Raw genomic sequence first — 66982 nt, forward strand, 5'->3', positions numbered from 1 at the left:
GAGCACCTTACCATGTTCGAGATAGTACGTCAGTCTACGATTAATCATTCGCTCCAGTGTCTTACAGAGACAGCTGGTAAGAGCAATGGGCCTATAACTGGAAACACAAGAAGCATCCTTACCAGCCTTCAAAAGTGGAAGGACAAGTGCTAACTTCCAAGTTGAAGGGAAATAGCCCTCCTGCCATATGCGGTTATAAAGATATAAAATGACATCAAGTGTAGAAGGATGAAGATGCTGTAGCATTGAATAATGTAAACCATCTGGTCCAGGAGCTGAGGGCTTTGTGTTATGAAGAACTGCGAGGAGCTCGTGCAAGCTGAATGTAGCATTATATTCCTCCTGTTCACCTCCTGAGGTTTTCAAGGGATTGCTCTCAGCCTTCAGCTTGTGTCGAAGGAAAGTAGATGAATAATTATGTGAACTGGATATATGTTCAAAATGTTCTCCACAAATATCAGCTTGTTCCTCGAGTGTGTCTGGGCATGTTCCATTCCTAAAAAGCAGGGGGATTTTAAATGCATGATAGGAACCATTGATCTTGTGTGTTCGATCCCAGACCTCCTTAGGTGTGGTACTGCTATTTATAGTGGAAGCATAGCCTTGCCAACTTTCCCACTTGGCTTTTCTTCGGACGTAGCGTGCACGGGCCTTCATTTTCCGAAAGGATATGAGGTTATCTCTAGTTGGGTATCGTCTCAGAATACCCCATGCCCGATTTTGTTTCTTGCGTGTCTCTTCACATTCCGAATTCCACCAGGGCTTTGGCCTCCTAGGAAGAAATTGAGATGTCTGCGGGATGAACAGCTTGGCTGCTGTGATAATGCGCTCAGCTAAAAGATGATTGAGTCCGTCAATTGTAAGACTTTCGAGACGAAAATATGCTAAAAGCGATGCCTGCTTAAAAAGGCCCTAATTAGCCTTGTCAAGCTTCCAACGAGGCGGGCGTGTAGGAATTAAAAGAGGGGCTACGCTACGGGTTAAAAGAGTAGGAAAATGATCGCTTCCACGTGGATTGGAATCCACACTCCAGGAAAAATCTGGAAGTAAACTAGCAGAACCAATTGAAAGGTCGATGGAAGTTGATGACAAAGATGATGGACTAAAATAGGTTGGCTGGCCCATATTAAAAAGACAAAGACTTTGTGTGGTTAAAGCTGACTCAACAATTTTTCCTCTGCCATCCTGACATGTGCTCCCCCAAAAGGGTTGTGACAATTAAAATCGCCCATCAAAAGGAAAGGCTCAGGAAGCTGGTCTAACAGCGAGTTAAAATCTGAACATTTCAAAGTAAAGGAGGGTGGCAGATATAAAGAGCATACTGTAAAAGCCTTATGGTGCAAGAACCGAACAGCCACTGCTTCAAGTGGTGTGGACAGTGGAACCTCTGTGCAGGGAACTTCTCTCGGGAGAACCACCGCCACTCCCCCAGAGGACCTGACAAAGCTCGGACGATCCCTCCGGAAAACCTGGTAACGTCTGAGGAAATTAGTATGGCTGGGACTTAAATGAGCCTCTTGCAAGCACAGCGCTCGTGGCTTGTACTCCTCCAGAAGATGCTCTACATCATGCAGGTTTCTTAGAAGGCCACGGCAGTTCCACTGTATGAGTACTGAAGCCATTTTAGGCACAAAAACCGGAGCACATGGGAAAGTGAGTCAGTTGCCTCAGTTCGGAGGAGTTACGAGTTTTTTCGATTTTTGTTTCTTCGTAGTCTGCCACTCCATCTCATCCTGGTCAGAACCCGGAGTCGATGAGGGGGCAGACAAGGCAGCGTCAGTGTTCTCCTGAGCCCCACAGGCAGACTTGCCTGCTGGCCGGGGGGGGGGGGGGGTCTGTGCCGCGGGGCCCCAATCCGCGGCCACGATTAGAACTAGGTGGAAGGGTGGTTAGGATTAGGATTAAGATTTTAATGGCGCAGCGGCAACGGTGGCCATAATGCGCCAAACAAAATGTGTTTTAAAGATAGAATGACACAGATGCTAGGCTAGAGAACCTTTTTATAAGTGGTGTAGATATCCAGTTTTGTTAATAAAATCAAAAACTCGTCTGAGTGGTACTAAGCCATTGTCTCCAAGTAAAAACATAGGATGAAAGAGAAGATGGTTTCTAAAGAGTTCAGGAAAACATGATACGTGCAGTTGATGATAAAACCTACATTCCCATAGAATATGTAAAACTGTAAGTAATTCCCCACAATGGGCACAAACTGCAACATCTTCGCCACTTAGAAGGTATGTATGTGTCAGACATGAATAGCCAATTCTCAAGCGGCAAAGCAGAACCTCAAGGTGGCGGTTCTTGTGGAATGAACTTTCCCAGATGCCTATCATGGGTTTAATCACGTGGAGCTTATTATTGGTTTCAGTGTCCCATTCTAGCTGCCAAGTCTTTAAAAGAGATTTCTTTAGAGTGGTTTAAAGTCCTGGTAGGGCAGGCCAAAAGATACTATTGAGTGTGTGGCAGATGCAGCCGGGCGATCTGCATTCTCATTTCCTGCGATTCCTACGTGACTCGGTACCCAGCAAAATTTGATAGTGCATCCAAGGCGAAGAGCTCTATTTACTTTAATACGAACATGTTGTGTAAGTATATTCTTTGTAGAAACTCTGGAAGAAATAGCAGATAAGACACTTTGCGAATCGACAAAAATGACTGCGTTCAATACATTGTTGTCCAGAATGTGCTCAATGGCTAATAAAATACCATAGAGCTCTGCGGTGAAGATGCTTGCCATTGAGTCAAGCTGTACAGCTATTTCAAAGTTACTAGAATAAACTGCACAACCAACGTGACTTAAAGATTTCGACCCGTCGGTATAGTACTCGTTGCAACCTCTAGATATCCTTTCTTGCAAAGATAGAAACTCTTGCTGAAGAAACTGTGGAGCCACGGTCTTCTTACTGTATTTGGTGAAAGACCAGTCACAACATACGGGTAGCTCGTTCCAAGGGGCAATTCTCTCCATAGATTTTAGCAAGTTAACACCGCTCGTGGAAGGGACAGGTTGGTTGAGAGAGCTACAAATACTCTGAACTCGAAAACCTAAGGGGCGCACAATTGTTGGCTTGTTTTCAAACAAATTACAGAACTGAGGAATCTGTAAAATACTATAAGCAGGATTTTTCGGATCCGAAAGCACTTTGTAATAATAACACAGGCTCAAGTACTGTCGGCGTTTTCCAGAGACATTTGATGAGTGTCCATATACAAGCTTAATACGGGTGACGTGCGAAATGCCCTAGTGGCAAGCCGAAGTCCGAGGTGATGAACCAGATCCAACATCTTCAGAGTGGAAAGTCGTGCCGAACCATAAACAATCGTTCCATAATCTAGACGTGACCGAACTAAAGCATTGTACAGACGTAGGAGGCATCGTCTGTCAGACCCCCAAGATATATGTGACAGCACCTTAAGGATGTTAGAGGATCGTAAGCACTTTTGCCTAACTTCCTTTAAATGAGATTTGAATGTAAGCTTTTTATCGAAGACCATGCCTAAAAATTTATGTTCCTGCTACACCGATATTTCTATGTTATTCAATTGTAAGATTGGGTCCAAAGTCAAACCTCGTCGCAGGGAAAACGGCACACACACAGCTTTCTCTGGGGAAAACTTAAAATCATTTTCATTTGCCCACTTGGTCATTCTGTTTATTGTGAGCTGCAGTTGCCGTTCACAACTGGAGAGGTTGCAGGACGAAAAGGATATTTGCACCTGTTTACCTTAACTGCAAATAAGGTGGCACTTAAGACTCCGCCCTGGGGGACACCATTTTCTTGTAAAAAGACATTGGATAAAGTGGAGCCCAATTGAACTTGAAATATATGCTCACTTAAAAAATTCTGCAAGCAACGAAGCATGTGGCCACGCACTCCACATTTGTATAGATCTCGAAAGATACCATACCTCCACGTAGTGTCATATGCCTTCTCTAGATCAAAAAAACACTGACACGCAATGCTGCCGGTGTACAAAGGCCTCATGTATGACGGACTCAAGTCGGACCAGATGGTCCATGGTCGACCGTCCAGCACGAAAGCCACACTGCTTAGTGTCAAAAAAGTTTTTCTCTTCCAAAAGGAATATAAGGCGGCGATTTATAGGCCTTTCATAAGTTTTCCCCAAGCAGCTTGTAAGTGCTATGGGGCGGTAGCTGGTAGCCAGAGAGGGATCTTTTCCAGGTTTCAGCAAAGGTATAGCATCGGCACTTCTCCAAGCGTGGGGGAAAGCAGCAGCTTCCCATAGGTAGTTGAAAAAGGACAACAGGTGGGACAAAGATTCATGAGACAGGTGCCGTAGTAAATTCTGTCTGGCCCAGGTGCAGATTGCTTTTTTAGGCTGAGAGCAACCTCCAGTTCACACATTGTGAACGGTCTATTGATTGATTGATTGATTTGATGTTTATGGCGCAAAAGCTACTACGGCCATAGAGCGCCAAAAACGAGACTATTGCTGGAAAAGTTTTGGAGAGAAAAAAGAGGCTTTAGTAGCCAGTGATTTGATAAAAGATGGTAATGGGGTACCAAAAGGTAAAAGGGTGATAGGCATGATCTGTAGGTTAAGAAAGCTACAATCGGTGTAGAAGGCCGATACTATCTAAAAATTTGAAAACATTAGTATGTGTCACAAGAGAATTATCACTTCAGAGCAATGCTGGGTGAAGTGGGACTTGTTCTTGATACAGTTGTGAAAAATACAAAAGCCGTTGTTCATGATAAGCAGGACATTCAACTAGAATATGAAGAATGCTTAAGGCATTGTCACACTGCTCACAAGTGGGGGCATCTTCCCCACGAAGGAGGTAGCCATGAGTCAGATGAGAGTGACCAATCCTGAGCCGGCAAAGGACAACTTCAAAAAAGCGTTCCTGGTGGCGTGCACTCTGCCATTCGTTCAAAAGAGGTTTGATCATGTGCAACTTGTTGCCGATTTCTTGGTCCCATTCAGCCTGCCATTTGCACTTAACGTGACGCCTGAGAGGGCCTTTGTAGTCTGTATAAGGAATGCTGGAAAGGTCAACTGTTCGCTTTACACAAGTACTTGCTGCGCGATCTGCTGCCTCATTGCCCGGAATGCCCACGTGGCTGGGAATCCAGCAAAATACAATTTCGTATCCCTGTCTTGAGGCAGCAACAACCTTATTTTGCAGTTCAAGGAGCAGGAAGTGTTTGAGGGGTGTTAGAGAAGACAGTGCATGCAATGCACTGAGGGAGTCGGTGTATACGATGGAGCGAGAGAGCTTTTTATCAAGTATGAAGCCTATCGTAAGAAGCAGACCATAGAGCTCTGCTGTAAAAATAGAAGTAGAGGAGTTGATTTGCCTCACAAGTTGAACTGTCGGGCCAATCATGGAACACCCAGCAGCAGATTCCGTCTTTGTACCATCTGTGTAGAAGCTTACATATTCGGAGTACTGACTTTGCAGTGCTAAGAATTCCTGAAGAAACACACCATTTGGAGTATCAGCTTTCTTGTATCGTGTGAGTGAAAGGTCACACTTAATGACAGGGTGCTCCCGCAACAGTAGACTGCACTACCGGGGGCCTCTAATCGAGTCCCATGTTCTCACTGACACTTTTTAACCTCAAAGAAAAAGGAGGCACAATTGTGGCTGTTTTGAAACACCCCTTTCAGAGCGTATGTCTTCCACAGCCATTCGCGCAGGGTGATCAGAGATGGACCGACTCTCAGGGAATACATAAAGCCCAGTGAAAATCTTCTCTTCTCAAGGGACAGCTCGTTGGCCTCTGCGTACAAACTTGGCACAGGAGACGTGCGAAAGGCACCCGTCGCCGATCGCAACCCAAGGTGATGGATAGGGTCGAGCATTTTTAGAACGGAAGGCCTAGCTGAACCGTAAACAATACTGCCATAGTCCAGTCGTGATCGCACTATCGAGCGATATATCCTCAAAAGGCACGTTCGGTCGGAACCCCACGATCGGTGGGACAGGACTTTAAGAATATTAAGTGATTTGTGAGCTTTTAATCTTAGATTCTTAATATGGGCACCAAAGGTTAGTTTGCTGTCAAATATAAGACACAGAAACTAGTGCTCAGGCTTCACAGAAACTGTGGAATTGTTTAGTGCTAGAACAGGTTCTGGAAATAGTCCGCGCTTCCAAGAAAAGCACACACAAGCAGTTTTATCTGAGGAAAACTTAAACCCATTTTGATTGGCCCAGATTGATAGCTTATTGATGGTTAGCTGAAGTCGTCGCTCACACAGTGACAGATTGCAAGACGACACAGAGATCTGAAGGTCGTCTACATAGAGTGAATATTGCACCGACGGAGGTATAGCCAATGCAAGGGAGTTCATTTTGACAAGAAACAAAGTGACACTAAGAACGCCTCTCTGAGGAACGCCATTTTCCTGGACAAACACTTTAGATAAAGTTGTTCCTATCTGAACACGAAAGGTGCGCCTGCTGAGGTAGCTCTTAATGGTACGAAGCATTCGACCACGGATACCCATATCATACACTCTCAACAAAAGGGTTGTCGTGGGGTACTAGCTTTGGGGTAGTCAGAAGCCGTCACAGACGTCGCTACCCCACCTTCGTTATACTGACAACCCCACGGGTAATCACACGGCACGCAATCAACAGGTTGCCAAAGTGAGCACCCCCAAAAGCAACATGGCGGCTGGCAAGCGACAGTGGAGCAGTACGAGTAAGGCCTAGCGAGTTGGACTGCTTTTTGCTAAAATACGATTCTCAAGTGCGTGCGCCCGTTCGCGGCCTTCCGTGCGCACTGAAGCACTCCAAAACGCGCCTCGAACCACGGACACCACACGTATTACGAGTAGAGGCGACGATGTGAAAGGAAGGGGGGGGGGGGGGGGGGGGGGGGCATTTGAGGGGGTTGTCCGCGACTGCTTTCGCGCGGCCGGCTGCATTTACTTCGCGACCAGAAAACATTCAAGAAAGGAATCATATAGCGACAAATGGAATGATATCTTTATTGAACAGAGCGTCTCCTTGCTGTGCTTGCCGCAAGTGATCCGGCGGTTTCGGTTGACAGCGGTGAGGCGAAGCATCACCGATTTAAGCGGCGTCGGTTCCGATCGTTCAATGCTCCTGCTCACCTGTTAGCATTCGTTATCCACTTCCAAGTCCCTGGTAATCCTCACCGCGTTTGTGCACGCACTTCGCGCTATTCACCGCACGGAACACCCATTCAACTGGCTATGAGACTGATCCCACTGGGACGAGAGGCTGAGAACCGAACCCTTTGGGGCTGCTCCGACGAGCCATGGAACGCCTCCATGTTTTTCACTCAAATAAGTAGACACATAAACGCGCGACTCCTTGAATTGGGCGGCGCCACGCGCCACCTAACGGACAGGGCTCAAACTAGAAAAAAACGAAACTAACAGTCTTTATGTTCAGCACTTCGCCAGACATTCACGTATGTACATATTCTACTACACACATACCCGACATACAGACACCATACCATTCTACACAGGAACGCGTTCAGACAAAGTACAAGGCACTATATGACATATTGACACTCTACATTCCTTTTTTTTTTCTTTATTGCCGGGTTTTTTTTACATTGTCAAATAGGCAGGCATATCGCTCAAACCATAGGAAGCAGGGCAAGGCTAAACTAAACCAGTCCGAAGTGACTGGCGTCGGAGGCTAAAATTGTTTCATGGACAAAAGTGCCTCAATGCGCGGAAGCCACCCAGGCTCGCACTTCTGTGCTCTGTTGGCTTCAACTAACAAAGATACACTCTCACGAAAATATTCCCGCGCCTCCCGTACATTATTGTCAGCGTTGTGTAGAGCCATTCGGGACTTCCAAATACTGTGCAGACCCAACAGCATAACCAGGTCAAAGGGAAAACCTTCCTCGTTTTTAACCGATAGATAACGGATTCCATGCGCATCCAGGGGGAGGTCCTTCTTCAGGGTACGTTGGAGGACACTCTACATTCCTATACACGTCTCTAGGCGACACCGCCACCTTATATAGTGCTGTATTTTTTGTGACCGATTAGGATGGTGACCACTGTCATATTTTGCATAAATACGAAAAGACTGTGCAAGGTTTACGCGTATATATTATTTTCCTCTACTGCCCTTAGGAAAGCGCTCGTATCTCTAATGTAATCCATTGCAAAAGTGAACTGCAGGTTATGAATAAATTTGAATAGTTGCTACACGTCACGTTTTGATCAGTTTCGTTTTCTCGCTAGCCTACACCATAGAGTTATTATAATGTACGCTATAATAACCCTATGGCCTACACTTTAAGTATACAGAAGCCTGTTTAATTGATTGTATTAATTATCAAAAACAATTTCTGCAATCACAACTTTCTGAACACGCTGATGCATTTTCTTTTCTCTTTTTGCATATCCGAATGACTTCAGCGGCGGTTGAGTAAATGTTGAGTACACTGAGCGCGCGCAGGAGATTCTAGCGAAACTATGGTGCCTGGATCGCGTCATCGACTGGTGTGTTTAGCGTCCTATCTCGCCCATACATCAAAAGTGGTCCCAATGTGGCAACAAATGACGCGAGTGTCATGCTGTTGCCTGTCGCGATCCTGGCGGTTGGCCGTAGAAATGCTGGCGAAAAGCACGAGCGAACGCGAGTGTCGCTTTCGTCACGGCGTCCCTTCAGGCGTCCCAACTTCCGGCTGCTCCAGCTTCCGTGAACTGTCACAGTGGGAAGCGACCAGCAGCAGAACAGGCGTCTGCCACTCCTACCACAACTGTTGGGGCGCCGCCAGGGTCGCAACAGGCGACAGCATGACACTTTTATGACGTCATCAGGCGGAAATCGAGGGACCACTTTTTTGGCCGCGGTAAACACACCAGTCGGAGACGCGTTCCAGGCACCATAGCGAAACGAGCGTTTCGCCGCAGTAAGGTTGCAACGCCTATTGGCTGAGAGAAAAAGCAAAAACAAGCAAAACAACACAAACCGGAAGTGACGAAAGTTTTTGTTTTGTTCGTTTTTGCTTGTTTCAATTTTATTTTTTGTTTTTACTTTTTGTTTTTCCAAGTGTTTGTTGGGTGCTTTTTGGAGCGGTCGCGTCGGTTCCAGCGGTCTTTCTTGTATTATACGTTGTCGTGTTATGTGCCGCCGTATTGCCGAGTGGAGCTGGTCGTGATATTCAATGCTTGGGAACGAGCGTCGGCAGTGAAGTTCACAGCGCATTTATGCAAGCTAGCAGGCCCCGTCTCGCTACATGGAGGCCCGTGGGACGCTTGTTCGGAACGTAAAATGTGAGTGGAATTTACCTACTCTGGTGGCGTTCGATCGTCGATGCGACACCGCAGTGGTGGAATTTGATAGCGCTTGGCTACCTCACGTAGCGTCGGGGACAAAGAAGATAGTAGAGATAATCAACGGGAGTGGCATGTGGCTCCCGGGTGCCGCCTGCGCCGCATTTGCATTCAGTAATCGCACTTAAAGAAGGACCAAGCGCGTTGGGAATGTCAGCTTTTGACGAACTCTTGCAGTCACAAAAGCGTTCTGTCGAAAGACGGGATTTACAAACAGATCAGGCTTCGCGAATTTCCCTCCCGGCGCGTCGAATTTGTGGCGGGTAATAATGTTACTGTTCATCCTGGTAGGCCTGCGATGGTGTTTCCTCGTGGTACATTCACACCTGCAGCAGAACTGCTAAGCGATTCTGCTACAGGTTAATCGTGAAGAGTTGTGCTCTTCCATAATGTGCATGTTAAAGTACAACAAATAAGTGCCTCTCTGTTCTACTTCTTTTTTGGTATTCAACTGGTTGTATTTTCTACTACATTTTGTTCAGAAAGCCACTGCGAGACAGGCATTATTGATGTATACTATCCAAAATAATGCTTGAGCATGAGACGAGGTAACAGAAATACTTCTATATGTGCCTGCTTTTTGTGTTTTTGCAAGACAAGTTTTTGTGTGCTTCCTTTAATGTTTTTGCAATTCACTGGCTAGACCACTCTTCTCATGGTTATTGTTTTGTTGGGTGCAAAATTTTCCACCCCAGGTGTCTGATGCTTGCAGCTGATGGCTTCTACCTACGTGCATCAAACAGCGGGCCTGCACCTTCGCCGAGAAAGCATTAAAACAGTTCTGGGTAACTGCAGCTACTGGGTCACCGATGCCGTTCCACTTCCTGCACTGCACTCCGCGTGGGTCAAAGGGCCAGCGCATGCCTTTTATGGGTTGTCGCCAGCCATAGTGAGTATGGCTTGGAGTCACGTCATGCGAGTGAAATGCTTGTCACCTGAGTGGGGGGGGGGGGGGGGGTTGCCGCCGCCGCCTTTGGTGGTGGTCTGCGATCACAGACCACCAAGCACCATTGCACTGTTCCTGTACGAACTAGCCACTCTTGAGGAAGAACAGGGTGCTTTGGGAAGAGCTATGGTGTCCGCTTTTTCACTAGCTCCAGCTGTCGCCACAGACATTTTGTCGAAAGGAGCAACATCCATGAATGAGTACACGGCGCTGAATGGCCGCAAGGGGCCTCGCTTCTGATCGAGGGGGTCAAGATAGTCCCGTTTCAACAGAGGTACCTCTTGGGGTATTGTACAACACAGGAAATAAAGGGCCCTAAAGTTTTCTACCTCGACGAGGTGTGGGTTATGGCAGGACCAATTTTCTCAAAGGTGCGAGTTGACACAAATGCGGCTTTGTTCCGTGGACACCTTCATGTTTGGTGGCACGAGGCAGTCATTGCTTAACCCTGCTTAAAGATCAACGACTGGACTGGTCAAGGGTGGCATGCCTGAGTGGGACAGTAGAAGGCTGTTATATACCAACTTTAGACTTCATTCACCCCTTAACTGACAGGGCACTGGAGGCTACATGCTCGGTGAACCAGCCGATTGTCAGTCTTGCATCACTTATCATGCCCCTTTCTCATACCGATGGGCAGGTCGGACATGAGGCAATAAAAGCTTGGCCCACCAACCACATGGCTCCTACCGCCCTGTCAGCGTAGAGGTGAATGGAGCGTAGGGGCGGCAGAGTTGGTGGGGTCTGCCGAGTGCTTCTGGCGTAGCAGTTCGGCAGTGGTGGGTTACTAGAGCACAAAATGCAATACCGCACTTTACTCTGAATGCTGCGAGCCATCGGAGCCAATCCAGTGCCGAAGGTGTGTCACGTGGCCTGTCCGTTGGGCGCAACGGCACGTCGAGCACAGTGTCATCTGGCAGCGACAAAGAGTTGGATTGGCTCCGGTGGCTCGTTAGTCGGCTGCGGTACAACACAAGGTGAAACGGAGTAGAATGTGATGGCGTGTTGCATCACAGAAGGTGAGCAAAGTAAACAGATAAAGGTTTGATTTTTAGAGTGCCTATTTTAGCTTTTTGTTGCCTTCTTTCGGTGTCCTTAAAGGGGCCTTTCGGAGCTTTCTGCGATCGTCTGTTTATGTTGTTATATTGCGTAGTAGGTGCAAGTTAATATGTATCCAAAGTTTTAGATTACAAAACCGTTTATTAAGCAGATTGCAGAAGAAATATATCGGGACTATTTTCTCATGGAAGACAATCCCCCATTCCCTGCCCATCGCTAAAACTTGACCAATGGAAATGCTGCATCTCGGGGTGAATGCGAACGTTATTATTGCAACACTTTTTAAGCTTGTTTTAAATTAGAGTTTGAGAAAAACGTAACATGATTTTGGTGCAGGAAACATAGTCCGCAATTATCGCTCCAAAACCAGCGAACTATGTTTTCTCCCCGCAAGCTTCTTGCTAGGGGGTGATGCGTCGGCTGTCTGCTTCCCGGGGCGTCTGCAGGCGTGCGTTTGCGGGACACGTGTTCCTTCTTCCCATGGATCCTGACTCCGAAGCCAGCTTTGCGATCCTTCCACGTCAACGAGTCAAACTTTTCCTTGTCATCTGTGCAATGCGACTGCGTATTGCAGCAGCAGCGCGACGGTGCGGTGCGACGAACGACGACTGCCGAGCACTAAGTCCGGGCTCCTTGACGACGACGGTCCGCACGTGTTCGAGAGATTCCTTTGCGGATCGGCGGTCGGCCGCGTTGGTGACGCGCAGAGACGCCAGAATCCTTCACTTGCTATTGGCTGACGCATAAAGAGATGCCCCTCCCATTTTCCGGGGTCATCTCACAAGGGGGGGCCTGCCGGGGACTTTGATAGCAACTTTAATAGGGAAATCCGCCACGCATGACCGTAATTTTATGATTTTTAGGATCCTGAGAGCCTGTAGATTGAGTTACCGCCATAAGCAAATCTGAAAGACGCTAAAGGCTACCGCACGATTCAGTGAGGCTTGTTGACCTATGCTTTGAGCACCCACTCTTCTTTGTTAGGCCCTAAACCAGGCAGAACGTAAAATTATTATTGTGAAAACAGCAGGGTTGTGACTTGCACGAAAACTTGTCTATCATACTCTGAACATGCTGGCCGCCCAAGCGACCGACTTGCTGACTGACCGGCTCGGCTTTGTCATTGGCGAAGGCGGAACAAGCAAATGCTAGAGCATGCAGCCAAGTTCAGTGGATTGCGTATTTCTAAAAACAAATTTTCTAAAAGGTTGTTTGTCACCATTTTCTCTTAAAGGTCAACTCCGGCCAAAACTCAAAATGAAATAAATTACTGTTACCGCTGTAGTGACACAAAATACGACCCCAGCCAAAATATTACGTCCGTGGGACGCCGCATTCTCAACTAATGCTGATGATAAATATGCGACCCACCGCGAGCCGCTGCTCCTTAGCGGGCGGCCGATCGCTAAAGCAACATTGGGCCGTGACGTCAGTATCATTCTTTTTTTTTCTCCGGTCCAGGCGTTGCGCGGAGTGCGCTTCTCTGAGCTGCTACCACCGCTACTTTGGCTTGTGATTGGCGTGTTTAGCCGTTGCTTTTATCTGTAGCCCATGTAGCTTCGGTATAGCCTTTTGTTTATTTGCTTGCGAGGACTCCAAGACTCGTTTTAGCGAGCAACTCGGTGCGCCCAAGACTGCCCAGCAGTTCCTCGAAAGATGCCGAATGAAATTTGTAGCGCTGTGGGATGCTCAAACAACCCGCTGCGCAGCACGGAGGTGCTTTTTCACAAGTTTCCAACGGACCGGAAATTGGAGAAGGTGTGGGTGAACGCTGTTCAGCAAATGGACTTTGGACTCCGGCTTTTACGCGCCCGAGGAAACAAAAAAGAAAATACAGACGCGCACAGCCCAGCACATATGTGTTCGGGCTTTGAGGCTTCGTGTCTCAAACTGACCCGCCGCGCGAAAGCGAGAGGACCTCCAGTACTGTACGTCACCGGCAGCGCAGCGTAGACCAACGCCGCTCCATCCACGGAGCCCCGATGACAATTCAGGCCTAGCGACGAGTATGGAAGACTGCACACACGGAAAAAGCCGCAGAGTACGGCACCGAACGAGTTCACTCGTTTTGCAGTCGCTAGCTTTTGGGTATACAAGCAACGGGTACGGCATAGCGCACGCACGGCGACGGCCGCCGAGTACGGCACCGTACGAGTTCACGGGTTTTCCAGTCGCTAGCTTTTGGGTATACGCACTAACTCTTGCTACATATGCTGGATAACTACCACATACACCGAATTAAAACAAAATCGGCTTACTTCCTATCTTTAGACGACTAGCGCAACAGAAGTAGGTGCCGCTCGGCCTGTGTACTCGTTGAACGAGAACGATCCTGACGTCACGTTCACATAGCGGCTGATTTCCAGTGTTGCCGGGGCCTCTAGCGGCTAGTTTCGGTTTTGTTGGCCGCGCCCCAAACAAAACTTTAAGGCGTCGATATCTTTAAAACTACGCACAATAACGAGAAAAAGTGACACCTTGCAATTCAGGGACGCTGACTGCACTAAAAACAGTCATAATCCCAAACTCGAAAGTATGGAGTGGAGTTGCCCTTTAACTGAGCGTCTTCTTGAAAGGATTCAAGAAAAGGGGGGTTTCAAAACCGGTGCTTGGGAAAACGGATGTCTCCGCTCAGGCGGTACACGCCAATGTTCTCATATCTATCGGTTGACAAGCTCCACGGAAGAGCAGCGTTAAAAAAAATGAGACGTTTACAATTCTCTGTAATGCGAAAAGAGAACACAGCACTTGACGAGGAGGGGAGGGTTTACATCTCCTTTCCCTCCAATTTAGCAGAAAATGTTAGCTATATTTCCTGCCCAATTTAGTGGGTTAAGTTTCCCTGCTAAATTTGGCGGGGAAATTGACGTCAGGTGACCCAACACAAATTTAGTGGGGAAAATGACGTCGGATGACTAACACCCATGAACAAATTCAGTTTCTCCGCTAGACTTAGCGGGAAAATTGACGTCACGTAACCTCAACACCAATTCAATTTCCCGCTAAATTTAGCGAGGTAGTTACATAGACGGCAACACCGCTAAATGCGGAAACAGGTGCCCAAGAGCCTATAAGAACCACAATAAAATCACTTTTCACTACAGGTAATGTGCATCGAACATTCCACCGGATCTGTCCATAGGGCGGGCTGATAGTGTGGCAGGCGCCACTGAGCAGACGCACCGCAAAAAGGCGTCTGGCGTTTTCAGAAGCTTGTCAACTGACCTAGATGTGAGAATGTTTGTACATGTATTGCTACCATTGCTCAGCGGGACCGGATATTGTTGGAGATCTGTGTTTGCTGAAAAATGTTTTTACAATGTTCACACTTTGGTCAATGCAAGCACATCTTTTTTTTCACCAATATTGACTAATAGCATTGCAGCAATCAATCCAGTTGATACCAAAATGTTATAAGCAATAAAGAAATTAAAACCAGGCTTTTCTGTGAGTGCAGATTTTATATCTTGTTTCATTGTTAAGGGCGGCCGATTTGTTTGCCCCTTTATTCAAGCATGCATTTCATCTCCGAGAAATCATGATCTTCCATTGTGCTGGAAGAGGTCTCGTAGTACAAGTAAAGGACGCTGGTGACATGTATAGGGTAGACATTCATTGCCTCGTTTCCTTACTGTATGCTCGTTTGAAAGTGTCTAGATAGTTATACACAGACATGGGACTTTCTACTCCAGTTAAAAAGCGGCACTATTCAATGCAATTTTTTTTCGAAGGTTGCTCAGGAAAAACTATTTTATGTAAATTTGAATACACAGCACCATTTGTTTTTGACTGAAGCAAGTTCATATAATTTATTTTGATTTATAACATGCTTTTGATAAGATCAACCACAAATTGGTTTCGTAAAAAACGTTATTGCATGGTGTAGCATTGCCACTTTTAAAAGTCGCTCACGAGGTGAGGACACTGGGAGAAACCTCAGTTCCCTGCCTCCAGCATGAGCTTCCTACCTTCGGCAATGCATAGAGGCCGGACATTTGTAAGACACTCCCAGCCATTCGCATTCCGTTAACGACGATATCTAACATATCGCTCGAATTGTGTCTGGGTGTTCAGTAGACCATCACATGTTTTTGTACCAACTTGGAGTGTGCCTCGAGGACCAAATGTAAGACGAGAATGGCAGGGAGGAGCTTCCTACATTTGGCAATGCTTTGGCATCTTGCAAGCCTCAACAATCTACGCAGAGCGAAAGCATGAGAAAAGGCGATAAGTGCTTGCTGGAGGTTGGGCATTAAGAGATGCCCTGCATTTCTCATCTTGTCAGCGACTATTAGCACAGAGATGTTCTGGTGATATTCTTTTTTGTTTGCGACATCACGGGCAGTCTGATACTTCAGCCCCATATTCCAGGTAAGAAAAAGAAAAGCCTTTCATGCAAGGCTTGTCAAAATATTAGGTGCCAGAAAATATCTGCCATCTACTTTCAGTCTTTATTAAGAATCCTATGTTCTGCGGCCGCATTGAAAAGTACTGCAAAGGAGCCCACATACTCACCTGATCTCGCCACACCAGTCTCCCCCTGCACAATAAGTTCTGTCTGCAATGGTCACCTAATGTCAATAGATGCACATTCCAATGCAGCAACTGAAGCTAGCTACAGCCACACTGTCTTCCAAATGCAGTCTGCTACTAATGCAACAGTAGCTTGGGCTACAAGCTAGGCTACCAAACAGGCTGGAGGTCACCCCTCGCTTTGGCCAGGGGGTGACCATGTGGTCAGCTGCTGCAGTTTCCTAAAAGTTTTCATACCTACAGTAAATCAAGCAATAATCAAAAGTTGAAAACTATCTGCTATAAGACAGTGGCATATAACGAAGCCTTAGCAAATAGTTTGAGCATTGAGGAAATATATTTTTCAGAACATTGGTGGTGCAAATTCTCTATTTTGATGAAGTAGAGTGCAGCACAATAGGGCAAGCACTTTGGTACAGTGATTGCATCAGAGTGATGGTGAACCCCTGTCGCATCCGAGCCAGCAGAGCAGACCCCTGCCAATGGTTGCATGCCATCCCTTCAATTTATTTCTAAAATTCTAGATCTTTTCACCCACCGTTGCATAGGCGCTGCCATCTTGGAATCACATGACACAGCCGCCATAAAGTGGCTTCAAATTGTTTCTCCCCTCCGCTCCTAGGCAAAGGCATATTGTTTTTTGTTGTTTTCTTTGCCGCATTTTATTGCAATTTTCTGTTCTGCTTTGTGAAGTGTCGTCTGACACTTATTTTTATTACCTAACTGTATGCCATCCTTATGTGCACAACTTAGGCACCTTATTTTATAACAGGTTACGACTATTTGCTCTATCGGCATACCAGTGGTCCGAAGCGAGAGCAGGGAAAAAAAGCAGACGATATGCTATGTTTTTTTTCTTCTTGCTTTGCGGCCATGCGATAGAGTTGTTCAAAGGCTTGCCGACTTTAGGCATACTTTAATTCAATGCCAGTTGTTGGTGTTTGTTGTTTGCACAAAAAGAAAGCTTTTTGTTGTTTGCACAAAAAGAAAGCTTAAAAGAAGAAAAGAATTTTATGGCAATTTATAAAGTTTACTACTTTGTATTTCTGAAAGGACAATATATAATTCTCATTTTGATCAAACCAGTCTCATGTAGCTCTAAGTGGTGGATCCATGCTCTACGATCGCATCAGGCAGCAAACTATACTGTGCCTCAGTGAAACTTGGCAAAAGGCGAAAACTTTTTCTCGGTTAAGTCCTGCAAGCAAAGTACCGGCCACCACACCACCACCAGCTGGTAGGGCACACTAGTTTTTAGCTCCACACTGTGATAAAGGAGAGTGAAATTAGATGTGTTCTATCTAAACCACTGTGCAGGCCTACCGTAAACCTTGGTCAAGTTTGAGCTGCTCTACCAAGAACTATGTGCTATCTGTTCTACTTTCACACATTCTGGCAGACAGATTGGGACAAATGTGATTCAATCCCAGCCTTCTAATTGAGTGCAGCCTACGTAAGAAACTCTACGTAAGAAACTCGTTTTCAAAAAATGCTGCTACAACATGGCAGTCGAGCAGCCCGCTAAAGCTGCAACCTTGTTCAAACAAGTGTAACAGTGGTCTTTGTATGCTGACTAAGCGCACTTTGTTGTCAGGACGAACAGAACGGGTTGCCAGGAGGCCCGGGACTGGCCTCGAAAAGTAGGCCCACACAGTGCCTCTAATGTGCACCACCATGGGACCAAACACAAGCGAGGCTCGGCAGCTCTGCTGGCATTCGGTCTGTGGCAATGGACTTGCGCTTGTCCAGGGCCGGTGCTCAGTCTATACAGTACATATCCAGAAAGAGATCGTAATTGAACTTGGCAGCTTACAGAATCGGTTTGTTTCTATTCCTTTATTTTACCCTCGGAGCCAGGGGCATTACACAGTGCAATTGTAGATGCAACCATAGGAAACAAACATGTTAAACAATGGTGTGAACAAGTTATACAATAGTGGTTAAAATGCAAGACCAAAATATATGAAACTTAAAGGGGTAGGGAAACGAAATTTCAGCGCTCATTTTTTAACTTTAATGTGTTGCATGTCGCACCCTAACCTCAAAAACACCAGTCTTCCGTTGAAAAGCACAAGAAAAATAATTTTAAAGCTAAATAAACGACTTTCAATGTGCACCTGGTGGATGTATGCGGAGCCTATTTGGGAGGTAGTTTAGCAACGTTGTGGAAACTGCTACGTAGTCGTGACGCAGCAGTTTCCTTCGGAGCAGCGCCGCCCTTTGGCATTTCAACGTTTTCCTCCTGAACTCACAAATCGCGTATTGTACCAAATAGTCCAAGAAGACGGAAAGGGAGGACTCCTCTCTTTCTCGGACCCTCGTTCGTGCAACCGGAAACAACCATTCTCCCCCTAGAAGATTAGCCCGTCCCTCAAAACTCAAACAAAAGTCGCTTTCCCCACCTCGTTCAGCCCTAAGCTGACAGTGCTGTGGAAGCTACGTGCTCCATGGACCAGCCACACGCCCGTCACACCACGGGTACTGCGAACGGCTCGGTTGTAACGCGCTGACGCTATTAACACCACCACAACGCTGACAACGCCACCAAGGGCAAAGCTCATAACCACGTCTGCTTTGCTACTCCACGAACGCGGGAAGTCTTTTCTTTCTGTTTTTGTTTGCACCGAATATCCCATGACGCATCGCGCTCTCCGTTCGCTTCTTTTCGAGCGCTTGCTCGAGTGCACCGTTTGGAACGAAAAATATAGCCAATCGCTCAAAATACAAATGTGCGATTATCATTTACGGTTATTATCCGTCATGCTTGACTCATATCCGAACGAAATCTGAATATTTCAATTTATGTTTCCGTACCCCTTTAAAGGACACATTGTAGGAAATCGCATACCGCCGCCGATACGCCAGATCCCACGTGGTCCGTCAAACAACCAGAGTCCAGCCTGGTTGTTTCACGGGAGCGGGAATTTCGCTCCCTTTTATTTGTTCGGAAAACACAACGCTCAAAAACACTCAATCTAAACTGCAAAGACATGCGACATTACACCGATATTAGCACGTAAAGCCAAAGCTAAACACAAAGAGGGCCCCCAGGCCTCGTCTCCCACGATTACCCGAAATCCGGTCGCACACACTTGCCTGTTCTCGGCACCGCCCAGTCCCCAGAGGCCCTTCTACCCCCGGTCCCCCGTCAATATATCGATGGGCGAGGAGGTTTCTTCTCGCCCATCCTGGGGTGCCTGTGATGCGCTCTAAAGGCATTATAAAAATCAAACTTTTATCTGTTTACTTTGCTCACCTTCTGTGATGCAACACGCCATCACATTCTACTCCGTTTCACCTTGTGTTGTACCGCAGCCGACGATACGAGCCACCGGAGCCAATCCAACTCTTTGTCGCTGCCAGATGACACTGCTCGACGTGCCGTTGCGCCCAACGGACAGGCCACGTGACGCACGTTCGGCACTGGATTGACTCCGATGGCTCGCAGCATTCAGAGTAAAGTGCGGTATTGCATTTTGTGCTCTAGTAACTCACCACTGTCGAACTGCTACGCCAGAAGCACTCAGCAGATTCCACCAACTCTGCCGCCCCTACACTCCATTTACTCCTACGCTGACAGGGCGGAAGGAGCCATGTGGTTGGTGGGCCAAGCTTTTATTGCCTCATGTCCGACCTGCACATCAGTATGAGAAAGGGGCATGATAAGTGATGCAAGACTGACAATCGGCTGGTTCACCGAGCATGTAGCCTCCAGTGCCCTGTCAGTTAAGGGGTGAATGAAGTCTAAAGTTGGTATATAACAGCCTTCTACTGTCCCACTCAGGCATGCCACCCTTGACCAGTCCATGTCGTTGATCTTTAAGCAGGGTTAAGCAATGACTGCCTCGTGCCACCAAACATGAAGGTGTCCACAGAACAAAGCCGCATTTGTGTCAACTCGCACCTTTGAGAAAATTGGTCCTGCCATAACCCACGCCTCGTCGAGGTAGAAAACTTTAGGGCCCTTTATTTCCTGTGTTGTACAATACCCCAGTAGGTACCTCTGTTGAGACGGGACTATCTTGACCCCCTCGATCAGAAGCGAGGCCCCTTGCGGCCATTCAGCGCCGTCTACTCATTCATGGATGTTGCTCCTTTCGACAAAATGCCTGTGGCGACAGCTGGAGCTAGTGAAAAAGCGGACACCATAGCTCTTCCCAAAGCACCCTGTTCTTCCTCAAGAGCGGCTAGTTCATCCAGGAACAGTGCAATGGTGCTTGGTGGTCTCTCATCGCAGACCACCATCATAGCCCCACCAACGGCGGCGGCGGCGGCAACTCCCCCGCCCCCCCCACTCAGGTGACAAGCATTTCACTCGCAGGACGTGACTCCAAGCCATACTCACTATGGCTGGCGACAACCCATAAAAGGCATGCGCTGGCCCTTTGACCCACGCGGAGTGCAGTGCAGGAAGTGGAACGGCATCGGTGACCCAGTCGCTGCAGTTACCCAGAACTGTTTTACTGCTTTCTCGGCGAAGGTGCAGGCCCGCTGTTTGATGCATGTAGGTAGAAGCCATCAGCCGCAAGCATCAGACACCTGGGGTGGAAAATTTTGCACCCAACAAAACAATAACCATGAGAAGAGTGGTCTAGCCAGTGAATTGCAAAAACATTAAAGGAAGCACACAAAAACTTGTCTTGCAAAAACACAAAAAGCAGGCACATATAGAAGTATTTCTGTTACCTCGTCTCATGCTCAAGAATTATTTTGGATAGAATACATCAATAATGCCTGTCTCGCAGTGGCTTTCTGAACAAAATGTAGTAGAAAATACAACCAGTTGAATACCAAAAAAGTACAACAGAGAGGCACTTCTTTGTTGTCACTTTAACATGCACATTATGGAAGAGCCCAACTCTTCGCGATTAACCTGTAGCAGAATCGCTTAGCAGTTCTGCTGCAGGTGTGAATGTACCACGAGGCAGAATACAGCATTTGTGCAGAAAACACCATCGCAGGCCTACCAGGATGAACAGTAACATTATTACCCGCCACAAATTCGACGCGCCGGGAGGGAAATTCGCGAAGCCTGATCTGTTTGTAAATCCCGTCTTTCGACAGAACGCTTTTGTGACTGAACGAGCTCGTCAAAAGCTGACATTCCCAACGCGCTTGGTCCTTCTTTAAGTGCGATTCTGAATGCAAATGCGGCGCAGGCGGCACCCGGGAGCCACATGCCACTCCCGTTGATTATCTCTACTATCTTCTTTGTCCCCGACGCTACGTGAGGTAGCCAAGCGCTATCAAATTCCACCACTGCGGTGTCGCATCGACGATCGAACGCCACCAGAGTAGGTAAATTCCACTCACCTTTTACGTTCCGAACAAGCGTCCCACGGGCCTCCATGTAGCGAGACGGGGCCTGCTAGCTTGCATAAATGCGCTGTGAACTTCACTGCCGACGCTCGTTCCCAAGCATTGAATATCACGACCAACTCCACTCGGCAATACGACGGCACATAACACGACAACGTATAATACAAGAAAGACCGCTGGAACCGACGCGACCGCTCCAAAAAGCACCCAACAAACACTTGGAGAAACAAAAAGTAAAAACAAAAAATAAAATTGAAACAAGCAAAAACGAACAAAACAAAAAAAACTTTCGTCACTTCCGGTTTGTGTTGTTTTGCTTGTTTTTGCTTTTTTCTCTCAGCCAATAGGCGTTGCAACCTTACTGCGGCGAAACGCTCGTCTAGCGAAGCCCGTCCGCCGGTCCTCCCCGAAGCGTTGTTTCAGTTTTCTTCTTTTCGCTACAATTGTTTCTGCTCAAGCGTGTGTCTTTCAAATATGCGTTCTATGCGCTCGCGCTCGCGCCAAGAGGACAGTGCAGAATTGCCGCTTTCGGGCCCGTGCCTTCACCTGCAACGAACGCGAAATACGTATGCTAAATTATGTAAAGCCTGGTTCAGACAGTGGCGTTTGACTGCGTCTGACTGCGTTGCGGCAGCGAGAAACCAGGGCATCCCTGCTGCTTACATCGCGTGCGAAGACGATTCCTTGAATTGGATTCCACGCTTCATACGAAGCACAGTCGTGCCGGTGAGTCGCTTTCGGTTCTCGACGCAAAGCTGTCAAACTCATTCAAACGCAAGTGTCTGAACCGGCCTTACCGCTCATTCACACTGGAAGCGGATCCGCGTTTGCAAAGCGGTTGCGAACGCGGTTGTATAAATATCCAGTACGATTGCACGCGCACTCCGAACGCCGAGAACATAGTTCTCTGCGCTGCACGTGCTGTCGTCTCCAGCAGTACTTTTTCTAAAAAAAAAAAAATCTAAAACAAATAGCACGTATAGACCGACACGCGGAGCGGCTCTGTTTACCAACACGGCCGGAAGGCCGCGCATGCGCGGTAGCTATGTGGGCAAAAGCAGCCCGGCTGTCCGTGTTTTCGCCATTGCGCTCTATGGCGTGCGCTCGTTGTTGACGTTGTAGGGACGCTTGTATCTTTATTTGTGCGTCGTATTTCCTCATAACGTATGTCGTATGCTATGCCCGACTATTTGAGCTCGTTGCCCGAGCCTGAACGGTAGCGGTATCGAAACAAACTGTGCGTGGACGGCGTTGCCTACGAGGATCCGTACGCCGTAAACAAGGCCTGCTGGACTTCCGACGTAAAGTTGCTGCCACGGAAGTCAACGGCTCAGGTCGTCGTTTATTTAGTTTTTTCGCCAAGCCAGTTCACGGCCGACACGGTGCAGGCGTACAAGTCTCTCCAGGTCTACGATTACTTCGAGTCGGTTTCCGCACTGCCGGCGGGATCAGCAGACTGTGGGTCTGCGGAAGTGTGTGTATTCATTAATTGATTAAATACACAGAGAGTCTTCAAGTCAAGGTATGATATTTTTCATACCCTCATGACCACAAGGCATTACAACCAATAAAGGTTTGTCCGTTCTGCAGTCTTGACGGTAACAGGTCACAAGTAACGGCGTTACCAGGAACGCGTTACTTTTTTCAGTAACGTAGTAACCTACTCGTTACGTTTTCGGCACAGTAACGGGTAACGTACTAATGTTACTATTTCAAGTAACGTAGTTACCTTAGTCGTCACTACTTCCCAAGTCTTAAAGAAATTATACTTCAATTGTTTCCGTGTTTTAGGCGTCAAGCCATGTTTTTCTTTGCGTTTTTTCTCGTAAGTATTTAGGTGAAACCGTGAAAATAGCTAAAGTAATTATGTTCAGTTTCTGCATGAACATAATGTTTCTTGATATATGACCTGTATCGTCAAAACCGTAAAATGTGTTACATCATAATTTAGAAAAGTAACGCAGAAGTAACTTGCCTTACTTTTTATCGGTAGCGGCAACGCGTCCTTTTATTTTTAGATAACGTAGCTCAGTAACGCGTACCTTTTATTTGCAAGTAGCGAGTAACGTATTTCGTTACTTTTTTTTTGGTAACGCCTACAACACTGCCGTTCTGACGTCGATCCCCTTCTGCTCGGTAGCACGGGCGTAGCGAGCCTCCGACGAGCGCTTGGGGGGTGCCCGGGTGCGTTGTGCGCGAACACCGTGGAAACAAAATCCGGGTGGTCTCGATCAGACAACGGTTTCCCTGCACATATGCAAGCCTCGGGACGGAGATTGAAATGGAAGCCGCACTTGCCTCCAAGAAAGTGTTTGCCGCACAAACGGTCGTTCGCGCGAGGCGGACAATTCTTTTCGATCCACGGATATTATCCACCTTCTATGCGTTTCAGAGTCCGCCGGGAACTTGTGGAAACTCATTCGGCTGCTTTTCTTGTACATTTCGGTGCAATTAACGGCAACACAGCTTCGCGGCATGCTGAAATACTATGACGCCCATGCGAAATGTGCGCGCTTTTGCCCACACCCCCCGGCTCCGGCGCGATCGCAGCGCCGCCGCAGCTCCGTGACGTCAAGCCCGCGTGTCGGTGTATATGTTTGCCAATGCATTATTTTTGGAAATTTACTTGGAATCTTTTATATAGATAAAAGGAACGCGTGCTGGAAGGCCTGAAATCCTAGTCCCTTTCGAAGTACTCCGCCTTGGATGACACATACTTGTTTGAGCATTTTTTTTTATCGAGTATGCTCGATGAAATGTGCCAAATGAGCCAGTGAAGGCGAATCATGTATCCCGAGACAGAGAAATAGTGAAATACACGAACATGATCGCAGATATCTGTGTAGGTTCGTCCCGTCCGGCCTGAGTCATGGTGTGCAATGCTTCATACTTCACTGCACTTGCAAGCAAAAAAATTGGGTACGACAGGAGCGCAAGTGTGGCGGAACCGAGGCCACTTGCAACTGAACTGCACGCAGAACTTACCGATCACACCTTTATTGAGAGCACGCTCTTTACTGAACCGCACAATAAAAGACGACAAGAGTATCTCGTCCGACGAACATTCAAGTCAACTCACGCCTGTGCGTAGCTTTCTGTGCTTTTCTAGAGATTTGGTTAAATTCCTCGAGCACGACGCCAGCTGCCAGCTGTTGTTTACTGTCAGTGTTGCCAGATGGTCCCACCAAAAAAACGCCAAACAGCTGGGAGGTATAGCCCAAATATAGCCAAAGAAATAAAATAAAAATAGCCCAAAATAGCCAAGACTAAAAACGTTTTTTAAGCCTTTTAGTGACAATTCTTCATACGCGTAAAAACAACACGTTACATTCTCTCTTTCAACCCTCAGATGCGCCACTTTTTGTGTACATTAAGTCCCCTGATAAAAAAAAGAAAAAAAAAAGCTTGAGAAGGATGAAAATTTGTGAAACAATGACCCATCCTTCGTAGGTTTTCAGAAGTAGAAAACATATGGACAGCTGTATTGTGAAGCCCGGGAGATATTATCATACAGTAAAAGAACAGAATGCAGAAGCAGAACAGTCAGAACTGGGCGTTTCAAACCAGAACCGCCTATATCTAAGGTTCTTACCAATAACCCACCCGTCTATTTTTCTTTGTGTAGAATATGAGCGTCCCCCGTTCCGGTTCACGCTATTTTTGATCGTGTTTCTTTTCTTAGATTGGGCGATGCCTAAGAATTTTCACAATGGGCACCAAAGCTGCGTTTGGAGAGGTCAGTCTACGTCCGAGTAGAAGACGCGCTACCGGGCCTGTGGTAATAGCGCAATCTGTTTGTTTGATTCGTCCTACTGCGCTGTGAGGAGACCGCTTGAACTCTGCTAGCACTGCTTCTCTGCGCATTGTGAAAACCCCGAAGTTTGTAGAAGTTTGAAGCCATTCTCCTTCCTCTCTCTCCTCTCGACTAGCCAAAAGAAAACAATTTTTTTTTTCCAAACTGATTAAAAGTTTGAAAATTAACTAGTCGTACCTCAAAGTTCGAATTCGAACCTGAGGTTCGACAAGAGTTCGCCGCACCCTTAAAAATAGCCCAAAAATAGCCACATAGCCAACCACGAAATTTTGACGCCAACTAGAAAAAAGTGTAGCCCAATCTGGCTATATATAGCCCAATCTGGCAACACTGTTTACTGTTGTACATCGTAAAACCCGCGATGGAACCAAGAAGGACAACCGCGATACTTTTTATCTGCCTCGGGTTTTAGTAGGTGCGTACCAATGTTGCCTGTACTTTTTTGTTTTCTGCCAGTTTAGGCGAAATGAGCCACACGCTTGTTTCGAGCGGTTTAAATTTGAATAAATAATAACCAACGCACAAAGAAAACAAGTTTTAAGTACTTTTTGAGATTTTTGAAGTGACTTTTACTATTAAACGACTGCATGCTCTTGAATGTTCAATTCAAGAGTTTATAAAACGTGACTACCCCATGCTTGTCACCTTCCAACAGGGTGCTAACTCTCAATGGCTCGAGCCCAGTGGGTAGTTAGGTAAGCCTGTGGGGTAGTTACAGCCGTCAAAACGCACGATGACTAGGGGGGTGCTCACTTTTTCTTAGAGTGTACAAGTCCCTCAGTGTACCAAAACGCCAGGCTGTATCGTAGGCTTTTTCGAGGTAAAAAAAATACAGATAGGCAATGTTTATGAACGAAGGCCTCACGCACGACTGTTTCCGGCCGTACTAAATGGTCAAGAGTGGACCGAGACGAACGATACCCGCATTGGTTCACATCTAGATGTCTATTTAATTCAAGGAAATACATCAATCTTCTATTAATTATTTGTTCAAGAGTCTTTCCAAAGCAGCTCGTCAAAGCGATAGGCCTATAACTAGCCGCACAAGATGGATCCTTACCGGGCTTGAGTATGGGTACGATTGTTGCTATTCTCCAGTCCAATGAAAAGTAGCCCTCGAACCAAATACGATTAAAAAGGTATAAAACAATATCAAGTGTGGAAGGATGAAGATGTTGAAGCATATAGTAATGAATACCGTCTGGACCAGGAGCCGATGACTTAAGAGTTTTGGAGCACTATGTTCAGTTCGTGTAAGGTAAAGGGGGCATTATAAGCTTCGCGTTCACCACCGGATGTTTTCAGCACCATACTTTCAGCTTTCTTTTTATGTTGCAGAAAAGTAGGCTGGTAATGCAGCGAGCTGGAAATATATTCAAAATGCTCGCCAAGGATGTTGCCCTGCTCTTCAAGATTGCTTGGGCATTTTCCATTTCTGGAAAGAAGTGGAATAGTGAAAGCATGATATGAGCCATTTACTTTATGAATTCTGTCCCATACTTCCTTGGGAAAAGTACTGCTATTGACAGAAGACGCATATTTTTGCCAGCTCTCACGTTTTGCTTTCCGACGAATGTACCTAGCACGAGCTTTCATTTTTCGGAAAGATATCAGGTTATCCCGAGTTGGATAACGTCTTAGAACACTCCAAGCTTCGCTTTGCTGTTTGCGACTTTACATTCTTCATTCCACCATGGCTTCGGTCGTTTAGGAAGCTGTCCAGACGAATGAGGGATAGAAAGTGACGCTGCAGTGAGAATATGGGATGTTAAAAGATGGTTGAGCTCATTAATCGAAAGCTGATCGAGGCGAGAACAGGCCAGGAGTGACGACTGCCTAAAAAGGCTACAGTCTGCCTTTTCAAACTTCCAGCGTGGATGGCGCAGAGGTGAATACTGAGGAGTGTCGTTACATTCTAAAATAATGGGGAAGTGGTCACTTCCATGGGGATTCTGATCAACAGTCCATGAAAAATCAGGTAGCAGATTTGCACTGCCAATAGAAAGATCGATGCATGTAGATGACAAGGATGAAGGACTAAAATATGTGGGACGGCCAGTATTAAAAATGCATAGTGGATGGGAAAATAATATGGATTCGATTATCTTTCCGCGTGTATCGGTATGATCACTTCCCCAAAGGGTACTATGTGCGTTAAAATCGCCAAGTAAAAGAAAGGGCTCTGGAAGCTGGCTTAAAAGGGAGTCGAGATCTTGTCGCTTCACAGAAAGAGAAGGTGGAAAGTACACTGAACACAGAGTTATGGCTTTATGCAACAAGAGACGAACAGCGATAGCTTCGAGTGGTGTCTGTAGCGGAACCTCTGCACATGGAATATGTTTTGGAAGCACCACCGCAACGCCACCACAGGAAATGGACGTGCTAGGGCGGTCTTTACGAAACACACTGTAGCGTCTCAGAAAGTTAGTGTGAGATGTATTCAAGTGTGTTTCCTGCAAGCATAAGGCAGATGCCTTATACTCTTCTAAAAGCAACTCAACATCTGTAAGGTTAGTGAATAAGCCACGGCAGTTCCACTGAAGAATTACAGAGCCCATTTTAAAGAATAAAAGATTCCATAAATAAATTAAAGCAATTCTGTACTTGCTACACCCTAAGGAGGAACCACCGGCTTTTTTCCTTTCTGTTTTGATTTAGCAGTTTGCCATTCCATGTCCTCCTGATCCGAGGAAGGACCGGAGGAGTCAGCAATGTCAACAGCTCCCACTGCATCCTGAACCTTGGACGCAGGTTTGCCAGTTCCGACATGGTCGGAGACCTGAGCCACGAGTTTCCGGCCACGGCCAGACCCCGCCGAAGAAGGCTTCGACGTACCAGGCCGGGACCCTCCCACATTCGTGCTTCCGTCTTTTGACGTTGATGGAGCAGCAGGTGGACCCTGTTGCTCCGTAACAAGGCGGGCCGCCTCCGAGGAATTGGAACGGCGGCCTCGCTCCCCATTTTGAGAAGAGCCACTGGCACGAGGCTGCCGGTCAGCCGGAGGTCGTGCCTGAATCGACTGGGGAGTTGGTGTGCTCCCAGCGTTACCTGGGACACCCTGCTTCCCCGCAGGTTGTTTCGGAACCTGAAAGGGGCCTGCCAAGTCCTCAAGAGAGAACTGAGTGGCCCTGGATTCCGTACGTGGTGCAGGGCCCCTGCGCACCGCGTCGGAGTAGGTGCCTTTGGAAATGAAGGAAAACCTTTGTTTTGCCACAGGATATGACAAATTTTCTTTGGCTCGTAAGCTAAGAATTTCCTTTTCTTGACGTACGGCACAGAGGGCAAGAGCGTGAGTAAGCAGGGCGAGGACCCCTGCAGTTAGCGCAGGGAACTGGTCCTTCACAGATGTCGGCCACATGGTCGTAGCTCCCACACTTTGCACACGTCTCCCTCCCCCGACAGCTGCGCGACCCGTGACCAAAACGCTGGCAACGGAAGCATCGCTGTGGGTTCGGGACGTACGGTCTGACACGGCAATTCAGGTAGCCAGCTTTGACGAGTGCAGGAAGCGTGTGACATTCAAAAGTCAGAATAAGGTGTTTAGTTTTCACCTCTGCACCGTCACGCCTCGTCATAATGCATTTGACCGCCACTAGTCTAGATGTCTGCAGGCCTTCCAAGATCTCGTCTTCACTGCTGGTAAGAAGATCGTCTTCTGAAATCACCCCTCGAATAGTGTTGAGGGTCCTGTGGGTGCTCACTGTTACCCGCACGTCACCTAGGGATGTCAGTTTTAGAAGAGTAGTGCTCTGGGAGTTTTTTGCAACTTCAACGAGCAGATCACCAGAATGCAGTTTCTTCGCTTTGTAATCACTACCTATCTGACTGTCAAGAACTTTCGCTACAAGGAACGGTGACATCTTTGAGAGAGGATTGTCAGGGACCTCGGAGTGGATCACCATAAATCTTGAAAAAGTTTCGTCTTCTTTATCTTTTACTATGACCGTTCGTTCGGGACGATGCCTCTTAGCGGCACGTCCAGAACTGGGGGTTTTGGTTTGGGGGATTGCCTTAAAAGGCGAAGTTTGTTCGGAACCTCTGGTGTGCCGCCCACCACGGAGCCCAACATGGGAATAGATAACGCACCATAACAAAAAGGGCTTTGCTGGAGACGTTATGCTATTAGCACTGCCCAGGAACTATAACCAGGTGTGGGTCTGGACAAGGGGTCTGTCGCCACCCAAGGTTAGCCCTTGTTGCCAAAGGAGTTGAAGAATTAGGAAACAAGAGAAATGAGAAGAGTGAAAAGAAGACAAGGGTGAAAGAAGGGAGGGGATAGTAGAAGATGTGGCCACTAGACTGAATCATCCTGGCCGGGCCTTACCAGGACTCCCGTCTATGAGAAGCGGGGCCTGAAGTGGTGTATTGCCTCGCCCGGGGGGCCCCGAGGGGTCCAACCCTGCCCCGGACTCGGCTCAACCACCAGGATGTCCTTTTCCCCAGACACGGGAAAGCCACGCACAGCCAGACGTGGGCTGGCGAACCCGCATGGCTCGGGGTCCGTGGAGACGCCTCTCCAAACACCTGCTTTCACAGGTGCCCCCTGCAGGGAGCGGGCAGTGCTGTCAAGACTACTAGCGCAAGCGAGTCACCTTGCATGCCGTTCACCTCATTCAAGCGTGTTCTCGTGCAGATGAGACGCTAGAAAGAGCCATGCTCTTGTGCCTGTGACTCTGACCGCCCGAGGCGAGCACAGCCAGTCAAACGACCGCAGGTGGCATAAAAGCAATCCCGGCTACCGAGTCATGCGAAACTTCCAGTGTCAATTCTGCCAGTGCATGGGTGGAGCGAACGGCCGTTTCTAGCAGGGATTCCGGGGCATCGAGTTTGGGCATGGCTCTCACGTTTGCGACCGTCTTTGGTTCGACGTTAACCCGTCTGCCCCGAGTTTGGTTCGAGACTACGCGAAGGGGAGCGCGGCCTTGCAAACCTTTGTAAAACTTAGCTAAACTTGGAAAACACTACGTCAATCCCAGCTCCACTGTTTCCCTAGCCTTGCACCACTAGTGCAAATGAAGAAACTGTGCAAAGGACTTGAACTCAGCAGTGTTGTAAAAAAAACATTGAAAAGAGCAAGCTCGAGTGCTTAGATGCTTTCTTCAGCGCCAAAACCCACAAACTAGAAATGCCCATTAAGCACAATAATTTCCGAAAGTGGCACGTGGCAAGAGTCAATCGCATTATAGCTTCAAGAAAAACTTAATATGCTGCACGTTGATAACCCTTCCCAAGTCAGATGCTCTGAAGAAGTTCTAGACTTTGTAAGAACCCAAAAAGAAAACACACTCGGGGCGTTTTCGGTCGATGTAAAGGCCTGTATTACTCCTTCCCACATTCTGGCTTGCTGTCGTGCGTAGAGGAGTTTATGGAGTGGTAGCCATTCAAAATGAGGTGGGGATTTCAAGCAGCGGCTTTTTAAAATTACTCAGTTTTTATCTTTGAACAACTTTCATTCAGTGGGGAGGCAAGCCTTACTTGCAAAAGCAGGGCATATGCATTGGCTCGTGTATCGCGCCTGTTCTAAACGATTTATTTTGAGCACAACTTGACAGTACTCTTAACAGCCGGCTTCAGAGATCAGAGGTAAAAATGCTTTTAGGTATATAGATGATTTCTTAGCTTTTATCGCTTCCGACACAAATGCTTTCAAAGCAGAAACTGCCAAAACCCTGACCACTTTTAAAGAATGTCTTGGAACACTCGAGGTCATGCATGAGATACCTGTGGGCAACACTATTCGCTGCTTTGCCATCAGGTTTTTATTTCTCGATGACCACATCTGTTGGTGTTACGATCCACGCGCGAATAAGCCGTCGCTTCCGCTTCATTCAGCCCACTCCAAGCTAGTCATATTGTTAACCTGTGTTTCACCAATGCACTAAAAAGGTCCTGTGAGCATTCAATCCCCACTGGTTTTGAACAGCAAGTTTTGCGGTTGCTCACAGCTGGGTACCCTAAACACTTTCTTGATGCAGTCGCGGAAGGCCTTCTAAGAAAGCACTTTCTCAAGGAAAGCAATGGGAGACAACTGGCAAGACAAAAAGAAAAAGTTGTTGTGATACCGTACATTCACCGAGTGTCGCACAATTTGAAGAGAGCAGCAATGCGATCAAACGTAGACAGTGTTTTCTGTACCCAATAAGCTCAGGGGCCTGTGCAAACTATCAAAGCCTGGCGTGCATGCCAAACACATATTGTGAAAAGAAGCACAGAATGAAATTTGTCGACTGTACAGATGGTGTGGTTTATCGCATTCCGCGGGGACGCATTTTTGTTGACTCTGACGTAAAGTTCTGGTAAATTCGAGAACCGTGTTGCTTGTTCGAGGTCAGAATGTTCTACATGCAAAACCTTCTACGCCAATCTTCCAGAATCCCACGCGTGTACAGAAGGAGCTCCGCGTGGCGAGCCGCAGTCAGTTTTCACCTCAGCATTCGATCTTGCTGCTTCGCCGCACGCGACGCTCTGTTGTTACCTTTCTTTTCCCTTTTATTTTAAGCACAAGTTCGTCCCATTAAACGTTCAGTTTACTCAGTCATTTCCCGCCTCATCACTTGCCATTCGTGACAATATCTGCAATTTTACTCCACGGCACATGAACTTTGACAAAAGAGATGTGTACACGATCTTCCGGAAGGACGACATGGACCGTGAAAACACGGGAGAGTACTCCATGCAAATTCTAACGCTTAGCGGTAAACATTCATTGTTGGGCCTCGTTTAGGTTCTGTTTGCAGCTTGGGTGCTTCAATCAATTTTATTTTGCCCGGCCAGTAATGAACATACTATTGTATACTTGAAAAAAAAAAATGTATACTCATTCTTTTAAAATAATGATGTAGGAAAGGCAAAAGCGTAAAAAAATGTTTAAAATAGACCATTAAAATAGGCAAACTCAAAACAATAGTTAAAAGGAAGTGTCTGGAGTTCAGTCCAAACGGAACGATAGTCTCCGCTAAAGTTCCGTCTATGTTGGGTCTCTATAAAACGAGTGGTCAAAACTAGTTTTTGAAGCGGCGGCGTAGCGTAGTGGAAAGATGCCTGCTTTACACGCAGCGGGCCCGGGTCGAATTTGCAGTGTCTGCTTTATTTTTATTTTTAGAGCGCAGCTCTTAGGGGCCCGTTTCCGGCTTGAGCGGCGTCGCCGTCGCCGTCGGCGTAACCGCGCGGTGCATCATGGGAAATATCCCATAATGCACCGCGCGAGCCCCCCACCGGGGTCACGTGACTTCGTGGGGAGGCACGTGACCCCCCCCCCCCCCCCGAGGTCACGTGACCCCCCGAAGTCACGTGACTCCCCTGAGGTCACGTGACCCCCTCCTCGAGGTCACGTTACTCCCCTGAGGTCACGTGACCCCCTCCTCGAGGTCACGTGACCCCCGCCGATGTCACGTGACCCCCCGATGACGTCATCGACACTGATGACGTCACCGGCATCCACATCGTCATCGTCATCATCAGTGATGACGATGACGATGCGGATGCCGGTGACGTCATAAGTGATGATGACGATGACGATGTGGATGCTGGTGACGTCATCAGTGATGATGACGATGACGATGTGGATGCCGGTGACGTCATCAGTGATGATGACATCAATGATGATGACGTCATCAGTGACGATGACGATCTGGATGCCGGTGACGTCATCAGTGATGATGACGATGTGGATGCCGGTGACGTCATCAGTGATGACGTCATCAGTGATGATGACGATGACGATGCGGATGCCGGTGACGTCATCAGTGATGATGACGATGTGGATGCCGGTGACGTCATCAGTGATGATGACGATGACGATGTGGATGCCGGTGACGTCATCGGTGATGATGACGATGACGATGTGGATGCCGGTGACGTTACCGACATCCGCATCGTCATCATCACTGATGACGAAATCAGTGACGTCATTGATGTCGTCACCGGCATCCGCATCGTCATCATCACTGATGACGTCGTCAGCGACGTCACTGATGACGTCACCGACATTCGCATCGTCATCGTCATCATCACTGGTGAAGTCATCAGTGACGTCACTAATGACGTCATCAGTGACGTCAGTGATGACATCATCGGCATTGGGGGTCAGGTGACCCCCCAAGGTCACGTAACCCCCCCTGGTTAGTCTAACCCCCCCCCAGCGCCCTTCCCTCCTCCTCCTCAAGAGCTGCGCTCCAATTCGGCGTTACAAGGAGTTGTAAGCGGCTTTCACTTTTTTTTTCTTGAGCATTTTTTTTTTCATTGTTGTACATTTGCCGATATTGTGAGAAATTTCTTTTTTACAATTATCACTGAAAAAATGAATGCATGTCGTCAATGAAACTTTGCTGAACTAAATGGCATGGGACTCCCTTTCCGGGGGTGCAAGAGGGGAACAGCGGGCTTGGGTCACTGGCTGGACGCCGCAAAGCAGCGAATACGAAGGGCCAAGCGGGTTAGTAAGTTTGTAACTAGCAGCCACAGACTGTCGCCGAGAAGCGGCGTGAGTGTGGGTCAACGCGATCCCAAGTAGTACACGTACCGTCCGAAAAGGGTGACCCAAATGGCACGAGCTCTCCGCGTTCCAGACGAAACTCTAGAGGCGACTATCGTTCCGTCTGGACGAAACGCTAGCCACACCATAGTTAAAATAGGAGAGACAGAGACAAGCTGTATATTTACTATTCTTTTATTTTCATTAGGACACAGACAACTAACTTTATTAGTGACACACTAACTCGAAAACAATAAAACAAAGGAAAAGTCCAGAAACATGAAAGGTCTAAATACTTGTCAAAAACAATATCAATGCAGTGTATGCTCATATCTGCCACAATTTATTAACACAAGTAGACCAAAAATTGCTGAAGCCAGTTGCAGACGAGTCTTATACAAGTGATGATTCAATGTTATACAAACCAGAAGGATGAAGACAGAAGCAAATGCAGCTAGTTTTTTAGGGACATGCACACAGTTCAGTAGCAAATAAAGAATCAATGATGATGATTAGAAGTTTATTGGCGCAGCAGCAACGAGGGCCATAATGCGCCAAACTTAACTTATTTAGAGCATATTATAACAAAAGTTTACTTTGAGGCTACATATTTACAGATGGTATAAATATCCAGTTTGTTTTAAAAAGTCTAATGGCGCGTTCACACTGGAAGTGGATCCGCGTTCGCAAACCGGATCCGCGCGTTCTCAACCGCAAAGCGGCTGAGATCGAGCGGTTGGGGCGCGTTTTTGCCAACCGCTTCGGGACCGATTTCTCCCAACCGCTGTCCCGAACCGCAAAAGGCAACCAATCACAACGCGACACTGAGGCTGACGTCACGTCAGCATCTCGGGATCTCATTCCAACATGGCTCCCGTCGCGAGTACCGTCGCCAAATCGGCTAAGCCTAACGCAAAAAAAAAGTCGACGAATGTGAGGACTGATGTTCTTTTGGATGTAATCAAACAATACCCCGTCTTGTACGACAAGAGACATCCACAATTTAAGGATATCAAGTATAAAGATGAAGTGTGGACGATGCTCGGCGAGAACCTGGGAGGGGTACCTGGTACGTACCATTTTCATTTCACGAAAGTTACGCGCGTCAAAGTGAAGGACAACTTTTTCCGAATATATGATTCAACTGAACAACCCGATCGTACTCGCTTGTATACGCCGAGCGTGATCTGGGCTTCTGGGCCTGCTTGCTAGAATCAGCATGGCTGTTTGAAGAAAGCTTGCCAAGCGTTTGCGACTCGGCTTCACGTGCCACTCGGCTCGTGCACTAGCTTTGGCGGTGCTTTCTTGAGACGCTGATTATAGCAACTGGGACGGCGTGCTTGAATCGGCGTCTCGGCCGAGTGAAGAAAGCCTGCTGAAGCCTGGGGCGCGCGAGCGCTTGAGACACGACTGGCCACTCCGCTCGTGAGCTAGCTCTGACGGTGCTTTCTTGTGACGCGGATTATAGACCCATCAGAGAAAAAAGTGCCACCTGTCGTACGCAACAGCAACTAGTGGCAGCCGCCATGCTGCAGGATAGTGCACGCCGCTGCATACGCTGCGTTGGCCGTAGACGCTAGTCAATTCCTGCCCACGATACCAACGTACTGCTGCGTACCCCTCTGTAAGCAGAGTGGGTATCTGGAAGAGTCCGGCAATAAGGTAAGTATTCGGAAATGTACTCGTTATCGGTTGACAACGGCGCAGCCGCGTTGAACGTTTCCCTGCTGAAGTGCAAAAACGGAACACGAACCGTTTTCACGCTACGCTTCTTTGGGTGTTTGAGTCAGGTGTTTTTAATCTCACTTTGTTGCGTTTGGAGGTAGAGTTTTCAAGTTTCAGCTAGCTTGAAGAAATCAAGGCGTCAAATACAAATATAATGTTGCTCGTGGTATCGCTTGTGGACGTGACAACTTCGCGAGCGCCTAGCTTCAGGTATGCACGAGCTCGCGGTGCTTCAAACTTGCGCGTGTAAATTATATGTTAAGTAGGCATGAAGCCATACGACCTGACGCTTTAAGCTGCCTGTAGCGCAGACATCTGTGCAGCGCGTGCTTTATGCAAAGCAACATGCACGCGCTTGCAACTTCTGCTTCACTGCCAAATTTGCTGCTCTACATTTCCCAACTCTAAAATCCCCCTCAAGAAAAAGGGACTCGACGTATCAAGTAGGAACTTGTGTCGAATACGTCCTTTACTGGTTAACTTGCGCATTGAAATGTTAGGTCTTAATTCCAAGCAAAAAAATGCGATTTGACGAGTCAAGCGATGGCACAAGCGACGAAAGTCGGCTACGAGCAACGAAAATGTTTCACTGTCGCTTGTCGCGTCGCTTGGTTTGGGATTTCTAGAAAACGACGCTCCTCGCCTTGGTCGCTCGCTCGTCGCGTTTATGCGGTGTGCTTCATCGCGCGACTGTCCGAGCGACAGCGAAGCGGGACCCCTGCGCCTGTTTTGTCGCACATCCGGAGAGTACTGGCGACTTCTAACTGCAGCCCGTAAATTATAACCGGTTCCTATTATTTTTTGATGACATGTTTGATGTCGTAACTACAAAGATCTTAGTAATTACCTTTTTCTTGCGTAGTTGGCCTTTATAGATGCTGCGACCACGAACACCTCAACGAGAAAGTTGTAACTTCTGTCGAATTGTCGTTTCGAGTCCGATCGGCTCTTGAAGAAGCGATATACCTCATAATCTTTGACGGCTGGGAGCTGGGAAAGGTCGTTCACCCAACCCATGATCGGGAAAACGCTACCTGCAGCCATACAGAGGCTAAGGGATCGACGAAACAAGAACGCTACAGTCAAAACAACCATGCCGGCCGCAACAGGGTCCTTCCCAATGGCGCCGGCCGCCCAATGTTGTTGGACTCGTTCAGCGGATTTTCGCTGTTGCCAGATTTTTTGAAAGGGGTCTATAAGCAAGTTGGTCCTGGTCGTGCCCCGAAAACCGCTCACGTTCCATTAGAAGTCTCAAATAAGTAAACACATGTTCTTGAATTGTGAATTCTGAACATCCCTCCTTCTAGTGCGACGCAAATATGTCAGTATTCAGCTGTTCGAGGGCATTCGCCCAGATATATTTTCTTACGAGAACGTGTTGGACCGGACATTTGCTTACTTCAGGCAATACTCGCGCTGCCAACCCAGGTTAACGCTTTCAGCCTGCAAAAATAAATAGAACATGGCCTCACCCATTATTCAATCGTTTTTTTTTACAGCCAGTCACGGTTTGCTGTTAGAACTTAATGAATGACCGTTTCATTTCTGCAGGTGTGGACCTCGTCAACAAGTTCAAAAACGCTAAAGACACGTACCAAAAACACAAGAACAAGATAACATGCTCCATGAAAAGTGGAGCGGGAGCAGCCCAGGTCGGAAAAATAACATGGCCTCACTTTATAGATGATGGAGATCATGGAACCAGTCTCCCCCAATCCAATGTATGTAGCCATGCCTCTTATGAAATCAATGTTAATTTTATAACTGAGAAGTTCTATATTATTACTCCCCATGCAATTTCAGACTTCACACAAACCTGGAGTTTGATAAAGAGGAAAGGTTAGTCACACAAACCTTTTAAATAGATAAAATTAAAAGGAAATTCAAGAAACACTTAACGAAGCGAGACATCTTGCATTGACCCTTTGTTTAAAAATTTTTTCTTGAATATTCATACAACAAAAAGTAACCGAAAAGATGAACAAAGTAGTTATGTTTCACATGTGTTTGTTGTCATTCAACGATTTATTATTGTGGTGCTCAAAACAGCAGTGGCGCCACCACCACCAGCAGTGGTGAATCCAGCAGTGGTGCCACCAGCAGTAGTGCCAGCACCAGCGGTGCCACCAGCAGCGGTGGACATCTGGGGTGTGGAAGGTGGGTCCCAAGTGTTTCAGTGCCCTGCTGAAAGCTACCGTTGATATAGTTTGATGGCCGAATGCCTTTTTAGGGCGCAGCTCTTAGGGGCCCGTTCCCGGCTTGAGCGGCGTTGGCGTCGGCGTAACCAAGGTCATCCCAAGGTCACGTGACCCCCCGAGGTCACGTGACCACCCCCCGGGGTCACGTGACCACCCCCCGGGGTCACGTGACCCCCCCGCCGAGGTCACGTGCACTGATGACGTCACCGGCATCCGCATCGTCATCGTCATCATCACTGATGACGTCATCAGTGACGTCACTGATGACATCATCGGCATCGTCACGTGACCCCCCAAGGTCACGTGACCCCCCCCCCAGGTCACTTCACCCCCCCCCCCCCCCAGTACCCTTCCCTCCTCCTCCTCAAGAGCTGCGCTCTAATTCGGTCTTACAGGGAGTTGTAAACGGCTTTCACTTTTTCTTCAAGGAATACTCGGCACGATGACAGCGAGATGGAGTCGTGAGTTGACATTAGGATCATTTTATTAAAGCCGCACAACCTTGCATCAAAGCTTCATTGCATTTACTCTTTGGCAGGCCTGCTGACAGCATTCTGCCAAACCTTGCGGAGCAAGACGGCCCAGTGTAAGCCTCACTTTTCTAATCTAAGTTTGTTCTGCCTGCCAAAGGTTTGGCCTAATCTTGAATTTCATAATTTGCATAGGAAGTTAAAACTAAAGTCAGAAGCCATTACACAACATTAACACAGGGGATATATACATATGGGAAATAAAACGAGCTGCTGTTCTGTCCTCTTCACTCAAACAAATGCAGGCAAAAAGAGGAGCCAAGAGACCAGCAGCAACTGATCAACAAAGCAAGGTGAACAATCTCTAGTTATTATAAAACTGTTTTACACTATTTCGTTCCATCAGGCCACATTCAAGCGGATCCAACATGCAGGACCCTGTTGGCACCTGCGTAAATCTTTTGGAGGAGATATGGGAGAGGCGTGCGAGGAAGGCAGGTGGCCCCGAAGATCCAGTTCATCACTTCTGTGCGTCCCTTGCCGGGAGAATAAGAACCCTCCATGAGACAAAACAAATTGAAATAATGCATGACATTGAGGACCTGATGTACAAAGCTCAGCGGGAGCACTTCTACGGCCCAGACTACTGAGTGCCAAACTAATAAAGTGTGAAAGAGAGACTTCTTGTTCTAAGTCAGTTGTCACAAGGCCCCATGACCATCTTGTCTTGCCAGGGGACAGCACCTCCAGTCACAAAATGGTGGGCAAGCTTGTCCCGCATCTCGTATGCCTCCCTGCAAATAAAACAACCTCAAATATCAAATCAAGGAAATGATTGAAGATGTTTCAAATAGACTGAAACAAGTCGTAACGCTGACGCCATTCTGGCAAAATGGCGGCCTTCCCACGCGAGCCAATCAGCCGGCGGCGCAAGGCGTGAGCGCATGTGCAAGAACTCCCGGCTGCTTCCCAGCTGAGTGGGACGACGCGTAGCCTCAACAATGATTTTCGCCTACAATTGTTGCGTCAAAATGGTGGTCGTCTCCTCTTTGCTTCCTTCTTTCTCTCTCACTCCTTCAGCACTCTCCTCGCTTCCCTTCACTTTTCTCCTCTCCAGCACCTTCGTCGCCACACCCAATGGCCAGGCTCTCCTCATATACGGCTCTGGCTGTGGAGGAGTGTGTACTGCGGCGAAGCAAGACGCAAAATCGCGATGCCGACTTTATCAATGCTATTAATGTAAAGGTGCAGGCACGGTGGACAAAATAAACTATAATAATCCATTCCCCAGGGATTATTATCGTACATGAGTACTGCACGCTTTTCGCTTCTCTGCGGTACACCAGTGCCTGGTGAAAAGCGCACTCAAAGAGACTAATCGACCCTCCACCAGTACGGACGATGAACATGGTAATTCGTGCGAAACTTCCGAGTACTGTCAGTCTTTCGTAAGAAATGCAATGGAATAGTATGTCATTTGAGTCGACAAAGAAAACATTTTGAAAACTCGCACAGCATATTGTATCGGTTCACTTGAGCGGTGAGGCCGGAGTTATTTGACTTTCAGTAATATTAAGGTGAAATAAAGTTTAGACGCAACGTTGGCGCAGATTCCCCCAGTTTCGGCAAAATGTAGCAGGGTAAGCGGCGCAGTTTGGCACAAATGGTGCAGCAATCACATCGCTGATATTGATGTGGCCCATTTCCAATGACTCGCATTGTTTTCTTAGCCACTGAAAACTGCTTCATTGCCTCTACTAGCCTGACACAAATAAACACAACTGTAGTAACATACCGAGTAAAATTAAACATACTTGGCTGAATTGTAGCCTCTTCTGGGGATGCCTCGCAGTCCAGCGTTCTTGCTGGCTGCGTCCCTTCTCCACGTGCCCTCAGTTGTTCGACCTTCCCAGTCCTCCTGGTCGGCTGTGCCAGAAGGGCAGTAGGCGGCAGCCGATGCTTCAGACTCCTTTAGCAAAAAATTGTGGAGGACAACGCAGGCTGCAACAATCTTGTCAGTATTCACCTCGCTTGCCCTGAAGGGTCTTCTCAATATTCGCCACCTCTGAGCGAGAATTTCAAACGTGTTCTCTATGACTCTCCTGCCACGGCTCAAGCGGTAATTAAAAATCTTCCGTCGCCGCGCCTCAACTCCCTTTTCTTTCCTTGGTCACTTGCGTCACCTTCATCATCTGGAAGCTGGTCATCCACTCCATCGTCTTGTGGTTCTTCATTGGACGGCTCTGAGGCAGAAGGTTGAGCGTCTTCAGCTCTTGCAGTGAGGCCTGTAATGTTAGAGCCAATATCTTAGCAAAGGAGCTGTGAAGTCTTCAAGAAAGGGCACCTCGAATGTGGTAATGTGAAGTTGCGTGAGCATGATACAAAGGAGGATAAAAGTGTAAATGAAAACTTTCTATAAGTTTTTAATCTTTCCTAATAACCAAACTAAGAAGCTGCTAAAGATCATTCCAGACAAAGAGTGCATGTTGTAACATTGTCATAATGAATAAAGGTCATGCAATTAAAATGTCATTTAAATTCCCAATAACGAGATAATATTTGGTGGGTAGCTTTGAGAGTATTTTAGAAATAGAACTAAGTGTTTCAATCATGGAAATGATTGAAACACAAATGATCCTTTAAAGCTTCAAGTATCGCGGCTGCTGAATAGTAATGAGGCGCTAAGGTTTGTGCATCACTAATTCTGGTAGTTGCACATATAGTGCCTACTAATCTTACAAATACTGCTGCTTGTGTGGCCAAATTGCTACATTTGTGGAAATATAATAAAAGAAATTGTGCATAACACGGACGAGAACAAAAACACAGAGTTATAGGCTTTATAGGCTGGACTGTTTTCTGCAATCAAGCCAAAACAACATTTTTATATCGCTTGCACGTGATGTCCTCGCACTGCAGCAATAGTCATTCCTACTTGTTCTGGCTGCGAGAAAAAAATTGGTGGTGCGAAAGCATAAGCTGCACAGGGTACATGCACAATGGCAAGGTTTTTCACGATGCCCACTGATGTTGATTGATTGATTGATTGATTACGGGCTTTATGGCGCAAAGCTACTATGGCCATACTGCGCCAAGCTTGTTTAGTTGGGACATACTCGGGTCTTTTTTATATGAATTACCGAAAAGAGGTTCATATGACAAGGTTAAAATTAATAGAGTTAAAATTACAACTCTAGTAGGAAGCCGGTTTTTCTTAAGTAATTTATGATACGATCAAATGGTACTATAGGAGTCTCGCCAATTAGCAGCGCTGGGTGAAAAGGAATCTGGTGGGAAAAAAACTCGAGGAAATGTGTACGTCGTTCTTGCTCAAGCCCTGGGCACAGCCACAAAATGTGTAAAATTGTCAAACGCTCCCCACATTCATCACACAGGGGTGGGGCTTCCCCCCTGAGCAGATGTTTGTGGGTGAGGAAGGAATGTCCAATTCTAAGACGACACAAAAGAACTTCAAGGCGGCGGGTTTTGTGGGATGCACTCTCCCATATACCAAGAGCTGGTTTAATCCTGCGAAGTTTGTTTTCGCATTCCAGACTCCACTCCGATTGCCATAGCCGGAAAACTGATGATTTCACCAAGGGCTTCATGTCTTGAAATGGAATCTGTGAGGTGGTTGGCAGTAGGTGCTTAGAGCTCGTGGCCAATTCGTCTGCTCTTTCATTACCTAGGATCCCCACATGGCTAGGCACCCAGCAGAATTTTATGTCTCGGCCAAGCCGCAGACCACATTGTACCTTAGATCGGACAAGTTGTGCCAGTCTATTTTTACTTCCCTTTATTGAGCAAAGTGTGGTGAGCACACTTTGAGGGTCCACGAATAAAATAGATTTCATTGTCTTGCTGATGAGGATATATTCCAAGGCCATCAACACTGCATAGAGCTCTGCCGTGTAAATACTTGCACATTCCTTGAGACGCTGAGCCTTACTGAATCCTTCAGAGTAAACTGCTGATCCTACAAAATGCGATGTTTTAGCACCATCGGTATAAAATTGGGAGTAGTTATCATACTTCTTCTGCACCTCAAGAAATTCTTGTTGAATCACCACAGGGGGGACGTTATGTTTATTAAATCTAGTAAAATACCAATCGCAAAAGACGGGCAACGTACTCCACGGAGCTTCATTTTCACCCTTCTGCAAAAGGTCGGTCTCGTCAAGGGTGAGGTCAAGAGATGTACAAATGCCCTCAAGGCAAAGACTTAAAGGCGGTACAACCCTGGGCTTATGTTCGAAAAGACGAGCAAACCGAGAATGTTGCAAGGCACCATAAGTTGGGTGATTTGGATAGGACAAAATTCTGGAAGCATAAGTCACAGCAAGATAACGTCGTCTGTGCCTAAGTGACATCTGATTAGATTCAGCGTACAAGCTAGGAATGGGCGATGTGCGGAAGGCACCTGTAGCGAGCCTTAAACCGAGATGATGCACAGGATCCAACATTTTAAGTGCAGAAGGCCTCGCTGAGTCGTAAACTATAGCACCATAGTCCAGACGTGACCGGATAAGGGAGTTGTACAGGCGTAGCAGACATATTCTGTCGGATCCCCATGACTTGTGCGCTAAGACTTTAAGAATATTAGCTGATTTAAGGCACTTCTTCTTCAGGTTCTTCAGGTGGGAAACGAAGTTTAACTTTTTATCAAAGGTTATGCCCAAAAATTTATGCTCCGTTTTTACACTAATAGGAACCCTGTTTAGTGTCAGTTCTGGATCTAGAAACAGCCCCCGACGCAGAGAAAATGGCACGCAGATAGTCTTCTCAGCTGAAAACTTAAACCCATTTTCGTCAGCCCACTTACTAATTCTGTTGATGGTAAGCTGCAGTTGCCGCTCACAGCTAGACAAATTACAAGAAGAGGCAGAGATGTGAATATCATCCACGTAGAGGGAGTATGAAACGGAAGGTGGAATTACCTTTGACAACGAGTTTATCTTTACGGCAAACAAGGAGACACTCAGTACACCTCCTTGCGGAACACCATTTTCCTGGACATACTGGTCGGATAGTGTGGTGCCGAGTCGAACTTGAAAGGAGCGACCTGTCAGAAAACTGCTTATACACCGCAACATGCGACCACGCACCCCAGAGGCATATAAATCATGAAGGATACCATACCGCCATGTCGTATCATATGCTTTCTCCAGGTCGAAGAAAACAGAGACACAATGTTGCCTATTTATGAAAGCTTCACGTATTGTTGTTTCCAGGCGGACTATGTGGTCCAAAGTAGAGCGCCCTTCTCAAAAACCACATTGGTTATTAGCAAAGAAGTGGTTATGCTCCAAAATATAAATTAACCGCCCATTAATGAGGCGTTCAAAGGTTTTGCCAAGGCAACTCGTTAACGCGATTGGACGATAACTACGGGGGTCCGAAGGGTCCTTCCCAGCTTTCAGCAAAGGAATTACATGCGCCTGTTTCCACATTTGAGGAAAGTAGCCTGCTTCCCACAGATAGTTAAAAAAATCTAGTAGTGTGTTGAGCGATTCTCGAGACAGTTGACGGAGCATTTCATAGTGGATTCCATCAGGGCCCGGAGCCGACCTCTTCTTGGAGCCCAGAGCCACCTCTAGTTCTTGCATTGTAAAAGGAGTGTTGTATGGCTCAGAGCTACAACCGGACATGGGTATACGGTGACATTCTGCATTTGCTTTAAAACGTTTAAATTCCGTCCGATAATTTCGGGAGCTGGAAACATTCTCGAAGTGCTGTCCAAGCACATTAGCCACATCTTTCAGCGAGTTAGCAGGGGAGCTAAATAGAGGAACAACAAAGCAACGGTAATCCCCTTTGATTTTTTTGTACCTATCCCAAACTTCCTTCTCTGAGACAAAACTATTTAGGGAGGAAATATACCTGGTCCAGGACTTCCACTTAGCTTTTCTCATAGTCCATCGGGCCTTTGCTTTTAGTCTTTTAAATTCTATCTTATTTGAAGGAGTAGGGTACCTCCGAAAGGTGTCCCATGCCCTATGCTGCTTTTTCCTTGCGGTGGCACAGTCTTCATTCCACCAAGGCCTACACCTCTTGGGTAAATTTTCGGAGGTGCGAGGAATGGCGTCTTGGGCGGCACTTATGATTTGCTCCGTAACATACACTGTCGCTTCTTCAGGTGACAAATTTGCTAGAACTGACGGGTCAAGCACTGCATCAAGTTTAAAGAGTGCCCAGTCGGCTTTGTCCAGTTTCCACCTAGGGGTTCGTTTTAAAATAGACGGCAGAGGAACGAGGCTTTCAATTACAACCGGGAAATGATCACTCCCAAAAGGGTTCTTTAAAACCTTCCAAGAAAAGCAGGGAAGTAATGAAGGTGATGAAATGGAGAGGTCGATGGATGTGAAGCAATTGTGAGTGGAACTATAAAACGTTGGTTCTTTCTTATTTAAAAGACATACGTCTGAGGACAATAAAAATCTTTCTACAACAGCGCCACGAGAGTCAAGGCGCTTACTGCCCCACATGGGACTGTGAGCATTAAAATCACCACAAATTAAAAAAGGCGTTGGGAGTTGCTGAACCAATCCTTGAAGTTCATGAAGATGCAGTTGACGATGAGGTGGCAAATACAAGGACACAACCGTAATGAGACGATCAGCAAGAACACGTACCGCAACAGCTTCTAGTGATGTACGCAAAGGAACTTCCACACATGCTATGCCACTCCGTACGACAATGGCAACACCACCTGAAGAGTGGTCTGAATCCCGATCCTTTCTAAAAACGCGGTGACGATTAAAAACATTTGTATGGGTGTTGTTAAGATATGTCTCCTGCAAGCACACAGCAATGGGCTGTAGCTCATCCAGAAAGAAATGAATGTCATCAATATTTTGCAGAAGACTTCTACAGTTCCACTGTATAAAACTATATGAGTTCATGTTAAAAACGGTTTAAAGTAACAACACAAGAAAAAAGGAAACCTGCCCTAAGTGCCCTGGGGCGGTTTGGGTGGGATTACTCGCGGATTGAGCTTTTTCTGGGATGACTTTTTAATAAGCCTTGCGTCATCAGGTGGGACCGAACAAGGGGGAGGAGGTTCACCAAGTTCCATCCGCTCCTCCTCAGGCGGAACGGCTGAGGGAGCAGCTGGTACGGGCACCTCCTTACGTGTCGAGGCCTCTCCTAAAGCCTTAAAACGAAAACTACCCTCCTTCTTCTTGGGAGGGGTCCGAGTGACCAAGGCAGGCACATCGTTCGATGGCCCGTCCTTTAGAATGGAAGAGGCACTAGTGCCTTCTCCCTGAGGCTGGTGTTGCCGCCTCTCCTCTTCTCTCCCATCCATTGGCACAGAGGCATCTCTTGCCTCTGCACCATCTGGAGGCCCCTGTGGTTTCTTCGGTTCCAACGACAAACGGAGTCGTGGAGCGAATCTTTGTGAGGCAGGGGGAGGTGGTGGAATCACCAGGTCATTAGGACAGACCTGGATTCCTACCGAAGACTTTGATGGCACACCCCCTGCACGTGCCACCAAAGAGTAAGAACCCTTCTGCAGGAAGGAGAATCGCTTCCTGGCTTCGGGGAATGAGATGTTCTCTTTCACTTTGAGTGTTATAATTTCTTTTTCTTGTTTCCATTTTTTGCACGATCGGGAATAAGCAGGGCGAGGTTCACCACAGTTGATACAGCAAGGTGCATTAGAGCAATTCTCTGCAGGGTGATCATTTTTGCCACACTTGGCACATGTTGTCTTCCCACGGCAGCTCTGTGCGCTATGGCCATATCTCTGGCAATGAAAGCAACGTTGAGGGTTTGCACATATGGCCGTACTCTACAGTTCAGATATCCGGCTTTCACTGATTCCGGAAGCGCCCTCAGCTCAAAAGTCAGAATGACATGCTTTGTCTTCACCTCTTGGCCGTCCCGTCGAAAAGAAATTCGTTTGGCAGCAATGACTCCTTGGTCACGAAGGCCATCAACAATTTCATCTTCGGGGGATTCTAGCAGGTCATCTTCTGATATTACGCCTTTTATAGTGTTCAAAGTGCGGTGGGGTGATACAGTAACCCTGTAGTCAGACACCACGTTGAGTGCCAGCAGGTCTAAGCTTTGTTGAGCGGTTACAACTTCAACGAGGAGATCTCCAATGGCATTTTTTTTGCTTTAAAATTTTTTCCGATTACAGATTCAAGAGTCTTAGAGACCAGGAACGGGGATAACTTGGATAAAGGTTTTTCCGTTTCGGAATGCATGACGAGAAATCGGGGAAACTTCTCCACGGGTGCAAATGCTTCTCTGACGTGTACTTCGGTCCGGACCCTTTTCAGGGCCCGATCAGGTTTTTGGTTTAGTTTAGAACCCATAAGAAATGGGAAGGCGTTCGGCATCTGTAGCGCACCACCCACCACGGAGCCCAACATGGGGATAGGTAATGCGCCATAGCAATAAGGGTTTTGCTGACGACATTACGCTATCAGTGCTACCAAGACACTATAACCTAGTGTGGGTCCAGACAAGAGGTCTATTGCCACCCAAGGTTAGCCCTTGCCGCCAAAGAGGGAAGAAAAAGGAGCAAGAGAAATGAGAAGGAAAAGAAGGAAACAGGACAGGTAAAAGTGAAAGATCGGAGGGGATAGTAGAAGAAAAGGCGACTAGACTGAATCATCCTGGCCGGGCCTTACCAGGACTCCCGTCTACGAGAAGCAGGGGCCGAAGTGGTGTATTGCCTCACCCGGGGGGCCCCGAAGGGTCCAAACCTACCCCGGGCTCGGCTCAACCACCAGGATGCCCTTTTCCTCGGACACGGGAAAGCCACGCACAGCCAGACGTGGGCGGGCGAACCCGCATGGCTCGGGGTCCGTGGAGACGCCACTCTCCAAACACCTGCTTTCACAGGTGCCCCCTGCGGGGATGCCCACTGATGTGACACGAGTGCAAGCCATGTATAGTCTATCTATCAGCACACTGTTTACGAACAAGCCCGCGTTTGCCCCCACCAGGTGTGCGCACTGTGCATGCGCAAAAACCAGAATCGCCCGAGACGAAGCACCAGCTGTTTACAGGACAGAGATAATGTCTTCATGCGAAGATACCATCTGCGAAGATTGCATTTGCATGGAGAATAGTGTTCTCGATCTGGCTATTCGCTATGTTATTTATGCTCAGTGCAATGATTGGCTGGATATGTGTTCTGTGGGAAAGTAGATGCAAAAGCCCTGTCCATAAATAGTGTGGCTATTACTCGAGTAAATACGGTATATTAGTGATACAGTATAGACCACTTACAACGTAACCGCTTATAGTGCAGGACCGGGTATAACGTGTTTTTTTTAAACCACCGGTTCGCCTCCCATAGAACTCCATGTAATTACATACCGCTTAAAACGCAGGCGCGCGAAGGGAAATACCGGTTATAGTGCGGTTTCTGGCACAGCCTGCCGACCACGCCGACGACCGGAGCAGCGAGCACGCTTCCCTGTGCGACACTAGATAACGGCGCTGACGGCGCGAGCCGCAAGCGTTGCGCAAGCGGCACTCGCGGGGCAAGGAGGTTGCTCGAAGAAGCGGGAGAAGCAAAGAGAGAGGCTTCAGGTGCCCTAGCGACGGAGGGACGCACGCACGTGTCGTTCACGTGCGTGCGTCCATCCGCTTCCTTGAAAACATCCAAAACAACCGCAACGACAGACCAATCGCAGGTCGAGAAGTGTTCGCGCGCGTCGCATGCCGGTCGCGGGCCGGCTGCTTCTCCGCAAACATGGCATCGGTTGTGATCAACGTTGCGATCGTCGTCTTAGACGGCGTTCATCTCATCGTTCCGCGTAAAAGCGCTATCCTTTACTGTGAATTTTTGCTGTGTGTCGCTATGATAACCCAGCACGTACTAGAAGGGAAGATCCACCTCGAGCGGCGATGTCGTGGCGGCGCTCTCAAGACGGCAGAAACGCCCGTGTCGTCGTGTTTGTTTACTTCGACTACAGTGGTGATTTCTAAGCATTTGTGTGCTCGAACCTCGCCCGGATTTTTATTTGGCGCATTTCATGCGTGTGCTCAAGTTCAAGGTATTACTGGCGCGTACCGTATGAAGGATGCGAATTTTCACGCGTTTTCATCTCCGGAGAAAAGTGATTAGGGTTAGCAATCCTGAGCGCTTGCAACGTCCGTCCGCAACCCGCGACGCCGCTAAAAGGCTGCGCCAGGCAAAAGCCGCTCATTTCTTTCAAAATGTGTGACACACTTGAGAGAAGTGTACTAGTCTGGTAAAATAAAGACTTTCCTCAAACTAAGCTTTATTTTTCATCTCACATAAAATAAATTGTTTTACAAAGGTAAGTTGTCTCATGGCATGTATTTTGGCCTGAAAAATTGATGTTTTGGTTATAACGCGGTACCGCTTATAGTGCGGATTTTCGCGACTCCCGCGACATACGTTATATGCGGTCTACACTGTAAATGTCTTCTCAAACAATTGTATTCAACAACAATAAAAGGTGGCGGCATGGTGTTCATTATTTTATTCTTGAACGATATGCTAAAAATACGACATGAAAAAAGCCAGGCATTACATACTTTTTCTTGGGTATGGCCTCATCAGATAAGGTTTTAGCGGAAAGGCCTCGTCCCCCACCAGGTAGTAGGGTAGTTCCCCTTCTTCTCCAACAGCTGTTGGAGAAGGCAGTCCCTGCTCCCCAGAGACGATGAGCTGCTGGATCTTGCTGCGGGCAAAGATGCCCCCCTCGCTTTCACTTCCGTGATGGCCAACTTCAACGTAGAGGAACCTGGGATAAGACTGGGATTTTTTTTTAACATTAGCAGTAACCAACTAAAATGCAAGAGCTGGACCTCATAATAATAATTGTGCTGTGTGTATGTATAGACAGCTGAAAGTTAGTCAGCCGCAGCGGGCATCTGGGCTGTAGATTATAAATTTAACCAGTGCAATACAAACCGCTAACCTGTGTTCGTTCAAGGGATGCTGAACCAAAATCTGGATTCCAGAAAACACGGTGGCAAAAGTGTGTAACGGGATGCTACAAACACCAAAATATCACTCGTACAGCAATATCTAAAACGGATGGCCGTAATCCCCCCTCCCACCCCCCCCCCCCCCCCCCCCCAAAAAAAAAAGAAGAGGCGCATTTGACAGAAATGTTTACGTCTTGATTCTCCGAGAAGGAGAGGGAACGGCCTCGCATGTTCTCTGCCTCGCCGCCTTGAGGGGGCAAAGCAAAGAGAGGAGGAAACGAGATATCTTCACATCACTCACCTCGTCGGCCTCGTTCAATCTCGACCTCTTTTTATGAAAATACGGCTGTCCATTCAAGATATCACCTTACGAGTAGTTTTGTAGGGATTGCAGCGTCCCGCCTACAGCTCCTGCATTGTTTTCTGAAATCCTAATTTCGGTTCACTATCCCTTTATTCAGCACCACACAGCAATGATATTTGGCCGCATGCAAGTACAATGCTAATATAGATCAAACCGGGCAGAGTTGGGGATTCAACCCATGATTTGCTGGGCTCCGCAGCTTGACCTTTCACTCTATGTGCATCGGTACTCGCTTCAGAGACGTAAGCTGCTTCCTCCGCAACTATCGACTTCTAAAGGATTAGCATCGTTAAAGGTTTGCGGCAAGCGATCGACACAAAAGACGGTTCGCCACTCGGCTGACAGCGAGTGTGGCAGCAGGGGGGGACAGGTTTGGTTGACTTTCACATATACCCAGAAACAATGTCATCGTAGTTCCCGTAAGCGCGACACGCGACTGCAGAGCAGCAAATAATGAGTATTTTCTTTGCATCTACGCAGCGGAATAGCAGATTTTCGGGGCAATTAGACACGTTTTTGGTTACTTGAGCTTTCATAAACATTATAAAAAATACAAGGTGCCCATTCTTTCAACATTAAAATTGTTGCACTACCCCTTTAACACTTTCGGCGAGCATAACATGTTACGCCTGCAACATGTCCTCTCAGTGCTCAGCGGCGTTCACGTGATTATCGTAACGTGCCTACGCAGCGTGCTTCTTGGGAGCCGTCCGGCCGTCTCCTCCGTTTCCTGTGTCACAACTAGGGTGACCACCTGTACCGCGACTCGCGGGACTGTCCCGCATTGAGGGCTCGTGTTCCGCGTCCCGCAAGAAATTCTCAAATCTTCAAAATGTCCCGCATTTCACATTGTCGTAACATTCGCTGCGCAAATTGTGGCGCTTCCGAACAACGGGCAACGGGGAACCGCGGAGGTCGCTGATAAATGTGTGAATCTCGATGGTATGTCATTTTCTTGCCAAGCACTGCGGGAAGCAACCTTCGTTCTTGCAGGAGACCTGACGCACATGCACCGTTGTGCCTCTCCCCTTGATGGCAAAATATTGCAAGCGAAAATTGATCACCAAAAGCTGAAAAATCAACTATTGTAATTAGTTGGAAATCATACTGTATCATGAGAAAAGGTTGTTGTGGAAAGCTCTTTGTTTTTAGTGAAGACGGCCACAGAAGGCAAAAAACCTGCAACTCACAACGGTAAAAAACAAACAAAAAAACATAAGGTTTTATTTTTGTGTAGGAGCATATTAATATAAGAGTAATATCGACAGGAAACAATAAGCCAAAAAATAGTTACTGTTTTTTATTTCCTTTTGATGCATTGGGGTCTGGTGCAGTCGATCTTTATGTTTTCAACTTAGATACGATTACAAATAAACAAAAACATATCACTGTGAGTGAAACTTATCTTAGTTTAATTGCCGCGTACAATTTTCAGGTGTATAATACGCTTTCAGACAGCACAGGATTTCGGGGTGTGCACGTTGGTGAATTTCCCTTAATACTTATTTCTTGAGTCGTGAACATACCGTCCTTTTCTTACTCTCCCCCCTTCCCCCCCCCCCCCCCCCCTCCCCCGGTCAGGGTGTCCCGCATTCCGCCGGCAGGAAAGTGGTCACCCTAGTCACAACTGTCGTCGTCATCTCACTCTCACCGTTTGTGAATATTATGTCTGGGAGCTTGTTCACATCACGTGCAGACTGATGCCAAAGTTGTGACCCCTTCATTCAATGTAGTAGACACCAAAAATTGGTGGAGTGTGGTGCAGATAACGCTTTCGCCTGGCGTACGCCCGCCCCACCAAGGGCCGCCTGTCATTGCGTAGAGGATCATGTGACATTTTGTACCACGTCTTTGGCGGCCCGAGGCCAACGTTCTGACGAAGCCAAAGTTTCGGTTTTGATTTCTGCTCAATACATGAGCAGAAATCAAAACCGAAACAAAAAAAGATTGTACAACATATATCTCATTTTTCACAAAGGAAATAACGTAGTGCCTTGTATTAGTGCTGTTTAATGTGAAATAACTCAATATCCCAAAATTCTTGGAATTGAGCGGAGTTGCCCTTTAAAGGGACACTGACGGGGTATTTATGCTTGCCAAGGTTTTTATTTGTACATGACATACAAGAGCCCAACAACCCAGAACACAATTTGCGGCTCAAAATTTGGTTTCTTTCCGCCCGAAAAACCGCTAATCAAGAACTGACCGGTTCGAGTCGCACCCACTTTCTTCTTTATGGTCATGTGCTGTTTTCTATGGTTTATGATACCCATTTTTGGTGGCTTCTAGAAAGCCACAAATATGGTGACTGAAGAAAACAAGTTGCACAGCCACGTGACTTCTGCCAACTCTGTCCTCCTCTATATTTCTTCTTCCTCCCTAGTCCGGTTTCGGTTTTGAGCAGTTGTGTTTCTTTTTTCAACCTAATATTTTTTTAGATCTACTTTCCCTGATAATTTGCCTTAAAGTAGGGGATTTGTCGCCTTTATTCTGTATATGCATATCTTTTGCCTTGTACATTAACTTAACGTTTAGTAATAAAAAATCGAAACTTGCCGGTACTTAGCATCACTAATTGCCAACAAGGACTTGCTGAAAGATCCTTTGTAGTTCAGATGCAGGCTGCCAGAGAGTGAAGGGCACTCGATAGTGATGTGCTTGCCGTCTATGGCTCCCACACAGTTTGGAACGTTCCACCTTTCTTCGAATTCAGTGGCGATCTATTGAAAAAGGAAAAAATAAAGATTCAACATTACTTCTTGTTCTCCTTGAAAGCTTCAGCCTGCTAGGATGCACAGAAGAATTGGTCAGCACGAGACATGAGAAATAGTCAATGTACCTCAAATTTTTCATTGGCAGAAAATATTTGAGGGTTGCATCACTCAAAACTGTACAGCTTGTCGTTCACATTTGATAACCCTATGCAGAGAGCAAGTTGTCTGCTTCTTGTGCAGAAGTTGTGGTGATGTCAGAACGAAACCGAGCTCTAATTGGCTTCGACTGAATTTTGAAGGGATAGTAGGAGACCTGAATGTAGATGCCTCGAGGTCTACTCCCTATTTTTTTTTTTTTTCAATTTTCAACCAGCCAATAAGAGCTCGGCGTTCTGACATCAACGCAGCCCCCGTGCAAGAAGCAGGCAGGTGAACTTGCTCTCCGCATTATTACGCCATCACAAGTAGGAACCATAAAGCCGCAGTCGCACTGCTCATACATCATGCAAAACATACGTTATTCGCTGCAGAGGCGATGAGCGAATAATCTGTGGACACGCCTCAAGCACCTTAGAAGCATGTTTGTTTCATACATGGAGGTACGAGGCTTCTGGAGTCGACATGACGCTACAGAGGTACACGCCCCCAACAATGACCAAAACCAAGAGACGCTATCGGACGAAAAGGAGAGCCGATTTGGTGCCAACAGCTGCTTTAATCCCCCTCCAAGGACCCTCCCAAGCGTGACCAAAGCAGCTGTTGGCACCAAGTCAGCTCTTCATTTCAGCTGCCTCCCGTGCTTTTACCCACTTCCGGAAGCTCATGCTGGGGTCTTTAACGTGCATAACACAGTAGTCATACACGGCCAGACGCCGGTATGATGCTCATCCAATCTGATCGAAATGGGTAGGGGTGGTGATTGATTACAGGATCCCTGTATTATACAGCACAAGGTTTCGCTCCACGTGCTCTGAGCTGCGGTGCACTAACACACACGGCCACTGATTTGTGTCACACCAGCATTGTTCCAACCACAGAACAACGAAAATTACACTGCAATTGGGCAAAGTTACACCAGGTGAACATTTTTCTAGAGCTTTGCATGATCGCTATTTATATTACCCGTGCACAAAGAAGAGAGGAAGTGAGCGGTGGTGATATAAAAAAAAGTTACCTTTTTCCACTGTTCGGGCTGTTCTGGGCATGCCACATAGACAGGCCCAAGCACCTCCCAGAGGGCGCTGCATACCTCGGGTATTATCTCGCAGCATGTTGACCTTGCCGTCAAGAAGTTGTAGGATACGCTTCTCAACGTCTCCCCAGCGGCAAGAAACCTTAATAAAAAGAAGAAAAAAAAAGAGCAGTAATAAAGAAATGAGATTTCTGCCAAGTATACATTCGGAAGAATTTAATTAGTACATTCATATTGAAAGCAGTAGTACACTTAACATCACCACAAATCAGAATATTCCCCGACTGCTGGGAATGTGTTGTCACAGAGGCAAAAGAATGCGTCTATAAACAGGCGCAGACTAAACCATAATAGCAACATGGAGCAATTACCATTTCTTTTTTTTTTTCTTTTAATTTCCAAATTTTTGCGTCAACGATGTGTGCTCTCTTGCATCTGTATTATTGGCTGTCCCATCATCAACGAGATAGAGAGAACTCACGACGGCTAGAAATGACACGTACTTCGGTACAACCCAGTAATTACGAAAGTACAGCCTCCAGATTTTTCAACAATATCGCGCGAACGCCAACCGGCCGGTCGAGGCGTACACGAATGCCTAGCCTCGCTGATTTCCTATTTCGTGTTGATCTACCAGCCGGTCGGCGTTCGCGCGACATCGTTAAAACTTTGGAGGCTGTACATGCGTCTGCATTCTTTGCACGACTACACATTTTTCCTTATATCCCGCATTCAATCTAATGCTCCCTACTTCGCTGGCAATTACCTGATGGTGAGGGCGAGGCGCACGTCCGGAGGAATGGCCTAGCGGAAGTTTGTGTCCTCTTTCCCGATTCTGTCGCCGATCAAGCCGAGGATTGTATCGAAAGCGCTGGGAGGCATCCTCACGAAGCTGGTAAAATAACGTCATATGCATGATCGATCTGGGATGTTGTCTTAACGCGAGTAGGCAATGCAAAAGCGAACGAATTACTTACTCCCGGTAGTAGTCAAGGTCCCGCTCGCGAAGAAGGGGAACGAGGTTCGCCCCCTGTCCATTCTCGTCACGGTCACGGAAGCAAGGACAGACCCACCGTCTACGAGGACGACGCCGCTCACTTCTTTCAGCGGACGCCAAAACTAGCGTCACCAAAGCAACTGCAACAGCTTCTTCATCACTGCCGTTGCTCGTGGAGTCGTCCATGTTTCTTTCCAAGCCGCAAGCCGAGAGGATTCGGCTTCAGTTCGGATTGTAGAGCAGAGTGGATTTTGGATTGTAAAACATGGTTGCCAAACGAAAGTCTCGAAAGATGGCGAAGCAATTGGTAACCGCTGAGAAACCGCCGATCGCGTTTTGGTGTATGTGAACGGAGCCGTTCGCCAACCGCATCCGAAAACGCTTCGCGAACGCGGATCCGCATCCAGTGTGAATGCGCCATAAGACACGGCTGAATGGAACTAAACGTTTATCACCAAGCAAAAAAGAGGAATGAAATGGGAGATGATCCCTAAAAAGTTCGAGAAAACATGATTGACGGAGTGGTTGATGGGACGAACAATGCCACAAAATGTGCAATATGGTCAGAAGCTCTCCACAATGTTCACATAGTGCAACATCCTCACCACGAAGCAGATACTGATGTGTCACGTGGGAGTAACCAATTCTTAGACGGCACAGAAGAACCTCCACACGACGTTCCCTGTTGTAGGAGCTCTCCCAAACGCCCAGAACGGGCTTGATAATGTGAAATTTGTTGTTGCTCTCTGTATCCCATTCCAGCTGCCATTTGAGAAAAATAGATTTCCTCAGAAGTGGTTTCAAATCTTGGTAGGGTAAGCAATTGAATGTTATAGACGAGCCTCGGGCAGACACGGCCAATTTATCCGCCTCTTCATTGCCCAAAATCCCAACGTGGCTTGGCACCCAGCAGAACTTAATGTCCCGACCGCGTCGCAGGGCGCTATTGATCTTATTATGTAGATGTTGTGCAAGGCGGTTCTTTGAGGGCATCAGGGAGGACACAGCCAATAAGGCACTTTGTGAGTCGACAAAAATTACAGCTTTCATTATACTATTGTCGAGTATATGTTCGACCGCTAGTAAAATAGCATAAAGCTCTGGGGTGAAAATGCTTGCCCTACAGTCAACTTGTGTGGCTTTCCTGTAGGAGGCGGAATAGAAAGCACACCCTACAAAAGACGACGATTTGGACCCATCTGTATAAAACTCCAGGGCCCGTTTTCTCGAACGCAAACCGTGGTTTAAAGTGAACTATTGTCCTTAGAACGGGGAATTTTAGGTCACGTGACTGGGCGAGCAGGGGCGCCGAGGGAGAAGCAGTACCTACAAGCAAAATGGCCGCGACGTCGCTTAATGAGGGCTAATAGTTCTGCTTGGTTCTGCCGAACATTCATTTCGATCCGGCTGTTGTATTAATGACGCACCATCAACCTATTAGCACGTCAAGCAAAGCGGTAGTTCAGAGAGACAACTAAGCTAACCGACGGCAGCATTCCGCGAACGCATCACTCTTCACCAGTCCGGGACCCAGGACATATGACGGTACATCAGCCTTGCAAGTGTTTTTATGGCGAGTAAAAAATATTTTGCTAACAAGCGTCGGGATACGAACAGGTTTAATTTGTTACACTATGCACGCCAACTCGCGAGCAGCGATTACTTTGCGGAGAAAGGGGGTTATCTTCGATAAAGTCTTCGTTCCGAGTGAACAGCTGGGACATGGAAACCGTTTTTCTTTTTTTGTTCGCAGTGCGCCGACAGTATGCCGACAGCATCGAGGTTTCTACATATCCCCGGAGGCCAGCAATTCAACGGTGACGAGAACCTTAGCTTTACGCTGAAGCAGTGCCGCTGCGTCTGGTTCTGACCGCGACGGTCGGTCGATGCATCCACCAATGGAAAAGATAGTACAAGCGCGGTATACGAATCAACCTTGCCGATGTCATCTGCAGAAGTCGCAGAAACGAGAAATAAACAAACACTTACCACAAAGAAAGTTGACGAGATCATCCTTTCGCTTTTTTTTTCGTTTTTAAAAGTGATATTAGGATTATCTTGCGTCTTATTGCGATATATAGCAAAACGCAGGTGTGCGGGTAGAGAAACCAAGGTAGCAGACGATAGTGTCCTGTCCGCAAACGTCGGTTGAAAATGGACCAGGCGTCAGTATCGAGGGCTTGCGAACAGAGGCAAAACATTATGACATTAGACGAGAGATTGAAGTTAATTCGGGAAGTTGGGGCAAGAAGGGAACAAATTATGGGAAAATTCGGTCCTGCAGTAACTGCACACACGAGACAGCAGGCGTGGCTCGACATTGCTGATGCAATGAATGAGCAGGGAGCTCAGAGGATCGCAAAGCAGCTGAAGGAGGGGTGGCAAAACCTCCTGAAAAAATGCAGAAAGGTCTACAGCGCCTACAAGAAGCATGAAGGGCGCACAGGCGAGTCGGAGGAATTTGCATATTTCGAAAAACAAACTAGTTTTCAATTGTTCGCTTTAAAGATGAGTGTGGGGGCGGGGGGGGGGGGCAGGTACACAAAAAATAAACAGAACCTTTTCTGCCATGGATTATAATGCCGTGTTAGCATTTAATTTTTTTATCGCATGACTGATGACAGATATAAAAGTGAGTGTTGACATGTAACTTTCCACTACATTCCTGTCCCTGTTCGAAAACAGTAATAAAATCAAAAGAGGCAACATCCCAAAACAATTTATTGAAATTTCCTTTAGCCGTGTTTTAGTAACCGAGACACACATGAAACAGCAAAAAGTGTGGTAGACCTGAGACAGAAGGAGATCAAAATGTTGAAAGCACACCACCTAAACTGTGCCTTTTCTGTTGTTTTTAAGAAAGGACGCGGATCTTGAAGAGCAAAAAATCGCGAAAAATATCACTTTTTCAAACATTGAATATTTGGATTGTTCATGCCTTTCTCCATCTCTGCTGTACGTATTGAATCCCAAAACGCCAAATAAATACCTATAATAACGCATTTTCGATGCTTCCGCGGTCGCGAAATGCTGATCGATCAACCAAATCGAGTTCAGATTCGCGCGCGCCTAGTTTCCGAACGGTTTACCGGACGGCAGCCATCTTGGTCTTGTTTTGTTGGTGAATTCTTGCTCTCTCTTTCGCAACCTTTCAAACTGGATTGAATTAAAACGAAAAAAACACACAAGAGGAAAAAACAGAGTGTGTGTTACTTTCGTTTTAATTCAATGCAGATTACCAACACGCTCAAGTCTATAATTTCAAACTGGCGTCACGCTCGAGGCAACGCCGTTTCGTGAAGTTTCCCGCCAAAGGAGCGTGGCGCCGTGATTGGCCGATGCGCGCGTTCGGAAAATCGGGCTGTACTATTGGCGCCGAGAGGCTCCGGACAGTTCCGAGCAAGTTCCTCCTCTCCCGCTCGCTCGTTCTCTTTCTCCGCGCTCGGTCTCTCCGGCGTTTCTCCTTGTCCGCTCCGCTTTTTGTCGTCTGCTATCCGCAAGTTTCCTCCATTGCTCTCGTTGCCTTTGTTTACATTTTTCGATTGCGTCGCGTATTTTTCACGCTTCTTTTTCTGCGATCTGGAGGAGCAAGTATAAGAGCAAGACTCGATATGCGTATGGAGCGTGTAAGCGCCGGATGAAGCAAGTCAGAGCGGCGAAATCGAGCCTCGACCCGACGATCGCCGCGAGGAGTGAGCCCGAGATCACCGCGCCTGCGTGCTCATCGACTGCCGCCGCCGAAGAAAACATTGTTTTTTGTGCGTCTCAAACCACGATGGAGAACACGACTGTTCATCTAGAGACGCAGTACGTGTCACAGGAGGAAGCTGATGCGACAACCGAACATCGCAATGTCGTCCGTGCGAAGCTTGCCTCCGTTTCCGCGACGCAAAGGAAGTTTGAGCTGCTTCAGCAAGCCCCCGCTATCGCGACAAGCTCATCGGCGAAGTTCACGATTGTGCAGCTCGACGCTATAAATGAGCTTCTTGGCTATACAGTCTGCCAAAGCTGTTCGGCGACGGGCGTAAGAATTCAGGAATCGACCGCTCTGGGACTTGCCGTCAAGCTTGAACTTGTGTGCCCCGTCTGCGAAGTCGTGACTCACACGTGGTCATCCCCGCGCAAGGTCGACTCCAACGCATTTGATGTGAATTTGAGAGCGATTTCGGCAATCAGAAGCATTGGCAAGGGTCAGACTGCCCTGAATGATTTCTGGGCAGTAATGAATGTATCACATAGAGGGCTCCACCACAAGACCTACAAAGATCACTTGAAAAACACTGTTAGTAAGTCGGCTGCAGCTACTGCTGAGAAGATCTACACCGAGTCAGCCGCTGCTGTGAAAAGCACATACAGGGAAATGAACCCCGACTTCACCAAGGATGTTGCTGTCGTCTACGACGGCACATGGCTCAAGAGAGGCTACAGCTCCCATGTTGGTGTCGGGAGCGTGATCGAGTGACACTGGCCTCATCCTAGATGCTGAGGTTCTCTCCAATCTGTGTCACGGCTGCCAGACTGGACCCAAGCTGGGAGAGGAGAGGTACTCTGAGTGGCATCAGAACCACGAGTGTCAGAAAAACACCGACGCAAACTCAGGAAGAATGGAGGTTGATGCGGCACTCGCCATTTTTGGGTGCTCTCTGGAGAAACATGACTTGCGCTACATGACACTAATATCTGACGGGGAGCGCAGAACTTTCTGTGCTCTAGTTGAAGACAAGACCTACGGGTTTCTCCCCATAAAGAAAGAGGAGTGCCTCAACCATGTACAAAAACGTATGGGGACTGCTCTGCGGAAGCTCTTGCAGAACAGCGACAAGCCTCTTGGAGGAAAGGGCCGCCTTACAAAGGTGCTCATTGAGAGGCTGACTGGGTATTACGGATGGGCCATCAGAAGCCATAGTAACGATGTGGAAGCCATGAAGCGAGCCGTGATGGCCACATATTACCATGTGACCTCGACGGATGAAGATCCAAAACACGACCTTTGTCCAGGAGGACCGGAGTCCTGGTGCCGGAACAAGGTCGCCGACGCAAAGGGACCGCCACAACCCAAACACAAGTACAGCCTCCCCAACTACGTTGCTGAAGCCATGTTGCGTGTGTATGAGCGTCTGTCGCAGACATCGCTTTTTGAACGCTGCTTGGGAGCCAAGACGCAAAATGCCGCAGAGTTTCCACTCTGTACTGTAAGCCTTGATGCCGAAGGAGCAGCACGCCTCACTGGTGTCGATACAGACTGCGCTGCACGAGGCAGTCGTCAGGTTTAATGCTGGGTACGCTAGGGCACACCAAGAGATGTCCAGTGCCATGAACCTGCAGCCTGCGCACCTGGCTCTCCGGCGAGCTTCGGAGAAAGACTCCCTCCGCTTACACAAGGCCACCAAACGCCACAGTGCAAAAACCGAAGCACGCCAGAAGAGGACGTTGCAACACAGCACACAAGACTATGCTGCGGGTTCCTTCTGGCACTATTGTCGTGCCCCAAACTTTCAGACTCTTTTTCTCAGGAACGCATTTTCTTGAGCCGTGACTGTTTCTGCCATTGATATTTTCTTAACTAGTGGCTCAATTTGTATGCAGCCTTTTTTATTTTGGTGCCAGGGAGTGCTAGAAGGGCATGACAATCTCAGTTTCTGCAATAAAGTGTAAATTTTTTTTTAAAGTTATAAAATGTCTTTGTACTTATTTGCAAATTTGGTAACATGAACATTCAAACTTTCACTAAAGCCGTTCCAGAAGGAAATTTATAAAAAGGGCTCTGTCTCCCCCTTTGGTATATATTCAAGCACTTGTCCAGTGAATTTCATTTTGCTACTGTGCCCCAAAAATATCTCGGGATTGGCAAAACAAAGAAACATAGAAACTCGTGTTTCTCGAAATCCAACAGGCATAATTGAGTCAAACATTGCAGTGGTTATTAGGGCCCCTGTACCAACCTAGTCTGCAAGTTTCAGGCCAATAACATTAAAACCAAAAAATATTTTTTTCTTCCCCACTGTCACGATCTTTCTCGAACGTGGACGAAGGGGGCCGAAGCATCCGCCGAGAAGAGACGACACGCAGCCTGGTTGTGAGGGTAAACGATGACTGGCCGGAGCGCGTGCGCTCAACGGCGTTTATTCGTGCGGTGAACAATGTTGCCCGCCGAGCCTGGCAGCCACAGACGGGCGGACCGGAGGGGGGCGCTACATACTTGTCACATCCCTCCCCCCCAGTTTGTTTCTCTAAAAACAAAATAACTAAATACACGACGCGCACGGCCGACACCAACTCGGCGTCTGGTCGTGCAAAGTCCTGGCCGGTCGATGATGAAGATCACCCAGGCAAGTAGCGGTCAGGTGGTCTTCGCTGCCGCATACTCCGCCTGGGCACTGGAGTTGACGGGCCAGGTGTGGCAACGCCGGGCACTGCCTGTACAGGTCGCGCTCCAGCCGGTGGAGCTGCAGGGACCGGATTTGAATGTGGCACCTGTCTAACTGGTGCCACAGGAGTGGCGACGCTGGTCGCCTCCGTGCTGGTGGGTGGCACTCCACTGGCCACGACCGGTGCTGTTGTTGGGCCCCCCGCAGGTTGGTCCTCTGAAGCGACGGCCGAGGGTGGTAGCCAGGTCCCGTGGCGAGGCCTGACATGGTCGGCGCGCCGGTGCCAGGTGGTCCCGTCGGGCATGCGGACGAGCAGCGACGAGGCACTCGCTGGTGAAACCACACGCCCGGCAGACCAGGGTGGGCCAGGACGGAAGTTCCTGGCGAACACCGACGCTCCTTGCTCCGGCAAAGGCCCGGGACGGCACCCTCGGTCAGCAGCCAGGTTCTGCTTCAGCTGCTTCAGGAGCGCCGTGGACCGAAGGTCTGGATGCAAAACGTCCAGGGGGGTCTTGACCATCCGGCCCAACAGAAGCTCGCAGGGGGCACGGCCAGTGACCTCATGGGGTGTGGTCCGGTACTGAAACAGTACCCGGGCCACCTGAGTACGGAAATCCCCGGGCTGGCTCTTCTTGAGCTTGTCCTTGATGGTCTGTACCACCCGCTCTGCTGCACCACTGGAAGCGGGGTGGTACGGCGGAACCAGCATCCGGCGGATTCCATTCCTCTGCAGCCAGTCGAAGTACTCGGCGCTGGCGAAAGCGGGACCATTGTCGGACACAATAATGTCCGGCAATCCCTGCGCCGCGAAAACCTGCCGCAGAGCCGCAATGGTCGCGCTTGCCGAGGGACTGGTGACTGGCAGTGCCTCTACCCACTTGGAGAAGGCGTCCACTACCACCAGGAAGTAGTGGCCCTTGAAGGGTCCCGCATAGTCCACGTGCAAGCGGGACCACGGCCTCTGTGGGAACGGCCAGGGGGTGATCTCTACGTGGCGCGAGGCTCGCTGGTTCTCCTGGCAGACTTGGCAGCCTTGCACCTGGTGCACGATGTCCTGGTCCAAGCCAGGCCACCAAACGTGCGACCGTGCCACCATTTTGGTCTTTTCAATGCCAGGATGCCCCGCGTGCAGCAGCTGCAGCACCTTGGCCCGCAGACTTTGTGGAATCACCACCCTGGAACCCCACAGGAGGCAGCCTTGCTCCAAGCTCAGCTCGGCGGTCTCGTGGCTGTATGCCTGGTGACGCAGCTCCTCCCCTCAGGAAACCGCCTTGACCACCTGAGACAGGACCGGGTCCCGGCTGGTCGCCTGTGCCACCGCAGTCCTGGTCAGCACCCCCGGGTAGGCCCGCTCCAGCAGGAACACGTCAGCTGGCTCTGGAACGGCAGCAGGCACTTCCGGCAGGGGCAGGCGGCTCAGGGCGTCTGCAGGTCCCAGGTCCTTCCCAGGGCGGTAGACCAGCTTGTACCTGTAGGCTGCCAGCGTCGAGGCCCAGCGTACCACTCGAGGCGAGGCTTGCACTGGAACTGCCTTGTCAGGTCCCAGCAGCCCCAGCAGCGGCTTGTGGTCCGTGACTGCCTCGAACTGCCGGCCCCACAGGTACTGATGGAAGCGCTGGACCCCGAAGATGAGGGCCAAGCCTTCCTTGTCGAGCTGGCTGTAGCGTTACTCCGCCGCATGTAGTCGACGAGAAGCAAACTCCACAGGGCGTTCCTGACCATCCTGACCCCGGTGCGACAGGACGGCTCCTACCCCATACGGTGACGCATCCACGGTGAGGACCACAGGCTTGGCCGAATCGAAGTGCACCAGCACTGGAGCCTTAACGACGAGCTGCTTGCTGTGCTGGAAGGCCAAGTCCTGCTCCCTCTTCCAGGCGCACTGCTGCCCATCACGAAGCAGGCGATGCAGCGGCTCTAGATGCGTCGACAGGTTGGGCAGGAACCTCCTGTAGAAGTTGATGAGGCCGAGGTAGCTCTGAAGCTCCTTCTTGTTCTTGGGCTTCGGCGCCTTGAGCACGGCCTCAATCTTGCGGGGAGCCGGGGCCAGGCCAGCCTGGGAGATGATGTGTCCCAGGTACTCCACGCTGGGGGTCAGGAACACGCACTTGTCCAGCCTCAGCTTGAGACCGGCGTCCTGTAGTAGTGTCAGGATTTTGCGGAGGTTCTGCAGGTGGTCCCCGTTGTCGGTACCGGTAACCAGGATGTCGTCCAAGTACACCGCCACGTGCCTCATGCCCCTGAAGAGGTTGTCCATCTCCCTCTGGAAGATGGCTGGGGCTGAGGCCACGCCGAACGGTAGGCGCGTGTACTGGAAGAGTCCCATGGTAGTCGAAATGGTGACCTACTTCCGGGCGGCATCCTGGAGCACCAGCTGCTGGTAGGCATCTCGAAGGTCGAGCTTGGAGAACTTCTGTCCCCCGGACAGAGCCGACCAGAGATCTTCTACCCGAGGCAGCGGGTACTTCTCGACGGTAGCGACGGGGTTGATGGTGACCTTGAAGTCCCCGCAGATCCTGACGCGGCCGTCTTGCTTGAGGACTGGAACGATCGGTGCAGCCCACTCGGAAGACTTGACGGGCACCAGGATTCCCTCTCGCTGCAGCCGTTGCAGCTCCTGGGTGACCCCCTCCTTCAGGGCGAACGGCAGCAGACGCGGCGTGAAGAATCGAGGCCGGGTTCCCTCGGGTATGTGGGTGCCGACCGTCGTGCCGGCGAAGGTGCCCACCCCTGGCTGGAACAGGGACTGGAAGTCGGTCAGGAGGCTCGGGACGTCCTTCACCACGTGCAGCGCAGCTTCTTGGTACTCCGGCAGCCGAACACCCAGCGAGTGAATCCAGTTCCGGCCCAGCAGCGTCGGCGACGACCCCTTTGTTAGGTAAAGGGGAAGGATTGCCTCCCTGTCGCCAAGGCGAACGCTGACTTGGGCCCGACCCTGGACCTGGGAAAGCTGGCCGGAGTAGCTGCGCAGCATGACGTCAGACGCCTCGATGGACACGCCGGGGAAGGTCCGCTTGAACAGCTTCCCGGGCGTGACTGACACGCTGACCCGTGTCCAGCTCCATGATGATGGGGTGGCCGCAGATTTCGACAGACACCATGTATGGTGGCACAGACGATGAAATTCTCCTGGTGTGCCACACGTCGAAAATCTGCGGATCCTCGGCCACGACGTGGACCCTGGCTGAGGAGGTACCCGGACCTGGTGCCGCTCGTCCCCGCCGCGTTTTCTTGCGACGGCCACCCTGGCCGCGGGCTTGGCTGGAACCCGGGCTTGAACCAGGCTGCTGCTGCTGCTGCTGGCCGCCGCTCGTCCTCCCCCCTCGGCAGACACGTGCAAGGTGCCCAGTTCTCCCGCACGTGAAGCATTGTGCTTGGACGAACTGGCACTGTGAGGGGGAGTGGGCAGCACCGCAGCGGCTGCAGGCACCGCTCCTTGCCGCCATCTTGTTCACCGCCGCTTCCGTCGACGGTGAGCCGGCCGCACGCGCTATCTCGCTGGCGTCCTTCGCTGCTGCTTCCATCGCCAGCGCTGCCTTCACCGTGACGTCCAGCGAGGGGTCGGGGAGCTCCAGGAGTCGCGTCTGCATGGCAGGGTTGTTGATGCCGCAGACGAACCGGTCCCGGAGTAGCGAGTCCAACTGGTCGCCGAAGGCGCAGGTGCTCGCTAACCCTCGTAGCGCAGCGACGAACTGCCCGAGGGTCTCCCCGTCCTGGCGGCTCCGGTTGTTGAAGCGGAACCGCTCTATAAGCGTGGACGGCGCCGGGCTGAAGTGCAAGCGCAGCATGGCGAGCAGCTCACCCAGCGTTTTGACGTGCGGCGTGGCCGGCTTGAGGAGGTCGAGCAGGAGACTGAAGACTCGGGTCCCGCAGCTGGCCAAGAAGATGTCCCGTTGTTTCGCCTCGGGCGTGTCGTTCGCCCGGAAGAACACGTGGACTTGTTCTTCGTAGACTGGCCAGGCGGACCCATCTCCCTTGAATGGCTCGAGCCTCCCGTACAGCAGCATGGCGACAGGAGCAAGGTGCGGTGTTGCGACTCTATCGGCGGCGTGGGCCGAACCGTGCACGTTGGTGGCCTCCAGTGCCACGGTTCCTCGTCGCCAATGTCACGATCTTTCTCGAACGTGGACGAGGGGGGCCGAAGCACCCACCGAGAAGAGACAACACGCAGCCTGGTTGTGAGGGTGGACGATGACTGGCCGGAGCGCGTGCGCTCAACGGCGTTTATTCGTGCGGTGAACAATGTTGCCCGCCGAGCCTGGCGGCCACAGACGGGCGGACCGGAGGGGGGTACTACATACTTGTCGCACCCACATCCTCACTTAAGAAAACAGTCCTAAAACTTAGGGCAAAGTTGGTCATTGAACACGTCACTGAATACCCTACACTACTGCATCCTCAAGGCACACAGAAAGCACTATGTACAAAGTTCACTGCAGCACAATTGCACGCAGCGATGTGCATGTTGGAAGGTCACTGTTGCGAGATCACTCCACTGCAATTTTAAGAAGTTACATTTCTGCCACACAGTATAAATTACTGTAGGTGGGGGCGCGGTGGGGAAGGTTGCCGAGATGGTTGGCCTTGCTGAGGCTTAACCCAGAGGGCGCGGCCTCTGAGTTAAGCCCAGCAAGGCCCTCTGGGTTAAGCCCAGCAAGGCCCTCTGGGTTAAGCCCCCGCGCCTTCTGGGTTAAGCCTCAGCAAGGCCAACCATCTCGGCAACCTTCCCCACCGCGCCCCCACCTACAGTCACCCGTGACCAAGGGACCGAGCGGTTCCCGAAACGTCGGGTTTATGTGTTTTTTAAATAAAACTTTGGTTAGAGTCCGCAAAAACTCTGTCAATTTCTCCCTAACCAGACAGACCTCTGTCAAAAATGTTTACGTTTAAGTATAAATTACTATGCTTTCATTTGATGCTTCATAATGCCGTTGGATTTATGCTGTTTATATTCTAGCTTGGTAGTTGGTTATTGATCCCCCTCTACTCTGCAATGCCTCTGGGGCCCGGATGACTACGGAATGAAAATGATGTGCATTCATTTGGTAGGTGCCGGCCCGAACCCCCATGAACTGACGCCCCTAATTCAGGCAGTTCTCGACGTCGACTCGCCGAACCTGTGTGGGCTCGATGTCATTGAGGGTGACACGGAAGAGTGAGTGGATTACTCTTAGAATAGTCTGTATGACAAGTCAACAGCACTGGGTGCCGGGCATGCAGAACAGCTCTGTTATTAATGGTGGGACCCTAAGAAACTGATGTGAGAACAGGGAGATTGTAAAAATTGTCATAGTGCCACACACACAATATCTAATTGGAAATCAGCACACTTTCATGTATCACTACTGCGTGATGCAGGTTAGGGATAGGGAGCCCAGGCTAGCGGACATACTGCACTGCCTTTGGGTCACTTATGACAAGCATGTAATCGTGAATTTCTCTTCATTTTACTCATGCGGCTGCATAATTGCTCTACAAACAATCTGCAAAAAAACACACGCAGAAGGATGTGCAGCAAAATCTGCTCATTACTAACATAGTAACAACCAGACAACAGAACTACCGATGTACCAAAGCCAGATATCCGAACAAAGAAGAGTTGGAGTACACTTTTTCATGGTTGAAGGAATGCAAGGTGGTGATATTTAGTTCTAACCGCTTAACCAACAGGTGCAACATGTAAGACAATGTGCTTCCTTTCGAAAAGGTACACCCCTATTGTTACGCATGATATTTGATGAGTTGTTGAATGAGTGAACAAACTCATTGTTTATGCTGTGACGAACTAGTGCGGAACGCAAAAAGGAAAGAGGTAGCATTGATGGCATTAGTTATCGGTTTAACAGGAGGATCGAAAGCCAAAGCGAGGTTGACTCTATACATAGCCACGCGAAGGTTCTATTGTAGCATCGTGGATTTTGTAAACAACGAGACTTGAATGTTTGTTTTCACAACATCCTTAGGTGAAATAAACGGCAAGGTTAAGAAATTTATAAGAAAGCTAAACGTAAAGAAATACTGAAAGTTGCAACCGGTACAAGGAATATTACCGTAACATCCCGAGAGACGACCCATCCCCAACAGATAGCCCATCCTGATTTGTAGCAGGACTTTCTATTTTTCAATGGCTCAAGTTGAGCTACCTTGTGAACACCGAATGTTAGCCTACCCCTTATTTTTACCTAATGTGCTCTCAGTTTTGGGTGGGCAATTTCTCGGGATATAACGGTGAGCATGGATTTCTGCATGAGCACCATGTGTGTGGTCCACTCGGAGATGCTTGAAGCATCATAGAGTTTCTGTTCTACAGTTAAACTTGACGAAATGCGGTATTCGATGTTGCTACGACATATAGTAAATAAATTCACTGTTTTGATCAGCACGACCTAATTTAGCGGTAATGTTCTAGTGTGTCGCCTCAGTGTCTACGAGGCTAAATGCTGTCCTATGGGTTCCCAGTTGGTGGATTGAAAGCTCGGCTGAGGTGTCCACCATTGGATGCGGAAGGCTCTTGGCTTCACCTCAACAGATCCCCAGCTTTTAGTCCTCCTCTGGGATGTACCAGATGTCCTTCGTGG

At 48.4% G+C, this 66982-nt stretch overlaps 1 protein-coding gene and 1 pseudogene across 1 annotated transcript; one reads left to right on the top strand and one right to left on the bottom strand.

Moving 5' to 3' along the window:
• The first annotated feature begins 36497 nt into the window (after positions 1-36497).
• On the top strand, positions 36498-38396 carry LOC120845433. Its single transcript, XM_042294515.1, has 7 exons — positions 36498-36513; positions 36730-36810; positions 36982-37017; positions 37156-37335; positions 37805-37837; positions 37915-37962; positions 38253-38396. The coding sequence occupies exons 1-7, from the start codon at positions 36498-36500 to the stop codon at positions 38300-38302; spliced, it is 444 nt and encodes a 147-aa protein (XP_042150449.1). The 3' UTR covers positions 38303-38396.
• Positions 38397-48365: 9969 nt separating this feature from the next.
• Positions 48366-53921, bottom strand: LOC121047835 (annotated as a pseudogene).
• Between the last annotated feature and the right edge of the window lie 13061 nt (positions 53922-66982).

Source organism: Ixodes scapularis, unplaced genomic scaffold, assembly GCF_016920785.2.
Source record: "Ixodes scapularis isolate PalLabHiFi unplaced genomic scaffold, ASM1692078v2 PGA_scaffold0__279_contigs__length_252992795, whole genome shotgun sequence".
NCBI classification, from domain to species: Eukaryota; Metazoa; Arthropoda; class Arachnida; order Ixodida; family Ixodidae; genus Ixodes; species Ixodes scapularis.

What these genes read in the sequence shown, in the direction of transcription:
- LOC120845433 (XM_042294515.1), top strand. An exon ending in GAGTTTGATAAAGAGGAAAG is followed by an intron (nt 37,018 to 37,155) that starts GTTAGTCACACA and finishes GTAACCGAAAAG; the next exon opens with ATGAACAAAGTAGTTATGTT. An exon ending in GCGGAGCAAGACGGCCCAGT is followed by an intron (nt 37,963 to 38,252) that starts GTAAGCCTCACT and finishes TCGTTCCATCAG; the next exon opens with GCCACATTCAAGCGGATCCA.